The 71914-nt window shown below is 43.3% G+C and overlaps 1 protein-coding gene, 1 non-coding gene and 1 pseudogene across 6 annotated transcripts in view; 1 reads left to right on the forward strand and 2 right to left on the reverse strand.

The window, feature by feature from the left end:
* Positions 1 to 10095: 10095 nt before the first annotated feature.
* Positions 10096 to 10710, reverse strand: LOC121818521 (refilin-B-like; annotated as a pseudogene).
* A 19715-nt stretch (positions 10711 to 30425) lies between these two features.
* TRNAE-CUC (transfer RNA glutamic acid (anticodon CUC)) lies at positions 30426 to 30498 on the reverse strand. Its single transcript has one exon. It is a non-coding gene; the product is annotated as a tRNA-Glu (tRNA).
* A 22780-nt stretch (positions 30499 to 53278) lies between these two features.
* PTP4A2 (protein tyrosine phosphatase 4A2) overlaps positions 53279 to 71914 on the forward strand; it is a 26060-nt gene continuing 7424 nt past the window's right edge. The window contains exons 1-4 of one of the 5 annotated variants that reach the window (XM_060410551.1): positions 54679 to 63935; positions 64040 to 64159; positions 68327 to 69028; positions 71189 to 71281. In XM_060410551.1, the coding sequence (XP_060266534.1) occupies positions 68933 to 69028; positions 71189 to 71281 (189 nt within the window). In that variant the 5' untranslated portion in view covers positions 54679 to 63935; positions 64040 to 64159; positions 68327 to 68932. Of the gene's footprint in view, positions 53671 to 54678; positions 67742 to 68326; positions 69029 to 71188; positions 71282 to 71914 lie in introns of those variants that run through there. The other 4 variants (XM_027965362.2, XM_042245001.2, XM_060410550.1 and 1 more) reach the window with 4 other exon arrangements.

Here is a 71914-nt window from a genome sequence, read left to right on the forward strand (position 1 = left end):
GTTACCAGGGTGAACCTGGGGTCAGTTCAGTTCAGTTCAGTCGCTCAGTCGTGTCCGACTCTTTGCGACCCCATGAATTGCAGCACGCCAGGCCTCCCTGTCCATCACCAACTCCTGGAGTTCACTCAGACTCACGTCCATTGAGTCAATGATACCATCCAGCCATTTCATCCTCCGTCGTCCCCTTCTCCCCCTGCCCCCAATCCCTCCCAGCATCACAGTCTTTTCCAATGAATCAACTCTTTGCATGAGGTGGCCAAAGTACTGGAGTTTCAGCTTTAACATCGCCCCCTCCAAAGAAATCCCAGGGCTGATCTCCTTCAGAATGGACTGGTTGGATCTCCTTGCAGTCCAAGGGACTCTCAAGAGTCTTCTCCAACACCACAGTTCAAAAGCATCAATTCTTTAGCGCTCAGCTTTCTTCACAGTCCAACTCTCACATCCATACATGACCACTGGGAACCTGGGTAGTCTGACTCAAGAGCCCAAATTATTTTAAAATTAATTAATTTTTATTGAAGTATAGTTCAATGATATTATATAAGTTACAAAGTGTATAATATAGTGATTCATAATTTTTATTACTTATTTATTTATTTTGGCCATGCCACACAGCTTGTGAGATCTTAGTTCTCTGACCAGGAACTAAACCCATGCCCTTGGCAGTGAAAGTGTGCAGTCCTAATCACTGGATCACCAGGGAATTTCCCACAATTTTTATTTTTATTTTTTCTTTTGAGCCATGCTGCATAGCTTGGGCAATTTTTAAAGGTTATGCTCCATTTATAGTCATGATAAAATGTCAGCTATATTCCTTGTGTTGTACAATATAGTCTTGTAGCTTGTTTGTTTTATACAGAGCAGTTCGTACCTCTTAATCCCCTGCCCTTATCTTTCTCCTCCCCCCTTCCCTCTTCCCACTGGTAACTACCAGTTTATTCTCTATATCTGTGAGTCTGTTTCTGTTTTGTTATATTCGTTTATTTTCTTTTTAAAACCATATATGAGTGAAAACATACAGTATTTATCTTTCTCTGCCTGACTTATTAAGTATAAAATCCTCAGGTCCATCCAAGTAATTTAAAATGGCAAGATTTTGCTCTTTATGGCAGAGTAATATTCCATTTTCTATATTTGTCTCACACATCTTTATTCATTCATCTGTCGATGGACACTTAGATTACTTTCATATCTTACCAACTATAAATCATGCTGCTATGACAAGTGGGGTACATGTATCTTTTTGAATTAGTGTTTTTGTTTTTTGTAGATATATGCCCAGGGGTGGAATTCCTGGATCATATGATAGTTCTGTTTTTAGTTTTTTGAGAAACTTCCATACTGTTTCCATAGTGACTATACCAATTTACATTCCCACCAACAGTGCATGAGGGTTCCCTTTTCCCCACATCCTTGTCAACATTTGTTAGTTGTGGTCTCTTTGATGACAGGCCATTCTGACAGGTTTGAGGTGATATCTCATTGTGGTGTTAATTTGCATTTCCCTGATGATTGGCCACGTTGAGCGGTTTTTCATGTGTCTATTGGCATCTGCATTTTGTCTGTGGAATAACGTCTGTTCAGGTCTTCTGCCTATTTTCTAGTCAAGTTGTTTGTTTTCTGATGTTGCTTTGTGTGAGCTGTATATATATTTTGGATGTTAATCCCTTATCAGTCATATCATTTGCAAATATTTCCTTCCAGGTTGTCTTTGTTTTTTCAATGGTTTCCTTTTCTATGCAGAAGCTTTTCAGTGTAATTAAGTCCTATTTGTTTATTTTTGTTTTTATTTCCTTTATTTTTAGGAGACATATTTAAAAAAAAGTATTGCTGTGATTTATGTCAAAGTTCTGCCTATGTTTTCCTCCAGGAGTTTTATGATTTCTGGTCTTATATTTAGGTCTTTAATCTATTTTGAGTTTATTTTTGTATATGGTGTTAGAGAATGTTCTAATTTCATTCTTATGTAGCTGTCTAGTTTTCCCAGCATCACTTTATTGAAGAGACTGTCTTTTTCCCATTGTATATTCTTACCTCTTTGTCATATTAATTTATTAATTAATAAATAAATTATTAATTGACTATAAGTATATATGTTTATTTCTGGGCTCTCTATTCTTGTCCTCTGATTTGTGTATCTGTTTTCGTGCATACCATACTGTTTTAATCACTATAGATTGTAGTATCCTCTCAAGTTAGGGAGTGTGATTCCTCCAACTCTGTTCTTTTGAGACCCCAGAATTCTAAGTACTGTACCATAAGTGTGACCAGTTTAGGGATTTAAAGACCACAATACAACCATAAACTCCTAAAATTGTGTAAATTGGTAAATTTTGACCTCTAGTTCTATAAATTGGATGTAATTATAAGCAGAGACATTACTTTACTGGCAAAGGTCCATATAGTCAAAGTTATGGTTTTTCCAGTAGTCAATGTATGGATATGAGAGTTGGACCATAAAGAAAGCTGAGCACCAAAGAATTGATGCTTTTGAACTGTGGTGTTGGAGAAGACTCTTGAAAGTCCCTTGAACTGCAAAGAGATCAAAGCAGTCAATCCTAAAGGAAATCAGTCCTGAATATACATTGGAAGGACTGATGCTGAAGCTGAAGCTCCAGTACTTGGGCCACCTGATGCGAAGAACTGACTCATTAGAAAAGACTCTGATGGTGGGAAAGATTGAAGGCGGGAGGAGAAGGGGACGACAGAGGATGAGATGCTTGGATGGCATCACTGACTTGATGGACATGAGTTTGAGCAAGCTCTGGGAGTTAGTGATGGACAGGGAAGCCTGGCATGCTGCAATTCATGGGGTCACAAAGAGTTGGACACGACTGAGTGACTGCACTGAATACTGAATTTTGTGATTATACAGCGGCATTAATGATGCCTACAATGAAACATTTCTAAAGCATAAAAACAGAATTTCTTTGTATCATTAGGTTGGCCTAAATTGAATTAATTTGTTCTCTAATTATATAACGTGTTATTATAAATAACATTCAGTTGCTATGATAAAGGTTGTTAAGCAATTGTGTTTGCTTTCTTAAAGTTTATCAAGTCTTTTGAGGGGGCAGGAGGAGGGGGAGAAAATGACTGAAGCATCTAAAAAGGCAATCTACAGGCAACTTAGAGTACTTTCCTCCTGGTAAATATTGCTATTACAAATCTCTCTTCTCAAATCTTTCATTCATCTTAGAGCCCAACACCTATAATGCCTAGTATGTAAATACTACAAATCACAATTATTAATGTTTTTTAAGGACTTAGTATATGCCAGGCTCTGTATAAGCCTTTAAGCCTAGGAGAAAGGACCATCGTTATGTTAACTTTACACAGAGGAAGAGCTGAGGCTCAGAGGGTTTAAGTAATTTTCCCAGACCACAGAAATAGTGAATTAGGTATGGAGCTTAGGGTTGTCTTGAGTCCAGGCTCTTAAACTGTAAATAGTTGTAGAGCTTTGCTCCAAGAAATAGATACCTACTGAAATACATGAGGATGATTATTAAAATGAGGATGCTTCTCCTACAGTTTTGAACAAGTCATACTCTTCTTTCATCCCAAACTGCTCCTTAGTTTAATCTAAGTTATCAGATCAAAATATGAGATGAGATGCATTGGGGGCCATTATCTTTTTTCTTGACAGGGCCTACCTGACACTTTTTGATGTATTATAGAGCATATCGCATTTTATGATGCCACGTAATTATAAGGTTGTCATCAGCAATGATTCTTAATAGGAGATCTAAAACATCCCTGTGAAATTGCTGATGTAGGCCTAGCGGACATGTTCTCCACTAGATGGGGTGAGGCAATGGGAGATGAGATATGAGTGATGATCAGGCATCAAAGAGCATGGCAAAAGCCAATATTTTAGGTAGGGTCTACCTGCGTAACCTAAAAAAAATCATTCTAAGAGTGTTTATATTTTCTTGGTTGTTTTGTTTGTTTGGGTGATAAAAATACAAGGTGTTCTCAAATAACTAAAATACCCCTTTCATAGAAAGATGGTAAAGGACTTCCCTGGCAGTCCAGTGGTTAAGACTCCCTCGCTTCCACTGTAGGGGCACGGGTTTGATCCCTGGTCGGGGAGCTAAGATCTACATGCCACATGGTGTGGCCAAAAAAGAAAAGAAAGATGGTAAAAACACCAGCAAAAAAATCTAATTCGGATGTCACACCTTACATATGAATAGATGTATACTAGTAAACCACAGGCAGGTGATTTCTGGGAATGTGATCTAGGAGGCGGCAACCTGCGAAGTCGGGGTAATGTCAAAGGGTATGGTACATGCCCTAAGAAAGCAAGCAAGCAATATATGGTGCCATCTTCTCCTATGGCTGGAATACAAAGGTCCAGGGTGAAAGTGGGAGTGAACCTTCTAACATTTATACTTAATAATTCAGTCTTAGAAACTTTGCTTTCTGTCCCTGCAACTCTGGGTTCAGTGGGTTTTGAGGTTCTGTTTCTCAAGGAATTCTTCCTCCAGATAACTCGGGAATTATTAATAAATTGGTTCCATTAAATTGGAAGCTGACATTTCCCCCTGGTCATCTTGTGTGAAAATGTGAAAGTCACTCAGTTGTGTCCTGCTCTTTGTGACCCCATGGACTATACAGTCCTTGGAATTCTCCAGGCCAGAATACTGGAGTGGGTAGCCTTTCCCTTCTCCAGGGGATCTTTCCAACCCAGGGATCGAACCCAGGTCTCCCGCATTGCGCCAGCTGAGCCATAAGGGAAGCCCAAGAATACTGGAGTGGGTAGCCTATCCTTTCTCCAGTGGATCTTGCTGACCCAGAAATCGAACTGGGGTCTCCTGCATTGCAGGCGGATTCTTTACCAACTGAGCTGTCAGGGAAGTAGTCATCTTGGGATCCTCATACCTTGGTAGGATGACCCAAAACTTCATTTCCACAGGATTCATGCCCTTCGTGTTTCTGCCTTTATTGCTTTGCTGTGGTTTTACATTGATGGCTATTGGCTATGGGAATATTAAGATGTAACCTGGTGAAGCCTCTGGGAGTAGACAGAGTTCTCCTTACTGCTATTGGTATGAGCAACCTAATTTCCACTTGGTAATCAGAATCAGTTGCCCTATCCAGTGTTGTAAGCCCTTTTCTGCTATTGACTCAAGAGTATGCGGTCATGGGCTCCTGCAGCTTGGCGTGCAGAAGAGAGAGTTCTGGGGGTTTCCTTCTGCTCTGTGCCACATTTTCTTATTTTCTTGGAGTGGCTGCTTCCTTCCAAGATATCAGCTCCTGTCAGCAACCCCTCTTCTATGGCTCAGGGTCTCACCACTCATGAGTTGCTCATACTGTTGAGTCAATGGCAGAAAAGGGGCTTACAACCTTAGACAAAGCAACTGATTCTGATTATCTAGTGAAAATTAGGTTGCTGATACTAATAGCAGTAAGGAGAACTCTGTCTGCTCCCAGTGGCTTCACCAGGTTACCTGTTAATATTCCCATAGCCAATAGCCATCAATGTAAAACCATAGCAAAACAATAAAGGCAGAAACACGAAGGGCATGAATCCTGTGGAAATGAAGGTTTGGGTCATCCTACCAAGTAAAGAATCCCCTCCAGCCAGGGTGCTCGCAGAAGGTAAAGGGAACATGGAATAGATGGTGGAAGAAGGCAGCTATGAGTACCAGCTTCCCCTCCTAACTGCCTACTGAAGCAAGGTCTTTAGCTACTGTATCTTATCTCTTGATTACTTCTCCTTCGGCACTTTCCTACTGTCTGGCATGAAAAACACTAGTGGCTAACTTTGCAATTTAGGCTCCAGATGGAAGAATAACTGAGCTGACATCACTCGGCAACAAGGCAGTTGGTAACTGGTGGACCGTGTGCCTCTCTGTGTTACCCACCCCCATCCGTTCTTTGCCCTGTTTGCCCTGTGCCCCAGGAAGCTAATCTCCAAGGACTGTATCATGCAGGCTCATTGCTCACTTGAGTTCCACCAGTGGAAGGCACTGGTAAGAATGTGGCGTGCAGGAATGGAGAGCTCTCAGGGGTTTCCTCCTGCTCTGGGTCACATTTTTTTTATTTTCTGGGAGTGGCTGCATCCTTCCAAGATAGCAGCTCCTATCAGCAACCCCTCTTCTATGGTTCAGGGTCTCACCAGTCTCAGGAAACTCCATTTCCTTCCCCTTGCCTTTTCAAGCAAGCATGGTAATAATTTCCTGCTATTGCTGGCCTCTGGCTACCTCAACCTCCCTTTTTGGTGCTCACACTTCTTGAATAGTCCCTTAATTAAAGTTTCTTGAATAATTTGAATTAGTTCAATTTCCTACTGAGGCTCTGACTGATAGCTGAATCATTTAAAGGTGGGATGCAGAATTTTCAAAGTAAATCTGTTTATTATTAAAAAAGTCAGGAATCATTTTTAAAAGGGTGGGAGATGAAAGTCGTTCTTTTTTAAAACATAATTTATTTTTAATTTTAGTATTGGTTTCTTTTTAAAAAAAACATTTATTTATTTGGCTGCACCAGATCTTAGTTGTGCCCTGTGGAATCTAGTTCCCTGACCAGGGATGGAACCCAGGCCACCTGCATTGGGAGCACGGAGTCTCAGCCATTGGACCATCATCAGGGAGGTCCCTGGCTTCTTTTTTTATAATTTTATTCATTTACTTATTTTTATGTTTGGCTGTGCTGGGTCTTTGCTGCTGCTTGGGCTTTTCTCTAGTTGCGGCAAGTGGGGGCTACTCTCTAGTTGCCATGTGCAGGCTTCTCATTCTGCTGGCTTCTCTTGTTGTGGAGCGCAGGCTCTAGGGCACACAGGTTCAGTATTTGTGGCATATGAGCTTAGTTGCTTTGAGGTATGTGGGATTTTCCTGAATCACGGATCAAACCAGTGTCTCCTGCATTGGCAGGTGGATTCTTTACTACTGAGCCACCAGGGAAGGCCCTAAAGATAAGTTATTATTAAGTGAAGAAGTCATAAAGCAAAATGAAGTGGGATAGATGTCAAAGATAAATTTAAAAAGGCATTTTCATCAAATACTCTCCCTAAGGTTAGAAATGGGAAGCATATCAAATGAGAAGGTACTTATTCTTTTTCAAAGCTCTGCAATTTCAAAAGAAAACTTTTCTCTGAAAATATAAATCATCCTTATTACATAAAAGACATAATTTAAGAGTCTGAGAAAAGAAACTTCTTAACTCATAAGTAAGTGGTATTTCCCAGTCACTTTTAGGAATGTTTGTCTTTAATCAGTGGGTTTAAAAATCATCTCTTCCACCTTGCAAACCAACATGAATCCACCACTGATCTATGACATTTGGTTCAAGTCTTCACATGCTTCCTTTTCTGCAACTTTCAGAAAATCAGATTTGGAGAAAAAGGGAGGATTTAAGAGAACTATAGGTGGGTCCCTAGTGAATAACCTAGCAAAACAGAATCTGCTTTTCCATTCACATGACACAGCCACAGTTGCTCACTTCTACTTACCTCGATTATGTATTTCGTATAAAAAAACTCTCATGTGTGCATCTCAACACAGGGCCATATTCAAAAAACTCTGTTCTCTCCCTGAAGTCTCTTCAGCCATACTGCCCACAACATTGTCCCGAGCTCATCAAGGATCTCAGTTGGGTCAGAGCAAAACCTTGGGAATTCTCTTACCATGGTTTAAAAATTACACTTACCACTTGTTTTAAATGACAAGATTATGAAGTCAGAGGGAAACCCCCTTTTTTATCAATAAATACTGTGTAATTTACTCTTCCAAATGCAGCAGGCATTTGCTGCTCTGCATGATGACAGGACACTATGGGGTCCTGGAGTGCCCCCTCGAGTGGTCCCCCTGGTAAGCTTCACGCTGGCAAACTTGGGACCATGGAGCCGATCACAGGCTCCACAGAAGGGATGCTTTCAATCAGGTGCACGATGAGCTAAAGACTATCGAATCTGAGGAAGAGAGCAGACCATTTAGCCCTCCAGGCTTCTGATGACTTTAAATGACACTGATTATCATCACACTTGCCCTCCTCATAACAAAAGTCCCTGCTGTGGCACCAGAGCTCTCAATTCAGCTCTCAGGAAAGAGGGAAGCCATCAGCAGAAATCCAATGATCTAGCAGGAGTCTAGCTTCCAGGACTCTGCAAGGCCCAAGCACCTGACATTATTTGGATGCCTCCAAAGGAAATACCCACAGTTTTGTTCTCTCTGATATCAGAAGAGCAAAAGCCATCTGCCACTTTCTTTACTCAAAATCCACAGGGATGTATAGGTATGGCTGAGTCCCTTTGCTGTTCACCTGAAACTACCACAGCATTGTTAGTTGGCTCTACCCCAATACAATACAAAAAGTTTAAAGTTTGGGAAAAAAAATCCACAAGGATTGGCAGGAGAAAGAAGTAAGGGCTGGCTGAGGCAGGGTGGGATGGGGTGTGAAGCAGGATGGGCAGGCGGCTGAAGGCCGGTGGCAGCCTGGCTTCCGTGGGCCCCTGGCCTGGCCCAGCCTGTGTCCCTGCTTCCGTGGCCCCATCACCTGAACTCACAAAGTTTCTTCTGTGCACACCCAACGCCATGACTGTTGCCCTAAAACCAACGTGTAAGTGCATACGCACGGTCATCACAGCACCCAGGCTTTGGTGTTTAACTTGTGACATCATTCACTTGGGTTGGGGGCAGGGATGAAATTTTCTTTCCTTTTTTTTTTTTTTTTTTTTTGCTTAGACCTCAGGCATCAGCAGAATTCCTCTGCAGTGCTGACCCAAAGTCACTGGAAGGGACATTCACCCTGATGAACTAGATTATCAGAAACATCTGTGTCCACCTCCTCCCAGGAGGCATCAAGTCCTAGGTGTGGCTGACAGCTCCCACTGTGAGTGAAACCCTCCTCATGGACTCCCCGGAAAGTGTTTTCCCTAAGGATTTTTTCAAAATGCTGTTTTTCTCCAAAGGGGCCTGTGCTATGTTTTGCCTTATGAGAAAATTAGGGAAGTATTTGGAAACCCCAAAATACGTATCAGGAGAGTTACACAAGCCTGTGGAGACGTTACCAGATGCCAAGAGTTCAAGGCATGACACCAAAGCCCAAGCTTGGAACCCACCTGTGGAAGGAGCTGAAACCAAACTGTTGCCCCCAGACTCAGTCACCAGCTGACCTGACCCCACTGTAAACAGGATGAACTTTTCCTTTCTCTCTTTTTTGAAAAGCATCTTATATTGTAGTTTGGGGTTTTTCTATATCACAAAACAGATTTAGAGGATTCCAGGGGTTTGGGTTAACAGGAAATACAAATGGAAATTAAAAAAAAAACAAAAACAAACCTGAATGGAACTCAGCTCTCCACGGACAGAATCCGCATGGGTGTCACAGCTCACTGAATTAGCACCACTTGTAGAAGCGAAGACACCAGAGGCTAAAATTTCTTCAAGCTTACTTTTTCCATCTCAGATAATTTTTCTGCCCTTTCTCTGACAAACTGACCAATGGAAAAAGAGCTCTCCGCTTCTCCCTATTTCAAAGTGTGACCATTTTCCTTTTGCTCTAGCTACTTTTGTATTTTTTCATCATGAGGCTTAGGGTTTCCCTGTTAGCTCAGACAGTGAAGCATACACCTGAAATGCAGGAGACCCAGCTCTGAACCCTGGGTTGGGAAGATCCCCTGAAGCAGGGAACGGCTACCCACTCCAGTATTCTGGCCTAGAGAATTCCATGGTTTGTATAGCCCATGGGGTAGCAAAGAGTTGGACACGACTGAGTGACTAACACACCTTGGGGGAAGCTATGTTAATAGCAAACTAGAAAATACATTCCTTTAAAAAATAATTAGAAAAATTATAAAAACCAAATTCCCTCAACAATTAGAAGCTGCTGTGACATGTTGTTATTCCTCAGGCTGGGCTTAGAGGTGAGAAGGGAAGAGCAACCCACTCCAGTATTCTTGCCTGGAGAATCCCCATGGACAGAGGAGCCTGGTGGGCTACAATCCATGGGGTCGCAAAGACTTGGACATGATTGAGCAACTAACTCACACTTTCTGGATTAGACTCTTCTAGGGCTGGAATGACACCCGAGGGCAGCCTCGTCCAACCCTACTTGGACCAGAAAGCTGGCTGGCCTCTCAGCGTGCTCGAATCAGCTCTCCTCCAACAGGTGAACACCGCCCAGAAACTCCCTGACTTTGAGCTCCACGCTGGACAGGTGCCTCCTCAGGTTGCTGCGGCAGTTGTCATGCAGGGTGGTGGTGCAGAACACCCTGGGGTACTTCAGATAGAGGATGGTGGTACTGAGGCAGCAGGCAGGCTCGTGGCGGGGCCGGAAGAGCACCTCCGCCTTGTAGATGTGCCACATGCAACTGGGAATCCAGGAAATGATCTGGCTGCAGGTAGGCCACCGCCAAGCCCAGGGACAGGTGGACACTGTCGATGAAGTGCCAGTCTGAGTTGCACTTGATAGAGGATGTGTACCTTACTTCCATTGGTGGTAAGGGGTCAAACACCACTCCTTCGCCAAAGGCCAGGGGTCATAACCTTGGCGAGCAGCCGGAGACCGGGGGGTTGGAGAGAGAGAAGCTGGATTCAGGGCTGTGGGGGGATCCTGCATTGGGCCAGAGCCCAATAAGAGAGACCAGTGGCTGGGGCTAGGGAGAAGCCTTGAGTCTGGACTGTCCAGGGTGCTGTTGCCCTTCTCCGTGTCCATGTGCTTTGGCACATCCTGCAGGCCAAGCTGGCTCACCAGGGTGGTGCCCATGGCTGGGCCCAGGCCACTGCACCCTGCCCCTCTGCCCCAGTTAAGTCATTCTTCACTAAACATGTGTTGAATCCTTACTATGTGCAAAATAGGTGTTAGGAATATAAAAATGGAGGTCAGTTACTGCTCTGGTATAAATCTAGCCGGGAGGCAGAGGTGTATACAAACGGTACAGTGTGATAGGCACGTCGAATTGCCATGGAACAAATTTGAATTTTACTCATTTATTGCACAACTTGGATTTATTTTAATCCCTTTTCCCCATGGCCTAGAAAATGGTCATTTTGGGGGGCATGTAAAATCTCAGAGAAACACAATCATTTTTAAAAGTTTAATTTATATCCTGTCTTAGTAGAGGCTATTAATTTCTAATGCAACAGAAAAAGATCTGGAGGGATACCCACCAAAATGTTCCCAGTTGTTATCTCTGAGAAATAAAACTAAGAGGAAAAAATTTCATCATCACTTTATACCTGTATCATTTTCAGGTTCTCTGTGTGTATGGGCTCTTAGTTCCTCATCCACAGATTGAACCCACCGTGGCAGTGAAAGCCCCACGTCCTAACCACTGGACCATCAAGGAACTCCAGTTTTTTTTTCAGTTTTTAGTTTAAAAAGTGGTTAAAACCTTATGCAATTAAATAAGTAGTTTAAATGAAAGAAAGGAAATAATATTTATGGAAGATATCAGCAAGGAGACTATTGACTTGGGCCTTAATGAGAAGGAGGAATTCATGGAGTGGAGAAGGGATGTTGGATAAAACATAATCACAGAATATCTGATCAGTGTTTCAGATTGGTGTAGTATCTCCTTCACACCTGCCCCTGTAAATTAATTTGTTGATAGAATCTTGTCAGAAAACAAATGTGTATCGAGTTCCTGCTCCGTGACAGTATAATAGATACCAAGGCAGTGTAAGTCAGAGCTCTTGCTCTTAAAGCATTTACAGTCTCAACAGGGAGTTAAGACATTCTCAGAACAGTTAGAGACAGCCCGTGGTTAAGTGCCAACGAGTTTGGCACATGAAAGAGCAGGAAAAGCTGAGTACACTGCCAAGGTTTCAGCCTGGGAGCCTTGGAACAGTGGTGCCATTTATAAAAATGGAAAGTTGGGAAAGGAGAGCTGTTTTGAAAGCAGATATACCTATAGTAAAATATCACAGTCTATGTAAATTACTATTTGGCTATGCAAATGAGTAGGAATGCATAAGTAATACTTAGACTGGAAGGTGCCAGGAACTATAATAATCTCTACCTTTTATTGAATGTAGACTGGGTGCCAGGCATTGTGCAGAGTTATTTGCATACATTATCTTTGAATCTTCACAACAAATCTATGAGGCCATTATGACCGCCATTTTTCAGATGAGGAAGCCTGGGAGAGGTTGGTCTTGCAACAAGTGGGAAAGTGACATGTCAGGATGAGAACACGTCTGTCCACCTCCAAATTGTTATGACACTATGCTGTGTCATCCAAGTGGATGTACAAGATGCCAACTCTGCCCTATGGTGTGAGTTGAAGGCACAGGCAGGTGTCCCAGTAGCCATCAACCGACTCCTCAAACAGGCAGAGCTCTATCGCAAGGACCACACCAATATCATCAGAGAAACTCAGAGAAGGTGATGACTACACCCTGGAGTGGGCAGGGAAGGCCTCCGGGAGGAGTGGAGGTTTGAGCTAGAATGGACCGAATTTTAATACGGCAGGAAATGGCACTTCAGACCGAGGAGGCTGCAGATGCAAAGGAGAGAAAATAGACATGGAGAAGGCGTGCATGTGGTGAAGAATCTAGGTTGGGGCCTGAAGGAAAGTCAAATGCAGAAAATCAGATATGAAAGCCCTTGAGTGCTTTGGAGGAAGGAAACAGCCTTAATAGAATTTTGAGTGGAGATGAAAGAGTGGTGAAAAGAGACTATCTGGTATGATTAAAGTGATCTTTTCAGGTCAGCTGTAATACTCAGGATAGATTGGAATTAGCTACTTAAACTAGATAAGATCTGGGTTGGTATTGGTCTTTGAATGGCAAGAGGAAAGATGGAAAAGAAGGAGGTACATGTGAGAAATATTTTGAAGGAAAAATAGAGATGCTTGGCAACCGAGTAGATTCAGAAAGACAGGAAAGGAAACAGAAAAGAATCTAGGATTTGACTTGTGGTTGCTGGAAGAATAATGATACCTTTGAGATCAGGATCAAGGATAGACTGAGCTTGCTTTGTTGACTGTGTTGTGGCCTTTCTCAGGGGGAGAGAAGGTAGAATGTGGAAAGCAAACGACAGAATAATAGGGAGTAAGCTAAGGAGGATGAAGAGCCTGAAATGAAAGAGAGAGAGAAGTATCAGGGGATCAGAGTCAAGAAAACCAAGGGGGCAGGCAGGAGGTCTCAAAAAATTTAGTAGTGACCATCAGGGTCAAACAGTATAGAGATGGCTAGAAGAATCAACAGGAAAGAGACCACTGGCTTTGATAAAATCCATACGCAGCCTTACCTTGTAGCTCAGGTGGTAAAGAATCTGCCTTCAATGCAGGAAACCTGGGTTTGATTCCTGGATTGGGAAGATCCCCTGGAGAAGGAAATGGCAACCAACTCTAGTATTTTTGCCTGGGGAATCCCATGGACAGAGGAGTCTAGAAGGCTACAGTCCATTGGGTTGACACAACCAAATGAATTTCACTTTCACTTTCAAGGTCTTGGGAGAATTAATTCACTTCTTTGAGCTTCAGTCTCCCTCTATAAGAAAGGTACCAGAGTCACACAGCTGGAAAGTGGTTGAAATGGCCTATGTGTGGAGCTGTGGTCTTCTTTTGCCTTTCAAAAATGTCTTTCTTTTGGCTGCATCACCTGGCATGTGGGATCTTAGTTCCCCAACCAGGGATTGAACCCTGCAGTGGAGGCGAGGAGTCTTAACCGCTGGACCACCAGGGAAGTCCCTTGAGAATTTCTTACAGGAGGACTTCCCTGGTGGTCCAGTGGTTAAGAACCTGCCTGCCTTTGCAGGGGACATGGGTTCAGTCCCTGGTCCTGGAAGATTCCACATGCTGTGGAGCAACTAAGCCTGTGTGCCACAGCTGCTGAAGCCTGCACTCTAGAGCTTGTGTTCTGCAACAAGAGAAGCCACTGCAATGAGAAGCCCGTGCACCACAATGAAGAGTAGGCCCTGCTCACTGCAACCAGAGAAAGCCGGAGCAAAGCAATGAAGACCCAAAGTGAAAGTGAAAATCGCTCAGTCACGTCCGACTCTTTGCGACGCCATGGACACAGTCCATAGAATTCTCCAGGCCAGGATACTGGAGTGGGTAGCCTTTCCCTTCTCTAGGGGATCGTCCCAACCCAGGGATCAAACCCAGGTGTGTCACATTGCACGCAGATTCTTTACCAGCTGAGCCACCAGGGAAGCCCAAGAATACTGGAGTGGGTAGCCTATCCCTTCTCCAGCGGATCTTCCTGACCCAGGAATTGAACCAGGGTCTCCTGCATTGCAGGCGGATTCTTTACCAACTGAGCTATCAGGGAAGCCCAATGAAGACCCAGCAAAGCCATAAATAAATAAATAAATAAAATAAAAGGAATTTCCTAAAGGAAACTTCTACTTGGGCTCCAATAGGTGACTAGCTAGTGCTCCTAGACTTTATGTTGTTCATCGTATCATATGCTGTATTACATACTTCCTGGGTGATTTTCAGTGACTCAAATGCTGAGCTTCTGGTGGCAGACTCCCTGCATAGCATCACTTCAAGACTGCTGTCCTGAGCTACAGTGCTTTCTCTTTATTACGTTCCTTGTTTCTCTGCAGGGGTTGAGAACACTGTGTGGCTTTTGAATTTGCTTTTCCTCAGGGATGGAGGAAGCCTTGAGAGTTCATCCATTGCCTTAATTGTTAGAAGTGTCTGGGCAGAATCGGGCACCCGAGGCTGGCCAGTGGCGCTCCCTGGCAGTCCCAGTGGCCAGCATCACTTTTCCTGTCTGAGCTTGGTGGGTAGAGGCTGGCTGGATTGATAGAGGTGTCCACCTGGCCATTGGCGCCTGTGAGACAGCTCTAATTCTCTCCCAGAGCCCTCACTCTGACCTGGGCAAAACCCAGTGAAAGCATCATCTTAGTGACAGCAGCCTTGGTGGGGAGGAGGCAGACTTGGAAATTTCCCTGTGGGGTTCTGGGCAGAAAGAATGCCAGCAATGGGCTGACACTGTGATTAGTGAGCCTGAGCAAGGAGGAGGCAGTAGGCCAAGGATGTCTCTTCCCCTTAGTCGTTAGCGTGGGCCTCAGGGAAAATGTCAGCCTTTCTGATCTGGTATCATCTGGAGCCCCTGCTGTATAACTGAGTGATTCTCTCTGCACATGGTCAACAGCAGATTTTTCTCAAGGTGAAAGCAATTAGGCCTTGGTCTCCTCCTCCCCTGCTGCCAGAAAGAAAAGGAAGATGGAAAGGGAGGGCCATCCCTGCTCCTGCTGAGGTCAGCCAGGCTGCCCTGGCCAGTTCCGGTAATTGGCTCCCTCACCTGCTCACACTTCTCACAGTTTGCCCTGGTCTTGGGTATTTCAGCGTCGCTCAAGGCTGAGGCTCTGAAGAGGGCAGCAGCTGCTGCCTTTCCACTTATCTCTAGAATGAAGAAAGAGGGCATCTCACCCTGCTCGGGGCAGAGAGTTAGCTGGAATACCACGAGCAGGGCCTGAGCAGCACACACAGGTAGGGCTGGGTTGTGTGTGCTTCCTCTCTCTGGAAGATCCAAAGCAAGGTTGGAGAAAAACTCTTTGGGAGGTGGAAGAATTTATTCATTCAGTTAACAGCTATGTCAAGTACTCTCCTAGGAGTTCCTGGTGCCTGTCAGTTAGGAGCTGGGGAGAGTACAGTGGGTGCAGGAGGTAGAGGAGTGGGAGAGGTCAGGAGCAGGAATTACAAAGGTCTAAATGTCACAACAGAGGAGGGCAGGACACCTTGGGTACCTGATGGACTATAGCAGTCAGGGAAGGCTGCTTGGAGGAAAAGGCTTTTGAAAAAGGGATAAAATCTCTTGATAAAATGCTTGAAGGTAGAAAGGGTAAAAACTGAAAATAAAAGCTGAATATTTCCTACCACTATCCCTAGTAGTAACAGCTGTTAATAGTGTTATGTAGTTTTATAGGAATTTTCCATGTGTAGCCAGTTGTAAATACATCTTTGGAACTCCTTTTTAAAAAACGACACTCTACTAAGCATCTATTCTGCTGGTTACTTTTTCTTACTTCACAATATATCCTGTGCCTTTTCCCACGTCTATAGAGATTTGGCTCATTCCTTTTGAAGGCTGTGTGTGGTATGAGGAAGTAATTTTTGAAAGGTAAAAGCTGAAGAATGTGTGAGGTTAGGAAGGCAAAGGGGTGGTACCCTAAGGAACAGAATCTGGGAAAACAAAAACAGCATAGATCTCCCTAACTATACTTCCTAACATCTCCTTCTTTTCTCCTGTTTTCAGACCTTGCTCTCTCGCCCTTCTGCCACGTTTTCCCCACTCTAATTTGCAAAGCAATTCAGCTCCTTTGTCTTGCCTAGCCCCGGGGAGTTTCATTCTTCATGCCAAAGCAACTTATTAAGTATTTTCTAAACAAAGATCCTGTATACCCAGAGAAAAATTATGCCACTCCCCTAACAGAAAAAAAGTAGCTGCAGGCAGTTGTGGTTTTAAATAGCAATTAAGAGGGGGGGGGGCATGAAATCTGTTACATAAAGCACCTGGCAGTTCATAAATGGTGGTTGTTTGTTACTATTATTATTTTATATGTGCTGATGGATAAGTTGGTTGCTGCAAGAACCCTTTATTCTGGAGCACTCACCTCTTGGTTGGCAGCTTTTAAGTGTGCAGGGATGGTGTTTTATTCGTCTTCATACTCCCATCTCTCAGCTCAGGGCCTGGCACAGAGCAGAGATGCCAGAAATAAGTGTTGAGCTGAGCACTCAGGGGCTGGAGTGTGCTGCTCTGAGCAGACGCTGAGTCCTGGATGTTGTGGGCCTGATATAGATGCTTTTGAACACTAGAGATCAGAATCAAAGACTTCTGGCCCTGGGGGATCTCATTATCAAGCTGGGTCTTAGGAAACATCATCTCATATCCCAAACTGTAAAATATCAATACCAATAGTGCCCAGATTAGTGCTATCATCATTTCTTTTGTCTTTTGGAGGTGGGGCTAAGCTTCCCTCCTGGTTTTTTAGGCATGAAATAGAAACAGTAATGTGCACAAATCTCTTTTTAAAAAATTTTCATGGTGTATGGCAGAAACCAACACACTATTGTAAAAACTTTAAAGTATTTATTTTAATTGAAGTATAATTTTTTTATTTTTTGGCCACACCACACGGTGTGTGGGGTTCTTAGTTCCCCTACCAGGAATCAAACCTGTACCCCCGCTGCATTGGAGGCACAGAGTCTTAACCCCTGGACCATGAGGGAAGTCCCTGAAGCATAGTAATGCTGTGATATTATATAAATTACCGGTGTATAATATAGTGATTTACAATTTTAAAGGTTATACTCCATTTAGAGTTATTATAAAACATTAGCTATGTTTTCCGTGTTTGTACAAATGCACAGATCTTAAAAATCTTAAATAAACAGCTAAATGTTTATACTGTAAACACCTTTATAATCACCATCCAGATCAAGATACAAACCATTTTCAGCACCTCAGCAAGCCTCCTGTGGCCCCCTTTCAGGTGCATCCCCTTCCACAATAGAAGCTACACCGTATGACCTCCATCACCATCAGCTGGTTATATCTGTATTTGAGCTTTTTATAAATAAAATCACACAGTCTGGCTTCTTTCACTCAACATAACTGTTAAGATTCATCTGTGTCAGTACTAAGTTCTTGCTTGTGTGTGGTGTGGTATTGTATTTAATGAACATATAACAAAGGACATTTGGTTTGTTCTTCTGAATAAAGCTGTTACAAACGTTCTCTTACAAATCTTTTGATGGCCTTAAGCACTTATTTCTCTTGGCTATATATATGTGAGTAGAATTGTTAGGGCAAAGCAGATACATATGTTTTGCTTTAATAAATTACTGCCAGTTTTCCAAAATGGTTGTGCCAGTTTACACTCCCGTTGGCAGTTCTATTTGCTTGGCATCCTTGCTGATACTTTCAGTCCTTTTAATTTCATTCGTTTTGATAGGTGTGTAATGGCATCTCATTGTTTTCATGTGTTTTCTCTAATAAGTAATGATGTTTTCATATGCTGATTTCATGTGCTTATTGGCCATTTGGATGCCCTTTTCTTTCTTTTTTATTTTTGGCTACAATGGCACCCCACTCCAGTACTCTTGCCTGGCAAATCCCATGGACGGAGGAGCCTGGTGGGCTGCAGTCCATGGGGTCGCTAAGAGTCGGACACGACTGAGCGACTTCCCTTTCACTTTTCGCTTTCCTGCATTGGAGAAGGACATGGCAACCCACTCCAGTGTTCTTGCCTAGAGAATCCCAGGGACGGGGAAGTCTAGTGGGCTGCCGTCTATGGGGTCGCACAGAGTCGGACACGACTGAAGCGACTTAGCAGCAGCAGCAGCACACTTTTAAAATAAAAAAAAATTGTTATTTTTGACTGTGCTGGGTCTTCATTGTGATGTGTGGGCTTTCTTTAGTTGTGGTGAGTGGGGGCTATGCTAATTACAGTTCTCGGGTTTCTCTTGTTGGGGAGCACAGGCTTAGTCGCTCCTCGGCATGTGGAATCTTAAGTATCTGGACCAGGGATCAAACCCATGTCCTCTGTATTGGCCAGCAGAGTCAACCACTGGGCCACCAGGGAAGTCTGTCATTGACCGTTTCAACGAGTCTGTTCAGCCTTGATCTTCTCAGCCAGAAATGTCTCACCCACACTTCAGTGACCATCCTGCAGCTGCCTCCAGAGATTCTGCACCTAAACCCTACATGCACATGTCCAAACCGACTCTTTGATATCTCTAACAGGATGACCCTCATGCCCCTCAAAAATAACACCCCAAACTGAAATCTTCAACTCCTCTTAGGCCCAAATCGATTTGCCTTCCTTTGTGCTCCGGCCAAGTTCATGATCCAGGCAATCATCCTCACTCGCACTGTTCCTCTTAATGCTCAGACCACGGTTTCACATGGGCTTCCCAAGTGGCGCTAGCAGTAAAGAACCTGCCTGCTGATGCAGGAGATGTAAGAGATGCAGGTTTAGTACCTGGGCCCAAAAGATCTGCTGGAGGACGGCATCACAATCCACTCCAGTGTTCTTGCCTGGAGAATCCCATGGACAGAGGAGCCTGGCGGGGTACACGGTCCATAGGGTCACAAAGAGTTGAACACAACTGAAGTGACTTTCGGAGAAGGCAATGGCACTCCACTCCAGTACTTTTGCCTGGAAAATCCCATGGACGGAGGAGCCTGGTGGGCTGAAGTCCATGGAGTTGCTAGAGTCGGACAGACTGAGCGATTTCACTTTCACCTTTCACTTTCATGCATTGGAGAAGGAAATGGCAACCCACTCCGTGTTCTTGCCTGGAGAATCCCAGGAATGGAGAAGTCTCGTGGGCTGCCATCTATGGGGTCGCACAGAGTCGGGCACGACTGAAGCGACTTAGCAACAGCAGCAGTAGCAGAAGTGACTTTAACAAACAACACGCAGTTTCACATATCTCAAGAAACCTTCACAACCCGTTTCCTTCTTACCCCTTCCATGCCCCTCCTTGTCCTGAGACGTCCTCAGGTCTCCTCTTACAGTTACTTCCTCTGGGTTAGGTGTTTCCTATGTGCTCCTCCAGCCACTTCCTTTTACATGTCATTTATCACACGCCTTTGTAATCACCAGGATCATTGCCTGAATCCCTGGATCAGCCGTCTGTTGTTCTTGCCTACTTAGCATTCATTCCCCGCTTCTTAGTTAGCACTCTAGTTTTCCCTGGGAACCATCCCTCTTTCCTCAATCTGTGTGGTCTGGGTAGGGCTGCACGGGAGGGTGTGCCTGTCCCTCAGGCCTGGCTAGTTGTCATATTCCATCCTTAAGCCCCATAACTGGGTCAGTGTTAGGCATGGAATCAAGGTAGTTGATCAGAGCCAATCTTAGGGGTTTCCCTGGAACAAATGGGAAAGAAATTCTTTTTCAAGGGCAGGAGTTAGAAGAGGGATGGCATTGACAGGCTAAGAAGAAAACCTGGAGCCAGGGACAGCCATCACAATACCACCAGAAGGAGAAAAGCTGCTTGAGAATGGAGGAAACTCAGAGGAGAGCAGGATCAAGGTAGGAGGAGATTGACTCCCACTGACATTTTTTTAATTTAAAAAAATGTTATTATTTTTGGCTGTGCTGGGTCTTCGTTGCTGCCTGGGCTTTTCTGAGGCTGCGGCAAGTGGGGGCTACCCTTCAGCTGCATGTGTGGGCTTCTCATCTCTGTGGCTGCTCTTGTTGCTGAGCACAGGCTCTGGGATGCAAGGGCTTCCGTACTTGCAGCACGTGGGCTCAGTAGTTGCGGCTCCTAGGCTCTAGGGCACAGGCTCAATAGTTGTGGCCCACAGGCTTATTTGCTCCATGCCATATGTGGTCTTCTCAGATCAGGGATTGAATCCATGTCTCCTGAATTGGCAGGCAGACTCTTTACTACTGAGTCACCAGGGAAGCCTCCACTGACATTTTCCAGCCCATGGATCAACCAGCCTGAGGTCCACCCTTCCAATCAACTTTTCAGTAAAGTGAGCCAACAAATTCCCCTTTGCTTAAGCTAGTGTGAGTTGGTTTCTGTCACTTGCAACCAAAACTGTACTAATACATTCTCCCATTAGACTGCAAACTCTGTGAAGGAAGCAGTGCCTGGCATAGAATAGGGATTTAGCAAACAGAGGTGTACGGAAGGAAAAGAAGAGCTCCTCTTCTTCACTTTGCTAGTCGCTTCTCCCAACTTCTCCCACCTGATGATGTTCTAGCACCATCCTCAAGTTTCCCTTTGCAGGTTCGGGGGTCGCTCACTCACCCTCCACCACGGATGTCTGTTCCCTGATTGCTCTCTAAGCTTACCTGCTTGTCCCATAGACACTCTGATGGCCGTTCCTCAGCTCTCTGTTCTCCACGTTACCTTTGCTGATCAATCCAACCAGCCACGCATTCTAAGTGGACGATCTCTCATCTGTGTTACTGATTATTAGATTCTACAATCCTGCATAGCATGTTTTTCATTTTTAGAGCTTTGATGGATTTTCTCATAATCTTCATTTAGCTTTATTGTCAAACTACAAAGTAGCAGTTGTTAAATGCCTAAGTTCAGAAGGTTGACTCAACGAGTCAAATCCCAGCACTATCACTTGCCAGCTGTGTGACTTTGAGGAAGTGACTTAACCTCTCTGAGCCTCAGATGCCCCATCTATAAAATGGAGATGATAACATGACTTACTTTATAGTGTTTTTGTGAGAAGTTAATGAATTGATTACTGTGAAAAGACTTGTTTACACTCTGGGAAAATTACCACATGAGACATTTCACAAAGGAAGTGAAAACAAGGCCAATTTTCCAAGTGGCTAAAGATGGTTTGTTGGCAGTGGGAGATGGGGCAGGCTAATACCGTGAGCGTCTTACCAGTAACCCCTAGTGGGTTCCTTTGTTTTCTGTATTCCATCTGTAATGTGTTCTGACATCACTAATGAAATTATCTTCAAGTGTTTGGCGTCTCATTAGGGTTTGAGAGCTGGAGTGCTGACCAAGCGGATTTAACCACAAAGGGGCGCTAGTGGTGTTTGCTGCAAAAACTTGGGGAATAGTGTTGCTTACATTATATGTACATAAGTTAAGGTCACTGACTGTGATTCCAGCACATGTACATACATGTTAGAGAGAAAATTCAGGAACTCCTCCAGCCACTACCTAACTCTGAGATTGCCCACAGCTGGACTGCAGTAAAACATTTCAGTTGTAAGAGCTTGGGCTTCACAACCGGTCATCCCTGGGTTTAGGTGTCTTCTCTGCCTGTTGCTTACTTGTGTAAACTTAAACTAGTAATTTAATCCTCTCTGAGTCTCAGTTTTCTCCTCTGTAGAAATGGATAAAGTAATTGCTTCTAAGGGGCCAATCTGAGGGGTTCCAGTTCACAACATCTTCTCTATTATTGATAGCACCTATTTCACAAGGTGGTTGTGAGGATTAAGTGAAATGGTTTCCACAAGGCAATGAGTTAAGTGGTCTGCACATAGAAAGCACTGGGTAAATAAGAGTTGCTATTATGGCACCCCACTCCAGTACTCTTGCCTGGAAAATCCTATGGACCGAGGAGCCTGGTGAGCTGCAGTCCATGGGGTCGCAAAGAGTCAGACACAACTGAGCGACTTCACTTTCACTTTTCACTTTCATGCATTGGAGAAGGAAATGGCAACCCACTCCAGGGTTCTTGCCTGGAGAATCCCAGGGACAGGGGAGCCTAGTGGGGTGCCGTCTATGGGGTCGCACAGAGTTCACGACTGAAGAGACTTAGCAGCAGCAGCAGCAGCAGCAGCATTATTAGTTATTGTATATGTAGAAGTGCTTCTGTTATCATCGTTACAGCAGGAGAATGTAGAGTCAGGCGAGTTAATGAGGAAGCCTTTCTGAAGAGACTCTAAGGCTTAAACTGGATTTGAAAGGTAGGGAGGAAACTATTTTGGCTGAAAAGATCAGGGTGAGTTGTTTTGTAAAGGAAGAAGAGGGAACAGGTGTCTGTGTGGCCAAAACGAGATACTTGGATGCAGCTCAGCCCTGTCCTCAGGGCCCTCTTGGGCCCCAGCCAGTCGTGGGGAATCCCAGAAGCTTCTCTGGCTTGGCTGCAGGAGGAAACAGACATCTCCTATGGAGAGAAAGGGAAGTCACGAGCTGCTGCCTTGTGGTGCCTGAGACTGGGGCCAAACCGGCCGGCAGGCAGATTTCCCTGGGGTCAGAGGAGCTGGCGGGGTGAGGGCCTGAGGGTCCAGGGCTCTGGCCACATGGTCCACTGGCCGGGCAGCTGCTTTCTCTCTGCAAGTTTAGCATCTTCTTCCCAGATGCTCAGAATTCCTAGCTCCTGTGTGCCAACACGGGGCTCTTCTCCCGGGAAGGGAGGTGAGCACTGTACAGGGAACTATGAGAGTACTAAAGCTCTGAGCTTCCGAAGTTCTTCATGGGACTTTATGCGAGAGACAGCCAGATGAGGCTTTCGGGCCATCTCCTGTCTGCCTCTCTGGATCCATCTCTCATCCTGCTCTGGGTCTGCCTGGTTTTGCTACACCTACAGGCTTTTTGCCTTCTGGCTTCTTTCTAGGCCTATTCATTGAGGAGCCTGTGGATGACAGGCAAGAGGAGAGAGAGGTATTTACACCCCTGGCTCCCTCCACAAGCTGGCAGTACTCTGTGATGGACAGCCACTGCTCTTCCACCAAAGGCCCTCCCCTGGGTCCAGGTGACTGTTTTCTCCTGTGTTCTTCAGGCCTAGATGTAGCGACAACTCCTCAGTTATTACTAGCCCCAGGTCACCATGCTTCCCATTGAGGTTCTCTTACGCTGAGCTTCCCTGGTGGCTCAAATGGTAAAGAATCTGTGTGCAATACAGGAGACCCAGGTTCAGTCCCTGGGTCAGGAAGATCCCTGGAAAAGGGAATGGCTACCCACTCCAGTATTCTTGCTTGGAAAATTCCATGGACAGAGGAGATTGGCGGGTTATAGTCCATGGGGTCGCAAAGAGTCGGACACGACCGAATGACCAACACTTTCATTTTCACTTTACATTGTCTATGCCATAGAAAATAAACCCTCCTCAAATGATTCTAGTTTGAGTGTGCCATCTGCTTTCAGTTGGGACCCTGTCTGATGCATTTGCCAAGTAAGGATTTTTTGGTTGTCTTTAGGCGGAGAGAGAGAGAATGTGAATTCTTGTCTCATTATTGCTTCAAGTACCTGAAGCTTGAGGTACAGACTTGAGACGTGTTTGCTCAAGTGTTTAGGCAAGAGCTCAGAGTTTGCAGGTTTCAGTGTCTTTCTATCCTTCAGCTCTGTTTCCTTTGGATTTGCATGGTGCTCAGGCATTCTCTCTACCTGACAACCCCCAGCAAATCCAAACTTATAGCCTCCCAATGTCACATCCAAAGCCAGGTTCATGTCTTTCCCGAAGGATTCAACAAAGATCCAGCATTCTTGTTGGCTCTGCATGGGCCACAAGATCACTCTTTAAAAAAATTTTTTTTTTTTTTTAATTTATTTGGTGGTACCAGGTCTTGGTTTTGGCACACAGGATCTACTCTCTTTGATTTGGCATGTGGAATTTTTTTTTTTTTTAGTTGTGGCATTTGAACTCTTAGTTATGGCATGTGGGATCTAGTTCCCTGACCAGGAATTGAACCCAGGCCCCCTGCACTGGGGGTGTGGAATCTTAGCCACTGGACCACAAGGGAAGTGCCACAAGTTCACCCATGAAGCAATTGGTGTGACCAGGAAGATGGGATAAGCAAATGGCCAGATCTGAGTCACACACCCTCACTAAAAGCTTGAAATAGAGGTGTCAACTCCACCCTTGTGTCAAATCACAAGGCCTAAGGAGGGGGGAGGGTGGTTCTCTAAAGAGCGAAGGTGCTCTAACCAAAAGAGGAGGTATGGATGTTGAGCAAGATAAAACCACAGGAGTCTATTCTACTTGGCTGTGTGAATTTGGATAAGTAACCTAACCTCTGGAACTTTTATGTCCTCTCCCCCAAGCGTACTAAGAATATCTAGTGATTCTTGAGTAGTTACTGTGTGCCAGGCCCTACACCAAGTGTTTTAGATGAATCTTCGTTTAGTAATGACCATTATTTCCTCCTCTCTACAGTAAGATAAAACAGCTTTCCCAGGATTCCAAAAGCCTAGATGTGGCAGAGATGGAACGTGAGCCCAGATTTGTCTGATCCAAGAGCATGTACTATTATACCCTGGTAGCTCAGTCAGTAAAGAATCTGCCTGCAATGGAGGAGACCTGGGTTTGATCCCTGAGTTGGGAAGATCCCTGGAAGAGGGCATGGCAACCTTCTCCAGTATTCTTGCCTGGAGATTCCCCACGGACAGAAGAGCCTGGCGGGGCTGCAGTCCACGGGGTCGCAGAGTCTGACATGACTGAGCGACTAAGCACAGCATAGCCTCTTATTTGATTTTTACTTTTGGCTGCACTGGGTCATCATTGCAGAGCATGTGGGCTCAGTAGTTGCAGTGTGAGGGTTTAGTTGCCCCATGGTGTGTGGGATGTTATTTGCCTGACCAGCGATCAAACCTGCATCCCTTGCATTGGAAGGCAAATTCTTAACCACTGGATTGCCAAGGAAGTCCCTGCCTCTTAGTTTAGAGCCCAGTTTGTAAAGTTGTGGGGACTAAGCTTGCAAGGTTGTTGTGAGGATTAAAAGAGATGCAATAAAAATGATATAGCCAACATTTATTACACTCTTACTATATGCCAGGCCCTGGGCCCAATGCTCTAATGTGAGTTCATATTTAATCCTTGCAACAACTTTATGAGCCATAAGAACACCTGGTACAACCCCTTCCCAGTATGAATTCAGTGATACCTTCTCTCCCCTTATGCTCCTGACTTTCCTCTTCGTTTTGGTTCAAGCACCTCTGCCGTGTGCTGGGTTCTTCAATGTCGTTGAGTGTCTCTGAGCTATTTACCCTGTTGCTTAGAAGCTTAGAAAAACCAGGTTCAGAGCTCACAGGAGATTGGAGAAGTCCTCATGGGGAGACAGGGCTCAATCAGAGGAAAGGGGAAATAGGCCTGAGGGAAGTGATGTGATTAGTGTTATCGCATCTGTGTTTTTCCCCTGAGCACCTTTGGTCACTTTTAAACATCTCAGGGGAACTGGGGTTTACCCTTTGGGGAAGTGAGAGAGATAGAGAGTTGATGAGTCCAAGGCTTCCCAGAAAGCTGATATGAGGACCACATATAAATTCTGGTTTTCCCTCCGGTTCTCTGGACTGTTTCATCCTGGGGTTAGTTGTCCATTATCTTTGCTTTTTTGAAAATTTTAAACATTTGTTTATTTATTTGGCTGCACCAGGTCGTAGCTGCAGCCTGAGGGATCTTTGATCTTGGTTGTAACATGCAGGGATCTTTTTAGTTGTGGCATGTTGGGATCTAGTTCTCTGACCAAGGATCAAACCCAGGCCCCCTGCATTGCGAGCGTGGAGTCTTAGACAGTGGACAACCAGGGAAGTCCCTATTGTCCATCGTATTTGACTCTTCCTTCCTTCTCTTTTTTCTATTAGGTGCCAGGACCCGACATTTCTCCCAAATGATTATTGTTACCTGAAAGATTGTTGAAAACTTTGACCAAGTTTTCTCCATTGGGATTGAGGGCAGGGACTGTATCTTTCATTGTTTGTGTTTCCAGCAACTAAGTGCATGTTTAATTGAACTTAATAATAGTGATAATTTATTCAGAGCCTCCTGTGAACCAGTTACTTCACGGATCCTCACATTTGATTCTCACAACAACCTTGTGTTAGAGCTACTGCTTTTATCCTTATTTTACAGAAGAGGAGTATGTGGCTCTAAGATAGGTGACTTGTCTAAGGTCACGAGGCGAGCAAGTGGCTGAATGGTAAGCCAATGAGTAGCTTGGACGTCTCTTTTGAACTCCAGACTCACGTATCTAACTGTCTTTTTAACATATCCTCTTGAATGTCCAATGGGCATCTGAAAATTAACATGCCCAGGATTGAGTTCCTGGTCCATTCCCCCTAACCTCTGATCAATTAATTGCAACTGCATCTTTCAGTTCTTCAGAACATCAACCTTGAAATATCCTTAATTTCTCTCTCTCATACACCCTAGCTCCAGGCTATCAACACACTCGGTCAGCTCTACCTTCAAAATAACTCCAGAGTTGACCCTTTCTCACCCTCTCCACTACTCCTTTTCTGGTCCAAGCCATCGTCATCATTACTGTAACAGCCTCCTAGCTGATTTTCTTGCTTTTGCCTTTGCCCTCTGTAATCTGTTCTCAACAGATTCAAATGTCACCTCTCTGCTTGAAAACCTTCAGCGGTTAAAGTCATGAGTAAAAGCCAAAGTCCATAGTCTAAGCCACAAGGCGTTATCTGAGCTGGCTTCCTGAGACTTCTCAGACCTCATGTTCCAGGCTCCTCCTCCCCATTACTTCAGAGCCTTTGCATATGCTGTCCGCTCCGCCTGGAAAATCTCTTCCCCCAAATATACACATGACTAGCTTCTGGATCTCTTTCAGGTCTTTGTTCCAATGCCATCTTGTGAGGCTTTTGCTGGATATTCTACCTAAAATTTCACACCCTCTCCTGATATTTCTTTCCTATTCATCTTTCCTATGTTATTTTTTTCTCTTTAGGACTTAACACCATCTAAGATAATGTATTAATATACTCTGGTTTATTATCAGTCTTTTCACTAAAATGTATGCTCCTTTATAGCAGGAGTTAGGTTATTATTCTTCCAAACTGACTCTCCAGCTCCTTTAGCAATGCCTGGCACATATGAGGGGCTTGGTAAATATTTGTTGAATAAACGTCTGAATGAAGGAGAAAAGAGGTCTTTTGACTCATCCCATTGTTCCACGCTACCTCTCCAAACTCAGTGTCTTTGTGATATACAAATTGGGTTTTGGTTTTTTTTGTTTTGTTTTTGGCTGTGCTACACAGAATGTGGGATCTTAGTTCCCTGGCCAGGAATTGAGCCCACACCTCCTGCATTGAAAGCGTGGAGTCTCAATCACTGAACTACCAGGAAAGTCCTCACAGTCGTTATTTGATGATGTTCACATAGGGCCCCAGTGCTGCTGGGGTTCTTGGGGATTAATAAATAGCACCCTCCTTGCCTGAAAGAGTTCTGAACCATTTAATAAATAAGATAAATATATAAGATATACAGAGACTAAGATAGTTTTATTATTGATAAAACTGATGTTGGATATAGTGGCTTATGTCTGTAGATAGGTTTGCTTCCTAACCTAACCCCAGAATTAGTCCAAATTAATCACCCACTCACCGGTAGTGCCTGATGCTGTAGAGACATAGATATAGAGAAGCTTGCGGAATGCCTCCTGGAAATCCAGGAGGAAAGGAGTGTGCAGAACTACACATAACAGTTCTTTATCCCGAACTCAGATCCATTGAGTCATTTCTCTGCTTTAGGGGAAGAGTGAATTAGAGGCAGAGAGAAGACAGGATTATTGTATCAATGAATGCCTTGTCCATGGAAGGAAAACATCAGGAGGAAATTATGGGTGTTTCCCATTTCCACACACACACACACACACACACACACACAAAGTCCTTTTTTAAAAAATAATAGCTTTATTGCCATATACTAGGTGGGTACAAAATAATTGCAGTTTTGCACTGTTGAACTTTGCCATTTGATATTGGAATATGTTCTTAAATGTGGTTATGTTATATATCATTTTAATACTCATTTCTTACTTCATGTTTTTTAAAAATATTTATTTATTTATATATTATTATTAGCTAAGTTGGGTCATTGTTTAAGAGCACACGCTTAGTTGCACCGTGGCATGTGGGATCTGACCAAGGATTGAACCTGCGTCCTGACCAGGGATCAAACCTGCGCCCCCTGCATCAAAAGCATGGAGTCTTAACCACTGGACCACCAGGGAAGTCCGTCACTTCATGTTTTTTTGCTAATGACTTATTATGTGGGCGTCCCTGGGGGCTCAGATGATAAAAGTGTCTGCCTGCAGTGTGGAAAACCCAGGTTCGATCCCTGGGTCAGGAAGATCCCCTGGAGAAGGAAATGGCAACCCACTCCAATACTCTTGCCTGGAAAATTCCATGGATGGAGGAGCCTGGTGGACTACAGTCCATGGGGTCGCAAAGAGTCGGACACAACTGAGTGACTTCACTTACTATGTATATTTTATATTTATTTTAGACTATGGAAATGATGTTAGACAAAAAGTAAATTTGAGCGATTTTCTTGAGTTCAAAATGGGTCATAAAGCAGCAAAGACAACTCACAACATCAACAACACTTTGGGCCCAGGAACTGCTAATGAACGTACAGGGCAGTGGTGGTTCAAGAAGTTTTGCAAAGGAGACAAGAGCCTTGGAGATGAGGAGCGTAGTGGCAGGCCATCGGAATTTGACAAGGACCAACTGAGAGCAATCATAGAAGCTGATCCTCTTACAACTACAGGGGAAGTTGCTGAGGAACTCAACGTTGACCATTCTCTGGTCATTCAGCATTTGAAGCAAATTGGAAAAGTGGAAAAACTCGATAAATAGGGGCCTCATGAGCTGACTGGAAATCAAATAAATCATCGTTTTGAAGTGTCATCTTCTCTTAGCCTTTGCAACAACAATGAATCATTTTTCGATTGGATTGTGATGTTCGAGGAAAAGTGGATTTTACGAGATAACCAGCGACGACCAGCTCAGTGGCTGGACAGAGAAGAAGCTCCAAAGCACTTTCCAAAGCCAAACTTGCACCAAAAACGGTCATGGTCACTGTTGGTAGTCTGCTGCTGGTCTGGTCCACTACAGCCTTCTGAATCCCAGTGAAACCATTACATCTGAGAAGTATGCTCAACATATTGACGGGATGTGCTGAAAATTGCAGTGCCTGCAGCCGGCACTGGCCAACAGAATGGGCCCAATTCTTCTCCATGCCTCCGCCCGACCGTACATTGCATAACCAATGCTTCAAAAATTGAAAGAATCGGGCTACGAAATTTTGCCCCATCTGCCATATTCACCTGACCTCTCACCAACAGACTACCGCTTCTTCAAGCAACTTTTTGCAGGAAAAATGCTTCCACAACCAGCAGGAGGCAGAAGATGCTTTAAAAGAGTTTGTCGAATCCTGAAGCACAGATTTTTACACTACAGGAATAAACAAACTTATTTGTTGTTGGCAAAAATGTGCTGATTGCAATGGTTCCTACTTTGATTAATACAGATGTGTTTGAGCCTAGTTATAATGATTTAAAATTCATAGTCCCAAACCACAATTATGTTTGCACCAATCTCATAATTCACATACAACACAGTTCACTTTTAAGTATAAAGCTCAGTGATTTTTAGTATCTTCACACGATTGTGCTATCATCACCACACTCTAATTCCAGAAGATTTTCATTGCTCCATTATCCTTTGAAGCAAAAGATTTTCAATATTTACAAAGCCCCATTTATCTGTTTCTTTATTTTGCTGCTTGTCCTTTTGGTATCATATCTAGGAAACTATTGCCTAATACAATGTCACAAAGATTTGCTGCTATATCTTCTTCTAAGAGTTTTGTGGTTTTAGCTTTAACATTTAGGTCTATAATATATTTTGAATTGTATATATGGTATGAGTAGGGATCCAGCTTTGTCCTTTTGCCTATGGATATCCAATTGTTTCCTTTGCACTCTTGTCTAAAAGTAATTGAGCATAAATGTAGAGGTTTATTTCGAGACTCTCATTTCTATTTCATTCCCTGATGCTGGGAAAGACTGAAGGCAGGAGCAGAAGGGGACGACAGAGGATAAGACGGTTGGATGGCATCACTGACTCAATGGACATGAGTTTGAGCAACCTCTGGGAATTGGTGATGGACAGGGAAGACTGGCATGCTGCAGTCCATGGGGTCGCAAAGAGTCAGACACGACTGAGTGACTGAACTGAACTGAATCTTATTTTTTTTTAAATGTTTATTTGGCTGCACTGGGTCTTAGTTGCAGTGCTAGAGATCTTTAATCTTTGTTGTGGTGTCTTTAACTGGGTATATGGTATCTAGTTCCCTGATCAGGGATCAAACCTGGACCCCCTGCATTGAGAGTGCAGAATCTTAGCCACTGGACCACCAGGGAAGTCTCATCTTATTTTTTATTCTTGTGCAAGTACACACATTGATTATTTCAGCTATGTTAAGAAGCTTGAAATTTCCCCCCTAAGATTGTTTTGACTATTCTGTGTCATTTGCATTTCCATATAAATTTTAGCATCAGCTTGTCAATTTTTGCAAAAAAAAAAAAAAAAAGCCAGCTGAGATTTTGATAGGCCTTGCATTGAAACTGTAGATTAGTTTGGGGACCGTTATCATCTTACTCCCCAGAATCCCATCTGTTCATTCCAATCCATGAACAGATTTCTTTCCATTTAAGTCTTAGGTATCTTTTGGATCTTCTTTTAATCTCTTCTTTTTGCAATAACCTTTTGTAGTTTTCACTGTATGAATCTTGTACTCCTTTTGTTAAATTTATTCCTAAGTATATTCTTCTTGATGCCATTGTAAATAAATTTATTTTCTCAGTTTCATTTTCAGATAGTTCATTGCTAGTTATTATGGGCTAAATATTTGTGTCCCCGCAAAGTTCATTCATTGAAGTTCTAATCCCCAATGTGATGATGGTCTTTGGGAGATGATATGATCATGAGCATGAACCCAATGAATGGAATTAGAGCCATTACAAAAGGGACCCCGGAGAAGACAGCTGTCTGCAGCCCAGAAGAGGATCCTCACCAGAACCTGACCGTGCTGACACCCTGGTCTCAGACTTCCAGCTTCCAGAACTGTGAAAAATAAATTCTGTTGTTTTTAAGGCATCCAATCTATGGTATTCTATGATAGCAGCTGAATGGACTAAGATACAGTGTATAGAAATTCAACTGATTTTTGTGTATATCCTGTAACCTAGCCAAACTCATTTACTAGTTCTAATAGTTTTGTGTGTATGTGTGTGTGTGTGTGTGTGTATTTCTTATATGCAGAGTACATCATGCAAAATGCCAGCCTGGATGAAGAACAAGCTGGAATCAAGGTTGCTGGGAGAAATATCAATAACCTCAGATACACAGATGGCACCATCCTTATGGCAGAAAGCAAAGAAGAACTAAAGAGCCTCTTGATGAAGGTGAAAGAGGAGAGTGGAAATGTTGGTTTAAAACTAAACATTCAGAAAACGAAGATCATGGCATCTGGTCCCATCATTTCATGGCAAATAGATGGGGAAACAGTGGAAACAGTGGCAGACTTTATTCTTTTGGGCTCCAAAATCACTGCAGATGGTGACTGCAGCCATGAAATTAAAAGACACTTACTCCTTGGGAGAAAAGTTATGACCAACCTAGATAGCATATTAAAAAGAAGAAACATTACTTTGCCAACAAAAGTTCGTCTAGTCAAGGCTATGGCTTTTCCAGTAGTCATGTATGGATGTGAGACTTGGACTATAGAAAAGCTGAGCGCCGAAGAATTGATGCTTTTGAACTGTGGTGTTGGAGAAGACTCTTGAGAGTCCCTTGGACTGCAAGGACATCCAACCAGTCCATCCTAAAAGAGATCAGTCCTGAATATTCATTGGAAGGACTGATGGTGAAGCTGAAAATTCAATACTTTGGCCACCTGATGTGAAGAGCAGACTCATTTGAAAAGATCCCGATGCTGGGAAAGATTGAAAGCGGGAGGAAAAGCGGATGACAGAGGAGGAGATTGTTGGATGGCATCACTGACTCAATGGACATATGGGCTTCCCTGGTGGCTCAGAGGTTAAAGCGTCTGCCTCTAATATAGGAGACCTGGGTTCGACTCAATGGACATGGATTTGAGTAAGCTCCAGGAGTTGGTGATGGATAGGGAGGCCTGGTGTGCTGCAGTCCATGGGGTCGCAAAGAGTCAGACACGACTGAGCGACTGAACTGAACTGAACTGAGATTAGTTCTTTTTTCTTTTTGCCATCTCCAGAGATAGTCATTATTATTATGAATTTCTACTGTTTCCTTCCAATGTATTCTATACATATCTAAATAGAAATGTGTACTTTTTTTTTTTTTAGAAATGTGTACTATTATACAGATCGTTGTTTAAGACACAACACATTTACACTTATTGACAGTTACATATCGTGCCGGGTTTTTTTTTTAACTTAACAATGAATCTTGGAGACCATTTCAGAGTGGCACATATAGATCTACCTCATTCTTTTTAACAGCTGCATACTATTCCATTCTGTCCAAAGGCCCCCATACTGAGGGCTATTTAGATTGTTTGCAGTTTTGTGCTTTGCCAACAATTCTGCAACAAATATCCTTGTGCGAATTTATTTGTACATATCAAGCTGCTTTGACAAATACTTGAAACGTAATTAGAAGCATACAAGAACAAGAGCTTTATTTTATTTATTTTGGCCACACCACATGGCATGTGAGATCTTAGTTCCCCAGCCAGCATGGAACCTTCACCCCCTGCAGTGGAAGCTCGGAGTCTTAACCCCTGGACCCCCAGGGAAGTCCCAAGAGCTTTTATAATTGGGATGATTGCATTTATCTTCTTTCAACCCTGCCTTCTACTTTCTAGAATCTGAACTCCAGACCATCAGTGCTCTTTAGCGGGCAGGAAAGTTTTTCATCACTTACTCAGTACCCCACCCTCCAACAGGCCATGACCTGGGCTAAGGGAGGCTGAGTGTAATGACTGCAAACCCATCAGGACAGTGCTGTCCACGCCAAGCCAGAGGTTCCCAGGAGATTTTATATTCCAACTGCTAGAGCAAGCGGTGGTGTGCAGCACACTGATGACTGCAAGGGTAGCCAAAAGTCGCGATTCTGGGATGACCTTGGCCAATCACGATGTGACTGATGTGCTGTTTAGCTAGATCAGAACTGCCCTGTTCTGACCAGGAGAGGGCAGTAGTGAGCTGCCTAGCGTTTCTGCCAGGCTCACGGAAGGTTCCCCTCCCTGAACAAGGGGCTTCTGTCTGGAGCAGCTCCACAGAACCGGGCAGCCAGGTACGTCTCCCAGTGCTTGAAGAAGGAAGGCATATTAGAGGTAATCTGGTAGAATACGTATTGAGGACAATAGAGGAGAAAATAAAATCAAGGTGACTCCCTTCCCTTATGAAAATAGCTTCATTTTTTCTCATAAATATAAACACAATGTATACACACTATGTACATTTCAAACAATACAGGACAGTACAAAGGGAAGAAAAACACCTGAAATCCCATGGCCTGGGATAACCATTGTTCACATTGTCGGCAATATTTTTGTAACCTGCTTTTTTTTGAAGCTCAGAAAATGATGTGAACATCCATCTTTGTCTACACCTCAAATGTTAGAGGCCTTAGGGCTTGAACTTACATAAATGCTTCTTCAGTTTTCCCACCCAAGTTACCCCAAAGGCAGAGAAGATGAATGCATTGCTGGGCGAGTGGTGTGTGAGACAGTGTGTGTGATGCTGGGATGAGCAGGAGAAACTTCTTTGAAATATTGTGCTTATACCTTAAACATTCACATTTTGCATTTTACATTATAATATTTGGCAAACTACTCCCTGTTTATTTTAATTTAAGAAGGCTGTGTCTTTTGTTCTTCTAGTCTTTATAATATTCTGTTGTATATATGTACTAGCATCTATTAAAACAGTGTTGAACATGTCAATCATTTCCAATTTTTTTCCAATATAAACACTACTGCAATGAGCATTCTTATGCAAATGTATTTTTTTGGTCTGAATTATATCATTGGAATGAGTTCCAGAATAGGCATTTATATACCCTTTTTTAAAAAAATAATTAATTTCACTCTGTCAGGCCTTAGTTGCAGCACTCAGGATCTTCCGTTGCAGCATTTGGACTCTCTAGTTGTGGCGTGCTCGGTACTTGTGACATGTGGGTTTAGTTGCTCCTCAGCACGTGGGATCTTAGTTCCCTGATCAGGGGTTAAACTCAAGTCCCCTGCATTGCAAGGCAGATTCTTAACCACTGGACCACCAAGGAAGTGCCCAGAACTGGCATTTTTAAAAATAAAGATACTCTTTGCTTCCTCAATGCTTTTGAAAATTGGGTGCACATGATGAAAAGGGTGCTGATGGGGAGAAGGCTTGTTCCCTTAAACTTCCTTGTGTAGTCCTTGTTGTTGTTCTTCAGTTGCTAAGTCGTATCTGACCCCTTGTGACCCCATGGACTGCAGCATGCCCCCTGTCTTTCACTATCTCATGCGCACTGAGTTGGTGATGCTATCCAGCCATCTCATCCTCTGCTGCCCCCTTCTTTTGCCTTCAATCTTTCCTAGCATCAGGGTCTTTTCCAATGAGTTGGCTCTTCACATCAGGTGGCCAAAGTATTGGAGCTTCAGCATCAGTCCTTCCAACAAATATTCAGCATTGATTTCCTTTAGGATAGACTGGTTTGATCTCCTCACAGTCCAAGGAACTCTCAAGAGTCTTCTCCAACTGGCACCTTTTAGTGGCCTGGTTCTAGGCTTGGACCCAACCCCTTTTTTTGCATTCAGCACAAAATGATTACATGGCTTCTTGGTGCCCAGCACTGTGCTAAATAAAACCTTTCCACCTTATCTCATTCACTCTTAACTACCTGGTAGGGTGGGCGTTATTATTCCTGTTTTATAGAGGAGGAAGCCAGTTCAGTGAATCCATGTGTTCTGGCCAAGGTTACACAGCTAATAACTGAATGTGTAGGTGTCTTGATTAGGAAGCCTAGCAAAGGGACTTTATCAGCCTCGAAAACAGGACACCTTGACTGCAGACTTGTTCTTAAGATGGTTGTCTAAAAAACATTTTAGGTATAAGGAAAAACAACCCCTGCACACACAAAAACCACTAAAGCTATTTTAAGTTTTAGAAAAAGCAGGGAGGGTAATGGTGGAAGAGAGAATTATATGAACCCAGAGAAATCTCTTGGAGCCTGAAAGGAGAAGTAATTAACCTCCTGAGAGAAGAGGAAGCAACTCTTCTGTCTCTCTCTTCTGTTCTCTCTCTATTTCTCAGAGAGGTCACAGCCTCTCTTCCCATGTGAGTCAACCTCATTCTTCTTGAGTAGATCAGTTTCTCTGGTCCCGCATGAATGTGACTTTCTCCCAGCTCCCGACTTTATATCCCCTCAGTTTAAGCATGTAGTTCAGACAGAACTAGGATCTCTTCAGTCCTAAACCCAAATCCCTGGGAGAGAGAATCTCATCTGATTATGCTGCTTTACACATCTACTGGTCCAACCAGTTGTATAGTTGGAGGGCAGGGTTCAGTACTAAAATGGCTGTTAGTCTCGTTTGTGGGTAGGCGCCAGTTCTTACAGAAAGATCACTGTGGCTGGGCAGATTCCTATAAAGACATATGTTTATGTCTACTATGACTCCCTATCTATAGAATCCAAACATTAACCTGCTCTCCTTTGGATGTGTGACCAGCCCTCAGCTCAAGGTGACTTTAAAAAAATTTTTTTAATTGTCTCTAGAACAGTCAAGGGCTTGGATTTAGGCACAAATAGATATTCTTGTTCAAAAAATACCATTAGGAACCTATCTCTTTCTGTTTCTCAGGCCTTTTTCTGTGTTTGCTTCCTTTCTAGGCAAGCTTTTTCCTCTTTGTGGTAATGCGGCCAGTAGCAGCTCTAGGCTTGTATTCTCATGACTTAGCTTCCTCTGAGGAAAGCAAATTTTTTCTTCCCAATCCTTTCAGCTCTGATTGGCTTTTATTGACTTACAAGCCCATCTTGAACCAATCACTGTGGCCAGGGGATAGTTTTCTCTGATTGGCTAGTCCTGGGCCACATGACCATTCCTAGAGTTCAGATGGGGAAAGCCACCTTAAATGGGTGAAGGACAGTTTCCCAAAGGAAAAATGGGGAACTCTTAACAGAGATTCCAGAACCTACTATGTTAAAACAGCAGATTGGATTTGCACCAATACCTCCTAAGTATGTTAAAGAATCCTGGTAGGGGGGAAGAGACGCCTTTCATTCTTTTATTCAATGTATGTTTATTGAGGGTTCCATATATGCTCAACGTAAGTGTAAAAAAGTAGGCTCAGGGGATCCAATAGTTAATGAGATGGACAAGGTCCACGCTGTCATGGAGCTTAAATTCCAGCAGTGTACCAACAAATAAATGTATCCTGAGCACCCACTATGTACAAAATAGTTTCAACTACTTTCTTTCCCCTCCCTTCCATATAGAGAGAAAACATGGCCTTTCCTTCTAAGAGGAGTTTACAATATACCAAGGCTGATGAAATAGTGATAAGTAATAAGGGGGGCTCAGGATGGGGAACACATATACACCCATGACTGATTCATGTCCATGTATGGCAAAAATCACTGCAATATTGTAAAGTAATTAGCCTCCAATTAAATAATTTTTTTAAAAAAGTAATAAGAACAAATGGTAAGTGCCCAGAGAATTACACAAACAAGAAAGGGCTCTGAGACGGCTGTGCTGAGGAGGAACACTACTACAATGGCAATAATAATGATAACGAGAATGGGTAACACTCATTCAGTGTATACTGGATGCCAGGCACTGTGCTAAGAGCTTTCTGAGCTCCATCTCCTTTAACCCCAATAACAACCCTATGAAGAAAGTACCCTGTCTTACAAAGGAAGGAATTGGGCTCAGAGAGGTGAAGTCAATTTCCCAAGAGCACGCAGCCGGAGGTCACAGAGTCAGCATTTGAACCCAGGTCTCTCTGGCTTCAGAGCCCATCACTTTAACTATCACATAGTTCTGGGCCTAGAAAGAAGGGCAGGTGGTTTAGGACCAGGAAGTGTGGGTTTGTAGTGTTCCTGGGATGGGGGTGGGGGCAGAGGGCAAGGAGCCAGCAGGAGCAGGCTTTGTTCTTCCGGCTACACTGAGGGCTTCTCTGAGTCTCCATACATGGCAGAAAGTGGCCGTCCCCAGCTTTGGGGCCGGTGTCTGACTCCCTGGTGCTGATTACAAACTGGCAGCCCTGTAGGTCAAATATGATGCACAAGATATTCTTAGTCAGTGGCATTAAAAAATGAATTAGTGCCCAATATTTGAAAATTGGGAAATTTCACATGGAAGTATGGAAAATCACAATATCTGACAAGTCTGGACCTACATTCCCATGGCAACCATCTGCTAGAACAGAGTAACAGCTGCTGTCATAGACAAGGCCCACAGTCTCCATGCGCCACCATCGCCCATTCCCTGTTGTTTCTCCTTGGGCTGTTCTACTCATTGTCGTTACTGATGTGACCCCGGGGTGGGGTTGGGACTATAGTCACTATGCCCCAGTTTCAGAGTCCCAAAAGACAGAACACAGCTCAGCTTGGGTCAAATGTACACCTCTGGTTCAAGCACTGTGAGGATTGCAGGGCAGGCTTTGGTGAGATCAAGGCTAAGGGCACCTCTCCGTGAGGTCTGTGGGCAACAGTGGTCCTCAAGAAAAGAACTGCAGCTGGACAGATACTTCCAGACAAATCCAGTACAAAGAGGGAAGAAATGAAGACTGAGAGCCTACTTGTGAGACATGTAATAATCTGGGCTGCAGGTCATGATGAAGACCTGAAGTGGAGCAGAAACAATGGGAATGGAGGAGAAGGGAGGCGATCAGTGAGATGCTAAGGGTATGGTGATTTGTGGGCAGGGCAGGAAGATGGCAAAGACAATGTCTGAGCCTCTGGCTTGGGTTAACAGGGCAAAAGGTGGTGTCATTCGTCAAGATGGGGAACCCAGGAGAAGGAGCAGGTTTGGGAGGAAGTGAAGAGTTGGCTTTAGGGTATGTTGAGCCTGCTGTGCCTGGGGTCATGCAAACAGAGCTGCTTGGTGGCATTTGGTAGAAGATCTAGGCTGGAGATATGATCTGGGAAAGTGTTAGTTGCTCAGTCGTGTCTGAGTCTTTGGGACCCCATGGACTGTAGCCTGCTGGGCTCCTCCGTCCGTGGACTTTTGCAGGCAAGAATACTGGAGTGGGTTGCCATTTCCTTCTCCAGGGTATCTTCCTGACCCTGGGATTGAACCCTGGTCTTCCGCATTGCAGGCAGATTCTTTACTGTCTGAGCCACCAGGAAGTGACCAGTGAAGAGGTAGAAGCTAAAGACCTGGGGACGGATTAAACCTGGGAAGGGGCTTGAAGATAGGAAGGGAAGACAGCTAAGAGCAGAGCCATGAGGAGCGAAGCTGGACAGGGAGAGCAGCCAGTACCCAGAGTGCTGGTCTCAGGGCAGGGAGGAGAACCAGGGGGCTGTGGTCTGACAGAAGCCCCAGGAGGGAGAGTTTAAAGAAGGGGGCTGTCAGAGTGCCAAGTGGTCAGAATGTTTGCAGAGGGCAAGAAGGAAGGGCCTGGAGACAGTGTTTGGGATTTGGCAACTAAGAAGCTGCTGATGACTGTGATGGCAGTGGAGTGGTTGGGCCGAAGGCAAGGTGCAGGGGCTGAGAAATGATTGGGCAGGGAGGATGGGAGGCAGGGTGTCAACTCTCCCTGGGACTGGGGCGTGGCAGCAAGGAGAGAGTTTGTCCCACGGCGACAAGTTTGTGTCAAACAAGATTCCATGGGAAGGCCTGGCGGCAGGCTAGAGACCCAGGTGTAGCTCATGTCTTATTCTGAGCGCAGAAGGGTATGGAAAGGGCTCAGATGCCCTGTGCTGTCTTGTTTATGGAGCTTGAATGAAAGCCCCTGCTGGGGCCAGCGGAGGGAAGTTGCCCTGAGAGGAGGCCCCGGTTTTGAGGTTGGGTTTTGCTGGGTTTCCCCCATTCTGCATCTAGTTTCCTTGATCCACCGATTATCTCAGGCCGGTTTTGCTGAATGACTCAGGAGTTTAAGCAAGCTTTGCTTACTCGGTTTCACAGTTCTGGGGGAGGGGCGGTCGGATGCTTTCCTGATAACTGGGAAACAGTCATTAGATACTGAAAGGAGGACAATTAGGCCTCAGCTTCAGGGGCACGGGTTGGTGGGGGGTGAGAGGGGGGAGAGAAAAAGAATAAAAAAGGGAAGGCTCTCTAAGCAGGAAAGAATTTCAGTGCCTGGACCTGGAAGCAAACAGCTGATTTTGGGCTCCATTGCCTCTCTGCCTCCTGCTGTGTCTTAATAAAAATAACAATATGCAACAGGTAGCGAGTGCTTTAGCCCTCACCAGACACTGTTCTAAGGGCCTAGGGGCTTGATCTCTGAAGCCTATTACTCTGATGATTCTGTTTGACATGAGGAAGTTGAGAGTTAGGGAGGTGAAGTCACTTGCCTGGGGCACCCAGCCAGTAACTGGAAGTTCTACGACATGAATGCCAAAAGCCTGTGTTCTCTACCCTGTGTGACTCTGCACTTCTGAGGTTGTGACTAGGTGACCCACAAGGCGGTGGGCTTGGCCAGGGGCCTCCGCAATGAAGCTCTCAGCAAAAGCCTGGAGAACAAGCTTCTCTCCGGCTCGGGTTTCTACTGGGAAGGAAGGGACAGGATCCTCTCAGCTTGTTCTGAGGCTCCTTGTCACCTGAGACACCCTTCCAGAGCTCCCTCCCCCGAGCGTCTAAGCTCAGGGATAAAGGGCCTATTCACCGGGCCTCCCATCGCTGTTCTGGAAGTGGCCAGGCAGCAGCCTGCGGTTAGTCCCCCTCCTCCAGCCTTGCCCCTCCTCTGGACTCCTGCTATCTCTTTCTTGGGTCCCTGAGCTCAGGGCACCTGAGGCCCACACGCGGTATCGCTTTCTGCCTAAACTGTCCCCCAAGCAGGCCAGTTTTGTGTGCTGCCTGCCCCCCTGTCAGTGCTCTGTTCCGAGGGTTCCTGTGGAATCCAGGCTCCGGTAAACACCCAAAGAGGAGGAAGTGGGCCAAGCCATGAGCCTGCGATTGCATCAGGACTGACGCACTCCCTGCCTTTTCCCCCACCTCGGTCTCCAGAGGAGCCCTTGGGGCCCAGCCCAGGCCCTTTCCACCTTCATTCAGCCCAGGAGAGGGGCTCAGGCCAAGGTGAAGAAAGGGTTGCTAGGGAGGGCTGCAGCTTAAACTGCACTCTCCTTAGCTTGGGAGAGAAACAGCCAACACGTGTGAAAGATAGAGGCGATGCAAAGGTGGAGTGGTCAGAGGAGAGGGTCCAAAGAGGCTGGGAAAGTAATGTTTACGGAATTTCTACTGAGTGCCACATGATATTAACAACAGTAATATCTGACTTAGGGACGCATCGGGCACTAGATCAGGGGATTCTGTAATAAGTAACTAGCACGTTTTGTCTTGGAGTGCCCTATGGCTCACCTGTCTCATCCCATCTAATTCTCACATCACTATGTGTTGTATGATTATAATGATTCTCTTTTTTTTTAATCAGAGGATAATTGCTCTACAATGTTGTGTTGGTTTCTGCGATACAACAATGTGAATCAGCTAGAAGTATACATACGTCCCCTCCCTCTTGAGCCTCCCTGAAACCCACCCCCATCCCATCCCTCTAGGTCATCACAAAGCACCGAGCTGAGCTCCCTGTGTTATGCAGCAACTTCCCACTAATTAGCTGTTTTACACATGGTAGTGTCAGAGAAGGCAATGGCACCCCACTCTGGTACTCTTGCCTGGACAATCCCATGGGTGGAGGAGCCTGGTGGGCTGCAGTCCATGGGGTCGCTAAGAGTCGGACACGACTGAGCGACTTCCCTTTCACTTTTCATGTTCATGCATTGGAGAAAGAAATGGCAACCCACTCCAGTGTTCTTGCCTGGAGCATCCCAGGGACGGGGGAGCCTGGTGGGCTGCCGTCTATGGGGTCGCACAGAATCGGACACGACTGAAGCGACTCAGCAGCAGCAGCAGCAGCAGTGTATATCTTTGTTACCATGGCAACTCCTCACCTTTGCGTTCCTTGACTTGGGGGTTGAGACTGGTTCAGGGCACATTGGAGTTTTCATGTTTCTCCTTGACTTCTGGAAAAAGGAAAGGGGAGGAGAGGGAAGGGATTCTAAATCAGCTGACTTCCTGCCTCGGCTATTTGCTTTTCGGCTTGTGTAACTAGGCCTCACTGCTGAGGGGCCTGCAGCGTGGTGAGAGATGCTACCCTCTCAATTTGTCCTGTGTTCTCCTTACCCCACTGTGTTCACAGGTCCGTTCTCTGTGTCTGTGTCTCCATTCCTGCCCTGCAACTAAGTTCATTGGCACCGTTTTTCTAGATTCCATATATGTGTGTTCATATACAATATTTTTCTCTTTTTGACTTACTTCACTCTGTATTTCAGAGTCTAGATTCATAGGATGATTCTTTTACACGTGAGGAAAGTGAGACTCAGAGGGTTTAAAGTCCAGAATTACGTCACAGTTGAGCACTGGAGCAACAGGCTTTGGATCCGGTTCTGTCTGTCCTTTGATTCATCATTCTATAGTAATTAATGTAATTTTTGTCAGCAGGAGTAGGGCAGTTATTATTAGCTTTGGTTTATAGATGGTGAAGCTGAGGCTCAGATAAGTGAGTTGACATGTCTGAGACCCACAATGCAAATCTCAACTCTCATCACCCTTAATTTTGGGCCCTCGTGCTGAATTCTTTGGGCCCAAGAAGAAGGAACTCTTGCTAGACTGTTTCCAAGAGTCCTTGTCAATGCAGGTGAGCTTGTTTCTCCCCTCCCTGCAAGGTCACCTCTCTGGGCAGTGATAGAATCGACACCTGCCTTGGTGAACTCACTTGTCATGCTGGCTTGTGGTCGTCTGCTGACCCAACTTTCCCTCTGGACTGCCAGCTCTCTGAGGGCCAATTCTGGTTATTCAGTCATCTCTCCGAACTGCCAGTGCCTGGCCCAGAGGAGGGTGTGTTGGAATGAATAAATGGATTCAATTGAGGAGCTGAGATTTGAACCTAGGTCTTTTGGGCTCTGGCAGAGCCGTTCCCACGCTCCTACCCCGCTGCAGGCCCCCCTCAGCAGTGAGGCCTAGTTACAGAAGCCGAAAAGCAAATAGCCGAGGCAGGAGGTCAGCTGATTTAGAATCCCTTCCCTCTCCTCCCCTTTCCTTTTTCCAGAAGTCAAGGAGAAACATGAAAACTCCAATGTGCCCTGAACCAGTCTCAACCCCCCAAGTCAAGGAATGTAAAGGTGAGGAGTTGCCATGGCAACAGCAGAGCCAGGTGTGCTGGTGAATACTCAGTTCCTGCAGGGAAGTCATGCCCGGTGCTTGTCTGAGGATTTTATGATTTCTGGTTATAGGGGAGCCGCATTTCATTTGTTTCTCTTAATGGGACCTTACAGGAGACTTCTGCTTTTCATTGCTTCCATTTGCTTCTAAGTGGAAAGGGAGAGGGAAAAAAAAATCTCCTCCCCACCTGCTCAGAGAAGTGCCAAAAACCACCAGCAGTCCCATTAGAGGCTCTTCCACTGCTGGTCACGAAACCCATCATCACTTAAATCGCTCTATTTTAAAGGTTTGTGAAAACTGCACCAAATTGATTTTCCCCATATCACTTCTATCTGTTATTTCTGTGGTTTCTCTTCTTCGGTGCTGCATTTCCTGGGAGCAAGAGAGCAAGTCTACCTGGAAACTTGAGGTACTCTGATGTGGTTTGAGAACCAAAAAATAATTGTTGGAGAGGTTACCAAATTGTTGTTGTTGTTGTTTTTTCCCTTTTACTTACTGACATACTTATTATTATTATTTTTTTTAACCTTGGGTCTGTTGAAAGGGCTTTGGCTCACAGACTGCAAACTTCACTTAGCTTTAGGTCATGATCACTGTTGAGCAAAGATCTTATAAAGACAAGGATGGAAAGAGCCTTGGAATTCACCTGGCTCAGAGGTCCCAGAAGTTTAAAAAGTGGGGAAGGGGATCCAGATATGGTTGCTAGCTTTTAGTTTGGCCAAACAACAACATTAAAGAAAAACAACTATCATTTGCTACAGCCACTACTTCATGAAAGGAAGGATATTTTAATACCAAAAAAGGTAGGAAGACTATACTGTCAGAATGAAAGCCTGTTCCTTAAATAAATTTAGCATATGAAATGTACCTTGTTTTTGAAATTTACCTTTTTATCCTTAATTTTCTGCTGTCTCCATCCACAAGCACCAGTCTTAGCATAGACATTTGAGAAACCACTGGTTGGGTTTACTCTTTCTACCGGTAGTTCTTGGAGATGGTGTCTTGGGCTCTGCTTAGTTACTTCTAGTGGCTGGAGTGCTCATTACTTCCCTTTTCGGATAACTGAACCTGATTCTTCTTTTTCCTCTCCCCTCTCTTGCCTGCCCTTCTTCACGTCGGTTGTTGTCTCTCTTATATTCTCCCTTATCTCCCCTGCAGTTACCACTTTTGTAGCATTTATCCTATATTGTTGTACTCCCTGGGTGATACATCCATGGACAACTAGACTGTCGGTTTCTTGGGGGCAGGGTCTACATTAGTTTGCTATTGGATCCTCTGGCTCATCACTGGTAGAAGCTCATTACTAATTGTTGATTGAAGAAATGAACTTCTACCCACCAGACTAATGATATCATGAAATAACTGTAATAATTATCATGAAAATAACACATTAATTGGGACTTCCTGATAGTCCAGGGGTTAAGACTCTGCTCCCAATGCAGGGGGGCCAGTTCGATCCCTGGTCAAGGAACTAGATCCCACATGCCACAACTAAGAATTTGCATGATGCAACTAAAGACCCAGTGCAGCCAAATAAATAAATGGTGGGTATGTGTTTGCATGCTCATCTGTGTCTGATTCTGTGACCACATGGATTGTTGCCTGCCAGGCTCCTCTGTCCATGGAATTTTCCAGGCAAGAACACTGGAGTGGGTTGCCATTTCCTATTCCAGGAAATAAATATTTTAAATAAATATTTTTTTAAAGTGTACTATAGCCTAAGCACTTTGTGTAATTTAGATCAGGGTCAGGCTTTTATCTTAGGGCATTTGGAATAAGATGAAAATGATAATCTATGCAGCATGGTGCTTTAAAAGGAACAGTTTCTCTGCGAATTTATCCTACAGAATTCCTCTAGAAGGAATCCAAGATGTATGTGCAGAAATATCCAATCCAGTACTGCTTGTGTTAGCAAAAATATGGAAACAATCCAAGTATCTATCATTAAGGAACCTGTTAAATTATAGTTTAGCCATACTACATAGGCAGCCTTTAAAAGAATAATGTAGATCCAAATGCAACTGACATGGGAAACTGTCCAAGGCATATTGCTAAGAGAAACAATCCCATTTCTATTAAACATTCACACGTGTGCATGCATATAGGAAAACACACAAAAATATGAATGTACAGAGAAAGATAGGGAGGAACAGCATGATACAAATTGTTAATGGTTTTCTTTCTTTAGGTATGATTACGGGGAATTTTACTTTATTAAGCATTCATCTCTATAATTAAATTTTTTAAATAAGAAGCATGTATTATTTTTTAACAGCCTTATTATTATTATTGACCACATCACTAAGCTTTTAGGATCTTAGTTCCCTGATCAGAGATTGAACCTGGGCCCTGGCCGTGAAAGCACTGCCTCCTAACCACTGGACTGCCAGGCAATTCCCTTAGAGCCTTAAAGTAGAATTTACATATTATAAAAGGTGCATATAATTTTTAAGGCTGGGGCTAGGAGTTAGAACAAAGCTAGAAGGAAAGGCTTCTGACACTGAGGCTAATCTAAGCTTTAGTTCTTTCGTTTGTCCTGTTCCCTTCCCCACAATGGGTCTTCCCACCCACCTCAGGCCCTGTGGCGGCTCAGTGGTAAAGAATCTGCCTACAATGCAGGAGACTTGGGTTCAATCCCAATCCCTGGGTTGGGAAGATTCCCTGGCAACCCACTCCAATATTCTTGCCTGGGAAATTTCATGGATAGAGGAGCCCAATGGGCTCCAGACCATGGGGTAACAGAGTTGGATGCGACCTACCGACTAAACAACAACCCTTCTCAGACCCTCAATATCTTTAAGTGGCCTGGGAAACTCATTTTCTTTATCTGGGCCTATGAGAGGCTACACTAGATGACTTCTGAAGTTCTTTCCAACATTAACTCTGGTAAGTTTGTAGCCCTTCTGCTCTTTCTCTCTTTCCTACCAAAATTGATTTTTAGGGAGGGGCTGATAATCCCATTCTCATTATTTAATGCATGCAAATGGCTGGTAAGACCCAGTTTTCCCCTCTTGTGATATCTGCACTGTAATAAAAGATAAGCTATAATTTTGGCTTTCAGCCAAGAAGAAACCTTCAATTGTGTAGTTTGTATGTATGCAAGTTGAGGACAGAGTAGGTGATATGTTGGTGGAGGCAGGGCAGAAAGCCACTGTGAGGGCAGAAAGTCAAGATTCTGGGCGTGGCACCTGACAGAACTAAGACCACTGCACCGTCGAGGAAGGAATCCTCTGTTTCACAATGTGACTTTGGTGGTGGTGGCAGTTTAGTCACTAAGTCGTGTCCCACTCTTGCGACCCCATGAACTGTATAGCCTGCCAGGCTCCTCTGCCCATGGGATTCTCCAGGCAAGAATACTGGAGTGGGTTGCCATTTCCTTCTCCAAATGTGACCTTGATTGCCCCATTTAACCTGGTACTTTGAAGTCTCAGTGTGTAGAAACATTGTCATGGTCAGAGAGCATATATTAAACATTTATACACAGGCTTCCCTGATAGCTCAGTTGATAAAGAATACGCCTGCAGTGCAGGAGACCCTGGTTCAATTCCTGGATTGGGAAGATTCCCTGGAGAAAGGATAGGCTACCCACTTCAGTATTCTTGGGCTTCCCTTGTGGCTCAGCTGGTAAAGAATCCTCCTGCAATGTGGGAGACCTGGATTCCATCCCTGGGTTGGGAAGATACCCTGGAGAAGGGAAAGGCTACTCACTCCAATATTCTGGCCTGGAGAATTCCATGGACTGTATAGCCCATGGGGTCACAAAGAGTAGGGCTTATTTAATCGACTTTCACTTTCACAGACAATCTAAGTCACTCTGAAAGAAGTTGCCATAATGAAAAGAGTTTACACCGTTAAACCAACATCCCTCATGGAGGTAAATCATAACCACATTTGATCTCATTTGAGAAGCAGATGGTGTAGAGGTTGAGGGTATGGGGCTCAGGACAGATACTCTTCCCGTTCGAATCCGTCTATCACATACTCTCTGGGTGGCTTTGGTCAAGTGGCCTCTCTGTTATTCACCTCGGATAACAATTTCCACCTTCTAGGACTGTTGTGAAATTAAACTCCTTAATACCTATAAGCCTTCCCAGGTGGCTCAGTGGTAAAGAATCCGCCTGCCAATGCAGATGCCGCAGGAGACCCCGGTTGGATCCCTGGGTGCGGAAGATCCCCTAGAGTAGGCAAACCCACTCCAGTATTCTTGCCTGAGAAATCCCATGGAGGTGCCTGGTGGGCTGGCAAAGAGTCCTACACGACTTAGCGATTGAGGTCGCAATACCTATAAAGTGAAGTCGCTCAGTTGTGTCCGACTCTGTGCAACCCCATGGACTGTAGTCTACCAGGCTCCTCCGTCCATAGGATTTTCCAGGTAAGGGTACTGGAGTGGGTTGCCATTTCCTTCTCCAGGGGATCCACCAGACCCAGGAGTTGAACTCAGGTCTTTCGCGGTGCAGGCAGACGCTTTACCATCTGAGCCACCAGGGAAGCCCATAAGGGCTTACTACAATGGTGCCTCGCACAGAGTAAGTCTCAATAAGTGTTAGCTGTGAGCATCATTACCTCCCAATCACTGCGTTCGTTGTGTAGGGAAATTTGCTACACTACTTCCAACAGCACTTGTTTCACTTCTTAATAAATTCTTTGGTATTTTCCAACTGCCCAACAGGGAAACTAAGTCTCGAGGTTATCAGCGAACGCTGTGAACTGAACCGAGCAGTCAGGGCAGCTCCAAGTGCTGGCTTGGAGTCCTCCCCTGACTCTCAGCACCGCTTTCCCGGGGTCTCAGTGGCCCCATCTATACTAAGATAAAATAAGGAGGTTGAGTCATGTTTCTAAACTTTTCCCTCTTCCTCGCTGCCAGTTCCTGAAGTCCTTTGCTTTCTGGATTTCTGACTGAAATCCATAACACCTGACGGCGGTGGAGACGGGGATCCTGACAGCTGATGGGCCGCGGGGAAGGATCCAGGAGGAGGTCGGGGCCTTGCAGAGCACCCAGGCCCAGCGTTGATTCAGCGGCAGCTTTCCCGCTCCTACCCGCACCGGGGGAAAAATTTCTGACCGGCGGACCTATCCCGGGAGCCAGCCTGGACGTCTCCCAGAATTCACAGCTCCTCTCCCTCTACAGCCGGCTTCCTCTAGCAGCACGCGCCGAGGCTCTTCGGTTAGGGGCGGCCGAAGGCCGACTGCAGTCCGAGGGCGGACCCGCAGGGTCTGCGCTACTCGCAGAGGCTTCCCGCAGAAGCTGATTGACAAGGGCAGGGGAGGGGGAGTAGGTGCCCGCAGCCTGCGGTAACCCGCGTCCTGCCCCCTCGGGCTCCGCCCCTGTAAAGAGGGCTGTAAAATTCCGGAAGAGAGATTAGAGGCAGGGGATGGGTGGGGCGGCGAATCAGTATATTCTTTCCCCCTTCTGCCTCCCCCTCCCCCGTTATCACTTTGGAGAGGGTTGAGTCCTCTCTTGGCCTTCCTCTGACCGGTCCACTGGCAGGGTCCAGACGCGCTAAGCAGTGCTGGGCAGGGACCTCCCAAGCTCAGCTGAATTTTCTGGAGCCCCGAGCGCTCATTTTGCAGCTCGTGACCCCTTTTGGTTTCGGGTTGGGGAATAGGTTGCTTCCCATCGGGCCCTTTCCATAGAGTGGTTCACAGGCCTGTCTGTGCGTTTATCAGTAGCTCGCATGTATTATTAGGCAAGCCCCGGCTCTGTTTTTTCTCCCTAAAACTTCGCAGAGTAGGCATACTTTATCTCCTGACAGGTAGGCAGAGAGGTTAGGTAACTTGCCCAAAGTCACACAGTGGCAGAGTCAGGAATAATCCCAGCTCTGTTGGTTCCCTAGACTTCCTACCAAACCCTGCAGCTTCTTTAACTTGAAGATTTTGAAATGCAGCATCTATTAGGGGATAGGGAAGTAACATGTATGGACTACCTCCTACCATGCTGGGTACTTTAAATATGTCTTTAAAGGCTGAAAGCTATTCAGTCTGTAGGACTCGGCGACCCCATGAACTATCCAGTCCATGAAATTCTCCAGGCCAGAATACTGGAGTGGGTAGCTATTCCTTCTCCAGGGGATCTTCCCAACCTAGGGATCAAACCCAGGTCTCCCACATTGGAGGCGGATTCTTTACCAGCTGAACCACCAGAGAAGCCTTTAAGGATTTATTTTTTTCACAGCAACCCCCTGAGACAGATATGATCATCACTGCCCTATTACACAACAGGCAACTTTAAGTTTTGTTTTTTGTGGGTTTTTTTGATATGGATCATTTTTAAAGTCTTTATTGAACTTGTTACAATATTGATTCTGTTTTATGTTTTGGGGTTTTGGCCAGGAGGCATGTGAGATCTTAGCTCCCTGACAAGGAACCAAACCTGCACCCCCTGCATTGGAAAGTGGGTTCTTAACCACTGGACCACCAGGAAAGCAACTTTAGAAGTTGTGAATTTGTGGGGCTGGGCTGGGATTCCTGTAGAGTAATAGTATAAAACTGCAGTTAATGTCTCTGTAGTGCTTGGCAGTTTACAGAACACTTTCAAGATCTTCATTTCAGAGCTATCCCATTTCACAGATGAGGACAGAGGTTCATTCCTGAAGTTAAGTCATCTGTTCAAGATCACAAAAGTGCAGAGCCTGCAGTTTTGAAATAAACTCTATAGAGTCAGTAGTAGCAAAGTTCATGCCCTTTACTCATCCCACAGTTCCACGTATCACTCTAATGATTGTAATAATATCTAACATTTATTGAACACTTACTATGTGTCTGGTATGGTGCTACCTGAATTATATACACTAGTCCTGTAATGCTCAAAACTATGTCATGAGGTAAGTACTGTTTCCTTTTCCATTTTACAGATGGAGAAATTGAGACTAGATGAAGTAACTTCCCAAAGTTACAAAGCAATAAAATGGCAATGCAAGGATGCCTGATGAAACAGTCTAGGGTCTCACAGTGGGAACCAGGCACCTGCATTGTGCCCCCACTTCTATGTAAAACCACTTCCCTAAGGGTCTTGGTTTCTTTGCCACACTACCGTTATTTCTTTCTCTAACCCCTGTGTGTGGCAGGCCCACACAGCTCCTGCTCTCAAGGAGCTAATGCTTCATAAAATCATTTGAGAAGACCGCCAAATTTGCCTCACAGGGGCGCTGGAAGGATTAATAAGCTAATGGCACTTGGAATGCTTCAGCAAAGGTGCTGGATAAACTCAGAGCACTTATTATGTGTAAAACTCACTGCCAAGGGTGGTTCACACCGTAATAAGGGGCCTGCAGCCCAGTTCCTGATCTGTTTGAGGTGTGCAACTTTCCTTGGGAAACCATTTGCATAAGGCCATTCATGCATAACGACAGCATTTCCCTGCTGTCCTGGGAGTGTGGGGAGTTGGTGGTGCCCTGGTCTCAGGCCTTTTGCTCCCAGAGGAGCGTGTTGCCAACATCTTAGAAAGGATTCCAGCTTAATTTGACACACACCAGTTATTGACTGGAGTCAGAGGCTAACCTCACGCTTATGTAGGCTTCAGAAGCAGACACAGGCTGAATCCTGCTTCTGTCACTTTGTCTCTCCGAGCCTCCAATCTCTTTTTATTATTTGGCTGCGCCAGGCACCTTGCAGGATCTTTGTTCCCTGACCAGGGATTGAAGCCCTTGGTAGTGAAAGTGTGGAGTCCTAACCGCTGGACTGCCAGGGAATTCCGTCCAATTCCTTTGAAAATGAGGATGACAACCACTTCCTCACAGGGTTATTTTGAAGAGTAAACTTGATAATATATTTTAAAACACCTTCTGCAGGCTTAGAATAGAGTAGATGCTTAATAAATAGTACCTGTTATGATGGCTATTAATATCTTTGTTATTATATTATTACCTGACATTTTAGGGCTGGACTGAGAGCTGGACAGGGGGAAGATTCATTCGTTTACTCAACAGTCTGCTACACTGCCTCAAGTAACAGTCTAAATATGGGAGAACATGAAAATAGGCATTTATAATACAAGTGATACAGGCTATGATAGGGGATTGCACAGGTGTTTTGGGACTTCAGCAGAAGAATCAATAACCAGGAGACTCAACAAAATTTTTGCAGAGCAGGTAGTTCTCTGTTTCAAACCTGTGCTTTGAGGAAGTAGAAAATGCTGTCTGCTGGAGCCAGGTAGAATGTGAGAGCTGAGCCTGTGTTCTTCACTAAAAGGGCCTGGATTCTGATCTGCAGCCCCTCTTGCTTCAAGGCCTCTCAGCTCCCACACAGCCCACCAGCCAGCTTTGGCCTGGAATACCTATCTCCTTCCTTGGTAGCTCAGACGATAAAACGTCTGCCTACAATGCAGGAGACCTGGGTCGGGAAGATCCCCTGGAGAAGGAAATGGCAACCCACTCCAGTATTCTTGCCTGGAAAATCCCATGGACAGAGGAGCCTGGTGGGCTACAGTCCATGAGGTTGGGTAGCAAAGAGTCAGACACGACTGAGTGACTTCACTTTCACTTTCATTTTCCTGGGCCACCTACTGTTGGTGAACATCCTGGGACCTGTGCTGTGGTGTGAGGTGGCTGAGTCATAAAACCTTTCCTTTTACTGCTAAACTGTAATGAACACCTTCTTGTCAACAGCAAAGCCCCAGGTCGACTTTGTGGGGAAGGTGTACTGACCATTGCTTCTCCTCACAGGGCCAAGTGAATATGTGTGTTGGGGTGAGGAGGTGGGGAGAGGCAGCCCAAGGGGCAGGAGTACCTTCTAGATAGGTGTCTGACTGACTCACAAGCTGGAATCAAGATTGCCAGGAGAAACATGGGCTTCCCTGGTTGCTCAGTGGTAAAGAGTCTGCCTGCAATGTGGGAGACACAGGTTCAATCCCTGGGTCCGGAAGTTCCCCTGGAGAAGGAACTAGCAACCCACTCCAGTATTCTTGCCTGGGAAATCCTATGGATAGAGGAGCCTGATGGGCTACAGACCATGGGGTCACAAAGAGTTGGACATGATTGAGTGACTAACACTTGCTTGTTATGGGAGAAATATCAACAACCTCAGATATGCAGATGATACCACTCTAATGGCAGAAAGCAAAGAGGAACTAAAGAGCCTCTTGATGAGGGTGAAAGAGGACAGTGAAAAAGCTGGCTTAAAACTCAACATTTCAAAAACTAAGATCATGGCATCCAGTCCCATCACTTCATGGCAAATAGATGGGGAAAAAAGTGAAAAACAGTGACATTTTCTTGGTCTCCAAAATCACTGAGGACAGTGACTGCAGCCACGAAATTAAAAGATGCTTGCTCTTTAGAAGAAAAGCTATGACAAACTGGCACAGCATTTTAAAAAGCAGAGACATCTCTTTGCCAACAAGGGTCCACATAGTCAATGCTATTGTTTTTCCAGTACAGATGTGAGAACTGGACCATAAAGAAGGCTGACCACCAAAGAATGCTTTGAAACTATGGTGCTGGAAAAGAGTCTTAAGAGTCCGTTTGACTGCAAGGTGATCAAACCAGCCAATCCTAAAGGAAATCGACCCTGAATATTCATTGGAAGGACAGGTGGTGAAGCTGAAGCTCCAATACTTTGGCCACCTGATGTGAAGAGGGGATTCATTGGAAAAGACCCTGATGCTAGGAAAGACTGAAGACAAAAGGAGACGGGGACCACAGAGGATGAGATAGTTGGGAGGGCATCACTGACTCAATGGACATGAGTTTGAGCAAACTCATGGGAGATGGTGAAGGACAGGGAAGCCTGGCGTATTGCATTTCATGGGATTGCAAAGAGTAGGCCACTACTTAGCATCCGAATGACAATTCTGAGATGAGGCTTCCCAGGGTGAAGGAGGAGGACAGAGCCCCTTGCCCCTTTTCTCCAGCTCTCAAGGGTAAGCCTCCAGTGCTTCTTTCCTGCTGCCATCTGGCAATGACCCAGACCAATCTCCCAAGTCACTGGTGACCACATCTTCCAAACCAAAACTCCTAATTCATGGTCCGACAAAGAATTTCTGCCCACCTTCTAAACGCAAGAGAGAATACTGAGAGCTCTAGAATAATCCCTGTCTTTAAATTCAGGGTCTCCTCTTTATCACGCATTTTTCATACATAATGAAAAGAGCCCCAGGGGGTAGCTGATAATCATTTTCATTTAATAGTTGAAAATACGAAGATAGGAAATAACTTGCCCAAGATGCTATCTCCCGGAAGTTTGAATTTTGATCTCCTACTCGGATTCCTAGGTTTGCGCGCGCGCGTGTCTGTGTCGCGGGCGGGGAGTGAGGGTAGTAGCACGCAGAAATATCCTGAGCAATTGCAGACGCACACGCCATTTATTTGGGGCCTCAAGAAAGGGCAGCCAAGAACTAAGCTGCCCCGGTTCTCACTTCTGGGTTGGAAATCCCCGAGCAAAGGGCTCGGTCTCCGCCTCGTCCCATCAGGGTCTGGCCTCAGGCCTCACGGCCCGGTCACGGGAAAACACCCTTCGACCTTGAGGGTCACCCTGCGGCCTCCGGCCCTTGCTCAGCCCAGGTGCGGATGGGCGGGCCACGGCGTGGGCGAATGACTCCCCCGGTCAGGTTCTGCCCACCGCCCCCCCGTTCCCTGTCACATGGACGCGCCTTCCGCAGCCAGAAGTGCTGATCGGAACGAACCACGAGGAGGAGCGGGGGAGGTGCCCAGGGCAGTGGGTCAGCGCCCCGCGGGGCAGGTGGGCGGGCCCCACCGCCTCGAGCCGGCCCGCCAGCCAGTCAGCGGGCGCGGAGGGCGGGCCGGCGGGCGCGCGCGCGCGCGCCGCGCCCCGCAGCGCCCCCTGAGGGGCGGCGGCGGGAGCTGGTTCCGGCTGCGCGCGCAGCGGTGGTGGTGGCGGCGGCGCGATCGGCCGGGGCTGTAACCGTCGTCCGTCCGGTAGCGGCTGGAGCGGCAGCGGCGGCCGGTCACGGGGCGAGGCGAGGCCACAGGGCAGTGGCGGCAGCGGGGACAGCGGCAGCAGCCGGAGACGCAGCGGCGGCCGTAGCAGCAGCAGCAGCAGCAAGACGGACTCGTGGACACGCGCCGCCGCCGCCGCCGGGCCGGGCCGGGTGTCGCGCGCCGAGGCTGGGGGGGAGTCGTCGCCGCCACCGCTACCGCCGCCGCCGCCGCCGCCGAGGTGACTGAGGAGAGAGGCGCCTCCTCGCTCCCGCCGCCGCCAGACTTCAATGCCCAGTCCCCAGCTCGCCAGCGTGAGTTGCGCGGCTCCCGGGCGGCCCCCCGCGCCGCCTCCCGGGGGCCTCGGGGCAGGGGAGGGCGGGAGGCGCCGCAGCCATTAGTGCAGGCCCGAGACACGTCCCCGGAAGAAGGGCCGGGCTGGGGCCGGGGGCGGGGGGAGCGCGGCCGGGAAGCGTGGAGAGCGAGGGTGGGTGAGGAGGGGGGGATCGCGCGTGTGGGAGGGGAGAGGAGCGAGTGCTGTGTGCAAGAATGTGGAGTGTGGGGCGGGGGGGGGAATGTGCGTGTGTGAAGGCGAGAGTGTGAGTTGGGGAACAGGGCTGTGTGCATGTGGGGAGAGCGTGGCGAGGGAGAAAGTGCAGATGGGGGAGTTGGGGGGCTGTGTGTGTGTGTGTGTGTGCGCGCGCGCGCTCGCTTGCAGAGGAGAGTGAGGGGAAGTGTGAGTAGGGGGCGGTAGGGGGTACAGTGTCAGGAGGGTGGGAGGTGAGTGTAGGGGAGAGGGAGCGGGGAGCATGTGGGAACGAGTGAGTGGGGGGAGAATGCTTGTGCGTGGGAGAGTGGGGTAAATGGGGAGCGTGAGTAAGTGGGGGAGGGAGAGTTTGCGTGCTAGGGGTAGAGTGATGGGCGGGAGAACGTGAGAGCAGAGTGAGACAGAGCTCGGGGAGAAGGTGAAGGGCAGGCGGATGAGGGAGCGTGGAAGTGTCTGCCTGCGATTGTCCAGTCTGTGAGCAGGCATCCTTGGGGGCCATCCTTGATCGTTTTCTAGGGCCGTAGCGAGCCTGGGTGTCCTGGGTTAGGGAGTTCTTTCCAGGAGCATCTTGTGCTTGGGTCCTTGGGTTCAAGTATGAGCAAAGGGTACAGAAGTCTATGCCAGTGGCAATATCATTTTCTGGCCCTGTGCCTCCTCCTCCCCCCCCCCCAATATTTCAGAACATGGACATCAATTTCCAAATTTGTCGAGCACATGATTGGTTGGCATCCCACCCTAGTCTGGGTTCTGAAAGCTAGCTAAAACAAGTTTGTGTATTGCCTGGGATCCTAGACTCTTGCCTTTTGAGTGTTCAGATAGACTGTTGTAAAGTACTGCTAGTTTTTCAGGTGAGAGGTGTTTTATTGTTAGGTAAATATATAAGAAATGTGTTTTAGGTTTTACCTCCTTGCTACCCTTCTGGAGAGAAGCTTTTAAGAAATAATAGTAATAATTGTGTAGCATGTTGATGATGAAGCTCAATCATAGCATAGTTTATTATTTTCTAGAATTTTTCAAGAAATGTGTAAAATAGCAGTTGTAGCATCATTGTATGCATTCAGCAAATGCTTTTCTGTGTGGAGTCACCAAGTTGTAGCTACTGCTGGATTAAATGTGGTAGTTACTGGCTCCATTGCTCTGTGTTACAGAGTCTTTCAGACAGGAAGTCAGTGAAGTTATGCCTTAGTCCACATGCAAAAGGAAATTAAGGCTTCATCATCACTTGCCAGCGTAATCATTGTGTTGGTGAAGATGGTGAAAAGTTGCTTGCTGGTATTCATTTTAAAAGTAGTCTCATGTTGTATGGTGAATGGACTAATCATTGCCATGGACTTTTCCAGATTCTTGTGTTGTAGAAGGAAGTAGGGGTTCTTGATGAAGAGTGCCTTGATACGGATTTTATACTGAAATGATGAAAAGTCTCTTAGAAGTTGGAAGTGTAGTGTGGTCCTTTTGGTATTCAATGTGATAGAACTACAAGCAAAAGCATTTGTATATAATTAGAAGTCAGAAATTATAAATTTCTTACTGTGTCCTTTTCTTGATCATTAGCATGCTCTCTACTTTGAGAAACAGTGAGTAGTATTGTTATCATTTGGTGGGTGACTGGATTAATTAGTATTAAGTGCCTACTGTGTACCAGGTGCTTTTTATACTCTTGTTCAGTTCTCACAGCTACTATTAAAAGGTGGTAGGTGTTCTCATTTGCATTCATTTGACACATATGGTTTCTATTTGCCAGACTTTAGGGATACAGTGATGAGCCCTCATTGACTTCAGTGATGAAATGAGACAGTATGGAGACTCAAAGAGGTTAATTAACTTGTCCCAGGTCAGAACTTATAATAAGAATGGGAGCTAGATTAAAAACCCAGGTCAGTCTGACTCCATAGTCTTTGATTTTTTCCACTATACCATTAACTTCCCTCACGCTAGGTTGTCTCTCTTTGAAGTTTCTCATCCACACAGTGACCTAGCAGCTTGTGCAGGTAAGAGGTGTTGAGGTTAATGCAAAAGACTGAAGGCTGGAGGCGAGTAGATCTTTAAGGAGATGCTGACTTGAGGCTCTTTGGGGCCTAAGTTAGGATAGGCTTTTATGTGGGTGGAGATTCTGCCTTGGAACTCACTTGGGGCCTTAGGGTGTGTGCTTTGAGACAGAGTTTTTATGAGGCACCTGGGATATGTCTGGGAGAGAAAAGTCTGATTAAAGAAACCCAATAGACTGTTGTGTTTTTTATTTTGGGGGAAAGAAGAAGAGTGTATTAATTGGGTCTAAGAGTCACAGAAGCTGTCTTTTGTAAAAATCTCTCTTTAGCTTTGTGATATATTTACTACAGGAGACTGTGAGATTGTGAAGAAAATATATATGAAAATACTTCATTATTTATAAATTGGACTACAGATTCAAAGTGTTATTATCGCTAAGACTTTACTACTGAGGTAACAGTTTGTTATATTTAGTAGCTGGAAAAGGCTGCTAGCATTTTAGACCACCTTACAAATGAAAAATTGTTTAGAACTGCTGAACCGGGTATATTCTGACTCAGAATAGCAAAAGTCAAACCACTCCCTCTATGAGTCAGGCAAGTAATATTTAATTTGAGCGAACCAAATTTATAGACAGAAACCATTTACAACATCATTGAACTTTGGTGGCACTAGGGAAGAGTAAATGTTTGAATGCTTTTGCACATACTTTTTAAAAAATCTGAAAGCTCCATATTTATGTTTTACTTGAAAAGACCCTGTATGAACAAGGAAAAACATTTATTTTTATTTACTTTGTCTTTAAAGACAGTATTTCTGTATGAAGTAGTTACAGAACATTTTATAGTTTTGAGACACAAAGTTGAAATTTAATGGAGATTTATTTTCGAGGGTTTGACTGTACTTTTGTTGTTGTCGGAATATGGGATTGGTAACCAGTGAGGCCTCTGGAAAAAGCATTTACAAACAAGATGCAGAGGAGCAATACATACATTTTTAGCTGTTGCTCTTGAGTGAAACTTCAGAGGGAAGCCCAAGTTAGGTTGATTTCTTCAAGTGCTGTCGCAACAGCTCTGCTACTTAGAGAAGTTAGTGATCTTTAAAAATTTAAAGCAACTGGAAATCAGGACCCGTAGTTCTAACATACCAGGCTTAGTTATGTTTATTGAATTAGGGTGGTGGCTTGAGATTTTGAGGTCTTGGAATGCTTGTGAAGTCCAGCATGCTTTAGGTTTCAACATAATCGTCTCAAGAATCTTCTTTGTGCTGAATCACAAATCATATCATTTTAAATTCATAATAGCCCTGGGAGTAAGTAATGGCATCCTTCCAATTTTGTAGATGAGAAAATTGGTTTAGAGATCAATTGTTGAATCCTAGTTAAAGAGTATCAGTAAATAGATGGCAGTGGATGAAAAAAAATTTTTCCCCTTGGGGCTTAAAGTACTTAAGTCTCTTTCTAACTCTCCCCCCACCCTCCTCAGTTAACTCCAGTCATTTACATGAGTTGTGTAGGAACTAGTAGAAGTTAAGGAAATTACCTTTTTCTTCGCTTGAAATTTAGTATTTTTTTTTTTTTTTAAGGATACTTCAGTTACTTTTTTTGCTCTTTGGGGCATGTTGTTGCTTTGAGATTTTTCTCAAGATACCAGTTGGATTATGTAGAAACTAATGATTATTCTCTAAGTTTATAAAGCAAGAGTCCTTGATGTTACAATTCATGTAATTTTGTATCTTGGGTTTGTTAAATAAACAGATGCCACCAACTAAAATTACTTGGGAAATGGTGATTTGAATCTGTTACTTTGGAATATTATCCATTTTCAGTTTCAGAACTAGTGTATAGGTAGCGGTGTCTGGTTGCTTTCTCTGGTTAGCCTTCATTTTATTGACTGAAGCACATTCTCTGGCTCCTTTGACTTGGACTTGAAGCCTTACAGGATTGCTTGATACAAGGCTCAAGTGGATATTGTATCAGAAATCTCTCCCTCTTCGGAGTTCTAGAGATTGAGGCTAAACCGGAAACTCTCTACTTAGACGCCTTCACGGGAGAAACTGCGCAGCGCTGCAGGCTCTGTCCACTGTTAGTAGCTCCCCTGCGGAGCTCCTAGAGCCTGTATGAGGGTCTAACCTATCTCCTGCACATGTTGAGGCGGTTTTTCCTGCCCTGTTTGTTCAGTCAGTGTAGATTTACAGTGCATAAACTCTTTGCCAAAAAAATGGCTGAGGGGTTGACAGATTATAGCAACAGCTTTATGTGACTTGAATACAAATGTTTGCTTGCCTGCGCTGATTTTTTTGCCCGTAGATTCTGTAACACAGCATCCATTCCATTTTAAGTGGCATAGAAACTAAAATTCATCATTTAAATATAAATTTACATTACACAACATTCCTTTTTAAACTGTAGAGAATTTTAAGATTAAGCTTTTATGTGACCCTTTCCTTGCTAGTTGAGCCTGTTTTGAGAGAATATTTTTGCCATTAGAACAGTCTTTACCTTTTAGAAAATTGGTGTATTTAATTTTCTTCATAGTATTTCTGGGTTGAAATTTCATTCTTCTCAGAAAATGTTAATTCTTTTGGCATAAAATGCACACATGATATATTTGCTTTAGCAGATCAGATAAATTACTTCATATTTTTATTTCTGCAGTGGTCAAAAATGTTGGCTCTTGACTAATGTATTGTTTGACAAGAATTCAAATTCACAATCCAGTCTGCTTTCTTCTAGTTGTCTTTAAGTTTTGAGATTTGAGCATAACTCCTTTTTTGGAGTCTTTCACTGAAAACATTCACCATGTTGTACCACCAGAGTCTTTGTAGATTGGATTTACAGACACATATTGATATTTACTGTTTTTAACAGTAAAACAAATTGGTGAGTTTCCTTCTTTCCATTATCAGTGAAAGCCTATCATGAGGGAACAGAGTGACTGGTTGGTTAGTGCAGAAGGATATGAGTCATCAGTAGGATTTGTCAGCAAATTGAGACGGATATGATGGAGAAACAATAGATTTTAGTGGCATTCTTCATTCCACACATGTGGTTACAAACAGGTTTCCTCTTGGTAATTGGTTTAAATCATTCAAATCATTTAGATCTTTCTGGATGAAGAGCACATCAAATTTAAGCCATAGCCTTAACTCTGAACTGTTTTTCTAGTGAGATGAGATAGTCATTTAGAGATCATCAACAAGTAGAATTTAGTTAAATTTGTATCTGTTTACTAGGAAAAGAATTCAACTGTCAGGTAGATTTTGGTAAGCTGAGAGGCTATTTTTGTGAAGCTTGCTGATAATTATGGAGCTGCTTATTGGTGGAGCTGCCACCAATATGGCAATGTTTGTTTTCTCTCAGTGAGCAAAGAGTTACTGCTACTCTACTTTTAAAATCCCTAAGAGCTTTTATTGCGTTTGAATTGGTGTGAAATTCTCAGCATGGTCAAGGCCTCCTGAGAGTTATTTAACCCCAAGACTTAGTTCCTTTCTCAAGTTGTGCTACCATGGCCTGTCACTATTTCTGTCAGTCTTGTCATAAAAGTTTTATCTTTCCTCATAAGTCTTAATCCCACTCCATTCTACCCATGCTTATTTTGTGTCTTCAAAGTATGTAGCATTGATAATGAAATTGTAATACCCACCATCAAATATTTTTCACCCACCTGTATTCTTTTAGGATCCTGATTAATATGGTATGCACACACAGCCCCACAACTGCTTTTGTTGTAAGATTAGATGACCGCGTTTTAGTATCATTCAGAACTGGTGCATTGTCTCTCACTTAAGTAAGCATTTGGAGGAAGAGGACATGAAAGATGAAATCTTGCATTCTTTTAGTGAGAAGAGAGGGAAGGTGAATGCATGTTGACCTAAGCTGGTGAGCAAAGAATAATAACTCCTTGGCATTACAGAGATATTTCGCCCTTTTTACTTCACATTTACATGTAATGTGAAACAGCTGCCTTCACTGTATGGTTTCTGAAGATTTTTGAACGTTGCATTTTATGAAAAGAAACATCAAGTCATTATTGGGTAATTAGTGGATAGACAGTATGTTTTAAAAGGCCACCAGCAGATCCAAATTGAATGATTTGGGTTCCTGTCTGTTTATCTTGTACTATACTCAAGTGTATAGAGAGATGGCTGAGAAGTATAATGTGATTTATAAGAAGCAAGTTTAGGAGAGGAAGTGAAGTGTAACTTACTTAGGGGAAACTTGGACCAAAATGCCCTAACAGCAGAAAAATTTCTGGGGCTCAAACAAAACTTACGCTGACAAGATGTAATTTGGAATGTTTTTATTCTGTATCCTGTACATAGAGAGTTTCCTTCCCCCCTTCCGGTGGTGGATACTTGAAGAGGACCTTTAAGTATGCTCAATAGGTTAGACAGAATGGGGAAATGAAAGAGTTAAGCTGACCCATAAACTGCTAAGCTCTGAAACATACATTTTAAGTAATGCTAACAATAGCCTGGAAGTTTTTGCTTTGCATGCTGCTCCTGTGCTGTAGGTTATTTTGAAAGGTGATTCAAATAACCTTTTCCCAAGTATCTGTTTTGCAACCTCAGGGAACTTGCAGCTGTTATAGTCGTTCTGACTCTCCTGATATAGCTCAGAAAACATTTCAGAGTGGTGTTGACAGGGTGAATTCAGGTGCCCTTTTGGATTTTTACTTCTGAGTTTGCTTTATTACAATTGAAGTTCAGACTCTCAAATACATTCCTTTATTAACGAAATAATTCAGTGGTTCTTGGGTTAATGTATGTATAGTGATAAACTAAAGTAAAATGATTAAGACTTATATTGTTCTCCAGGAAAATTGAGGGTAAAGAAATAGAGATGGAAGGAAAGAAGAAAACAAATATTAATATTTAATTTTATGGGAATGCAGCTGAATTTGAAATAGTTCCCTATTCCATATAGGAGGGTACTACAGTTTTTTAGAAAAAGAAGGTGCTTAAATTTTGTAATAAAGAGGCTTGGGAGTCTTGTACATAAACTGAAGCCTTTAAACATAAAGCCCATGGAGAGTATAGTCATGATACCTTTGCCTGGAAATGGAAGAGAATGAATAGAATCAATTTAATAGAGCTATTTAACTTAGTCTTTAAAAGAGTCACTGAAAAAAAAAAGCTCATGTCCAATACTAGAATGATGTTTTAGGATGTTAATGTTTTTGCTGGTATTCAAATAATTTTTTAGAAAAAGTGAAAATTGGCCATGGTGCTGTTATCTCCATTTAAATTTTATTTCTGAAAGGAAAAATATTTAACGTATTTGGGCAGAGATTCAGCTAGGGAATTGCTAATCTTTAGAGGAACAATGAAGTCCAAAGTTGAAAAGTAAATATTTTCAAGTGTGGCATGAAAATAATGCATTTTTTGTATTACAGTTATTTGTAGAGGTAGGAATTACCAGAAAAGGACAACTGCTTCTAATCACCAGAGAACATACAAATTTAAAAACCACTCCCTTTTCATTTGAGTGGAAACAGAGCCCACAGGACTCAAGAAAAGAACTGGTGCTGTCCTCAGAAGTGGGTGTGATTGTTGGTTAATTGCTTTCCTTTCCTTTCTGAGTGGCAGGCCATGTATGTCCTGCTGGTTCTGAAATGTTAAGATATTTTCCCACCAACAAGGTCATAATTTCTTTTTATATAACTGATTATTGATTTGTGTACTGGAACTTGATTCTCAAGTTCCCTCCTTAAATGAGGAAGTACGGAAGTGGGAATAACCAAGGGAGTGACTGCAAAACTTTTTTTTTTTATCAGTAAGAAGCATGTTGCTATTTTTAGCTTGTTGACAGATCTTTTGGATCCTAATTTGTATAGACTTTAATGATACCTCTTTATCAATTCCCCAGGACTGTAGTCAGTAGGGGAAGAGAACTAACATTACTTTGAATCGCCTAAAGTTTAGGTTGCCAAATGGCATCTGCTTTTAGTTGGATAAATGCAACAATAGAGGGATGAACAAATATAAGTAGTACAGAGAGTAGAACTTTGTTTCTACAGGGCTCTGATGAGTTGAGTAGGTCATGAAAGATGAGCAGAAATTTCCAATTTGAGACCAGTTACCCAGAAGAGGTTTTTTTTTTTTTCCTACTTGACTTTTAGTTGGTACAGTATATTAGTTTCAGGTGTATAATGTAGTGATTAGACATTTAAATACGTTATGAAATGATCACCTCTGTAAGTCTAGTAACCATCTGTCACCATAAAAAGTTATTATAGTATTATTGACTATATTCTTTATGCTGTATATTATATCCCTATGACTGACTTAATTTATAACTGGAAGTTTGTGCCTCTAAATCCCCTTCACCTACTTCTCTCAGGCCCCTGCCCAGAAAATGAGAGTTTAATTAGCAGAGTTGAGTCTTCTTTAGTTTACAAGTCTTAAGATACTTTTTATATCGAATGGTCAAAATGCAGTAGATTCAGTAGCTCTTTACAGAGGCATTTCTCTGCTTTTCTTCCTTGATGGTTTTGAAGATTTTATGGTCTGTTGTCTGAATAGTCAGCTATCTGAGAGTTCTTACGTTATTCAGGGCCTTGACTTTTTCCCCAAGATCCCATGTCTAATCTGTGGACAAGTCTTTTGGAGTTCTACCTTAAGGTATATCTTGAAACTGATTCATATTCTCTATCCTGCTGCTGGCCCAGGCTACCATTATCTAGCTCCTGGCTTGTAGCATCAAGTTCCTACCAGATCTCACTGCTTTTCACCCTTACTGCTCTTATATTCTGCCTCCAGGTAGCGTCTAGAATAATCCTTTTAAATATAAGTTGTCACTCTTGCTTGAAACCTTTTATTTTTCTCTGAATAAAAGTCAGATACTTTTGCTGGCCTACAAGGCCCTCTTTTTATTTCTCTGACCCTCTTCATTCTCCTGCCTTGCCTGTTGCAGTAGCACCAGTCCCCTAGCTGTTCCTCGAACACTCCAAGCATGGCTCCACCTCATGACCTTTGCAAGAGCTAATCCCTCTGCCTAGAGTGCTCCCTCAAATGTCTTTTTGGCTCACAGGTCTAGGATAAAATGGCGCTTTTTTCATTGAGGCAAACGCTAGTCTTATTTAAAAGTGGAATCCCTTTCCCTTCTGACATTGCAGGCTCACTTGCTTTGCATTTTTCTCCATAGCAAAGGAATGTTTTTCTTTTTCTGCCTACTAAAATATAAGGTCCATCTTGACAGGAATTTTTGTTTTGCTTACTGCTCTTGCTGTACCTATAAGAATATATGATACACATTGTGTCCAATAAATACTTGAATTTATGAATTCTTAACTAGCTACATTGCAGGGAAAATGTCTGATCTTTGATGAGAATGAATTACTTTTGACAGATTATTCATACTTATTTTAAGGCCAGTGCAGATGTCTTCAATGAAGTGAAATGAATTTGTTTTAGGAAAAAATTGTTGCAGGGTTTTAGTCTTATATGGGGCTTCCCTGGTTGCTCAGACAGTAGAGAACCTGCCTACAATGCAGGAGACCTGGGTTTGATCCCTAGGTTGGAAAGATCTCCTGGAGAAGGGAATGCTACCTCCTCCAGTGCTCTTCCCTGGAGAAGTATATACCATAAAACTTACCTGGAGTCTCATACACTGTATTATGCTTTCATGTTGTCGCTGTAGAAACAAGCTGACTCAAATTTGCATGACTTCCTGTAGAATTTCTGGTAGGAAAAGTAAACAGTAAATGTGTACTTGTTCTTTAGACCTTTGTTTTTAGATTTTCTAAGATCTAGAGTTCTGTATTGTATATTTACTTAATAACATGCAGTTTTAATTTGGTGAACACTGGCATAACCTATCAAATGGTTATTGTATCATTTACTTTAATTTAAAAATAGAGGTGATTTCTCAGTGGGAAGCTTGGTGTGAGTGGTTTGACAGGATTTTTATTTTTTTTTTTTATGTTTAACAATTTAAATTTTTTGGTATTGAAGTTGGCATCAATAAGGTATTTTTCTTTTAAAAATTTTTTTACTTTGCAATACTGTATTGGTTTTGCCATACAGCGACAGGATTTTTAAAAGGTAAATGCCCAGTAAATTTGTTGGTTTTTCTTTTTCTTTTTTTTAAAATTGGTTGGTTTTTCACTGAATCATGTCCGACTCTTCTGTGACCCGATGGACTGTAGCCTTCCAGGCTTCTCTGTCCATGGGATTTTCCAGGCGAGAATACTATTGTGGGTTGCCGTTTTCTTCTCCAGGGGATCTTCCTGACCCAGGGATTCAACCTGCGTCTCCTGCATTGGCAGGTGGGTTCTTTACCACTGAGCCACCAGGGAGGCCCCTCAGTAAGTTTGGGTTACGTTAAACGGGGCTGATTTTGTAAAGTTTCTCATGCTCTTGAATTCTATATATTTGAACTTAGAATTAACAGTTGCCAAAGCAGGATCTGAATTTTACTCAATAATATCTTTGACAAAGAAGAAAGTTGTCTTTCTGGAAATGTGTGGGTACAGACTTGTTGGAGACAAAGGGACTAGCCCCCTTTTGAGGCTCTTTGTAATCCAAGCAGTTAAGGATGCAGTGGAATTGTAAATCATTGTAGAGTTCCTTATCACCCTAGAATTAAAAATTAATTTAATCACTGGACTTCCCTGGTGGTCCAGTGGTTAAGATTCTGAGCTTTGAATGCCAGGGGTGCAGGTTTGATCCCTGATTCACATGCCCCACATGGTGCAGCTAACAAAAGAAAAGAAAAAAGATAAAATATTAAAATTTCAAAATTAAGGTAAAAACCCAAAACTGTTCAGAAGGCATATATTGTAAATCATGCTCCTTCAGCTTCAGTTGACCCCACCCTGAGGTAGTCACTGTTAGCCTCCTCTCTTTGTTACTTTCCAGATAGTCTGTAGGAATGAAAACACATTCAGTACTCAGAAATATTTCTTTATATACTGTTCATATTGTAAGCACCTTACTTTTTTCACTTGTTACTGTCTCTTCGCCCTCTTTCCATATCAGTTTATGTTAATGTTTTGTTTTTTTTTAACCTCTCTGTGGTTTTTTATTTTAACATTGTGCCATGATTAGATGACAACTAGTATTATTTCATGCATTTTGGCTTTTGAGTCTCATCTGGGTAAATGTTAGCGGTAGAGTCGGGCATGACTGAGCGACTTCACTTTCGCTTTTCACTTTCATGCATTGGAGAAGGAAATGGCAACCCACTCCAGTGTTCTTGCCTGGAGAACCCCAGACAGTGAGTGGGCCCCCATCTGTGGGGTCGCACAGAGTCGGACACGACTGAAGCGACTTAGCAGCAGCAGCAGCAGAGTATTGACACTGGGTATTTAAACTTGTGACATACGCTCTTCAGAGTTTTAAGTGGTCTCTGTTGTGTTACTGATTTAGTCTTACTGGCCGTGTACGATTCTAGCTTGGTAGGCCTCTGCTTACTTGCTCTTTTAGCCCCCTCTTTCTACATTGTTCTCTCTCTTTTCCCCTTCTCTCCCTGTATAATTTAAATGGGTTTCTCTGTCACAGACCATCCTTTCTAGTTCTTCAGTGAAGTTACATTCTTTTGTTCAAAATGGAAATACCAGCTGGGAAATGGAAATATCCCAAATTCAACATTTTAAAAGTTAGAGTTGATAAAAGATAAAGGGTGGAGGGACTATTTGAATGTGTATTTGAATTTGTTCACTGTCAAGTAAACAAGCCTCTTCCATCATTTGGTAAATTAAAACAAAAAATCAATTTTTACTTAAGTAGGTAGAGCAGAATCAATGTTAGAAAACTTGAGAAAGTTTTCCAGTAAAGTCTGCAGGTGCTGAGTTTATGCTAAAATTTACAGCTTTGTAACCTCTGAGTACTTTCCAGCTGTGGTGGGTTGTTTATGATTTTTTTTTGTTTTAAACAGACTGTTTGCATTCTTATGGATGTCACAGAAACTAACATTAGTTTATCTGAATTGACAGGTGCAAGAACTTTTAACAGTTAATGTGTAGTTGAACTTGTGGGGGAGGGGAAGCAACAGAAACTTGGCTTTTATCATGTATCTGTTAACTTCGATAGACCATACAGTTTGATTCGGCAGAAATTCCTTTGCTGGGGATCTCAGTATGATATTGAGAATTGAAATCTGGAAATTCCCTGGTGGACCAGTGGTTAGGACTCAGTGCTTTCACTGCTACATCTGGGTCTGATTCCTGGTTAGGTTACTGAGACTAAACTTGTGCGGCCAAAAAAGAAAAAAAGAATTGAACTAATAATAAATTATCCTTATCCCTGGAAGTGGTCCTTTCAAAATGAGCTTGGAGGAATAAGATGGGATAAAGGTGATTCTGTTTGCTGAGCGGACAAACACTGTGACTTGGCAGAAAGCTTTATGCTAGAGCTGTGACCTTCTAAGCCTGGCCATCACTATAATGCTGGTCTTTCAGTGCCTTTCTCAGCTGACACACACGTTCGCTCTGATAACATTAAACGAAGGGATTGGGATTCGAACAGGTTAGAATTTCCCTGTGTTTTGTTCTGAGCTGCACACAAACCATTGTTCTTTGAGTAGTTATTTTAATAATCTTTTCTCCCCTTATTAAAAGGTCAAAGAATTGCAAATGAACATCCAAGTAAATATTTGAAGAACAGTTACATTGCCATGAATAAGACTATGACTTAAAAAATAAGTGGGTACCATCATTAGTCAAAATTGAAGGAAAAATAAGACTTGGCTTCTTGTCCTTGATCTGCTGCTAATTAACAGTATGGTCTTACTTAAATCTTTTTTTAGTCTCTCTGAATCCCAAACACCATCTTTTTTCTTGCTGTTTTTTTAAAGGTCAGTGTATTTGATCTCTTAAGTTTTGCTAGCTTTAAAATTCCTTGACTGTGCAAGGAATCCTCTGTGAAATGTATAATCTAAAGTGGCTGTGTTTTAGGGTTACAGATAGAATTATGAATGAGAGTGATGGTGTGTATTATGTTTTTCTTAGTTTGAAGGTAGAAGTTTTGTTTTCACAAGTAGTGGATAACTCAGTTTGCTGGGGTATTGAGGTTTTTAAGATTCCTTTTTGAGTATCTTATAGATCTTTCATATTTTAGGAATATTTTAGTTTTATGCTTTTGTCTATGGTAATATGATCAGAAGTATGTAATTTACAAAATAAAATGTTATAGAATATTATAAAAAGGAGTCTTGAAGATAGAAGGTTAGGCTTGAAAGTTTGAGGCTTAGGTTCATTCTTATCTGTTTAAGTTTCTCCCTTCAAGTGCCTCTGTAATCATCTTTCATCTGGTCACAGTGATATTTATTAGAGTTCTAAGTAAGCATTTATTGGTGGCTTAGGGAAGAGACAGGTAAAAGAACTTAGACCTTGTTCCTGTTTCCAGAGGAATTTATGATTATGTTGATACACTGACTGAGCCAGCTATACAGATTACTGTTGTTTTGAAAATTCTGCCACTTCTCTTCTTGCCTTGTTTTTAGTAGGAATTAATATTTGGACAGAAGACTGCTGTGTGAATCAACCTTTAGTTGCCTTTGTACTCTTGAGGCAGTGATATGTGAAATAGTAAACAGCTAAATAGAACTAGAAATGAGAAAACAGGAGTTGTATATTGGTTGAGTCAGCTGGCGTTGTGGTACCTTTGAAAAAATATAGGACTTAACAGAAGACTTGAGTTTGGATTTGGGCTCAACTAATTCATTCACCTTAGGCAAGTCAATTCACCTTTCTGAACCTCCTATGTCATTCTTCATAGGTAGTTAAAAACTACTCAGAGTTGTGAGGAAAAGAAGATAATTTCTTGAAAGTACTTTTTGAACTGATATCATACGGGGGCCAGTGCATACATTTTGTGTAGAAAGAATTAAATCCTCATATGGAATTTTGGTAAATATCCTTCATCCATTTACAGATATAGTTTTAATCAGAAATCATTAACATTACAGCAGAAAAACAAGATCATTGTGAACTTTTCAATGGAAGAGGTTTAATGAAAGAGAAGTTTCAAGTATCTTTTAATTATTTAGAAAATGATTTTTTAAAAACTCAATCATAATCATTTTAAAATGACTTGAGTTAGAAATCTTATTAGTACAGAACTTTATTGAGCCTCATTTTGTAAAAATAAAAGCAAACTTTTTTGTGTATGTGTGTACCACGTGGCAAGCATGATCCTAGTTCCCTGATTAGGATTGAACCTGTATCCCTTGCAGTGAAAGGGGAGTGAAAGTGTGGAGTCTTAATCACTGGACCACCAGGGAAGTCCTTGGGCATACTTAACTTTTGAATCTCTGATTTTTAAAAAAGTCTTGGTATATACACTTTTATCCTTTTATTGATAGATGGCATTAGTTTCGAAGCGGCACCATTTCAGATGTCTTGGGCTCATAAAAAATATATTCTTGACTTTGGGCATTGTGTTTACTATGCTGTCAACCTCCAGTTCATTTTACTTATGCTTTTCTCCTCCAGGTTTTTCGTTGGAATATACGTTGCACATTTATGGCGATTCTGAGCGTGAGGGCAGACTTCTGCCAGGCTCAGCACAGCGTTTCCGCTGACAAGTGAGCTTGGAGGTTCTATGTGCCATAATTAACATTGCCTTGAAGACTCTGGACACCGAGATTGGCCTCAGAAATAGTTGGCTTCTTCTTTTTTTTTTTTTTTTAATTGCAAGCATATTTCTTTTAATGACTCCAGTAAAATTAAGCATCAAGTAAACAAAAGTGGAAAGCGACCTATACTTTTAACTTGTCTCACTAGTGCCTAAATGTAGTAAAGGCTGCTTAAGTTTTGTATGTAGTTGGATTTTTTTTTGTAGTCTGAAGGTATCCATCAGCAGACATTGAGGCCCAAGTTGAATTTGGATTCAAGTGGATTCTAAATACTTCTGCTTATCTTGAAGAGAGAAGTTTCTGAAAGAATAAACAAGTTGAATAGAGAAAACACTGATTTAGGCATTTTAGTGGTCTTTTTAATGTTTTCTGCTGTGAAACATTTCAAGATTTATTGATTTTTTTTTTTTTCATTTTCCCCATCACACTCACACACGCACGCTCACACTTTTTATTTGCCATAATGAACCGTCCAGCCCCTGTGGAGATCTCCTATGAGAACATGCGTTTTCTGATAACCCACAACCCTACCAATGCTACCCTCAACAAGTTCACAGAGGTAAGATTGTAGCATGGTGTACCTTTTGGTATATAATCTACCTTTGATTCATAGGTAGAATCACGTTAAAAATTAACACCGTTGTAAAGAAATCTTTTACCACAAAGCCGTTTATTTCTGTGGTTGAAGTATGGATGGTCTTTGTTTGAGTTGAGCTGAATTAGTTAAAACAGATTTTTAAAAGTACATTTATGGAATTTGGGGATATCTTAGAGATATCTAGCACTGTGCTTTTTTACTGTATCCTTTCAACATTGTTAACAGTTCTTTTGTTACACATTCAATAATAAAGAAAATTAACATTTATTGAATACTTAGTATGTACCCAGCACTACAATAAGCAGTTCTATACATTGTATTCATTTACTCCTCACAATAACCCTATGAGGTATAGGTACCATTGTTTCCCTCTTATAGATGAGGAAACTGAGGTTCAGAGTGATTTAGTAATTTAGGGATGTGCCTGAATGCACCCAAGTATGTGGTGGAATTATCTCTGACACTAAAACCCATTTCTGCCTCAAATGTTCTGACCACTTTTGATGAAAAGCTACTCTCAAACAACTTAGGAATAGTAACCATCGTATACATGTGTCCAGAAATTTGGGGGAGGGAAAGGTATTAGAGGCAGTATTTTTATGTCAGATCCTGCATTTTTTTCTGTTGGTAGTAGTAGAGAAACTTTTTGTACTTTATTCAATAGACATTTGAATGTAAGCTTTTAAATCATTCTCAGATTGTTCAATCCCAGTGTGATTTCTGTTGATATATTTATAAAGCAGACTTGGAGAGCTAGATGAATGCCTAAGGATCCTAAATCTGACTCTGTCACTTCACAGATGGCAAAACTGAGTTCAGAAGAGGTCTTTTGACTTGCTGAAGGTCACAAGTATTTACCATAAAAAATTTGTACTGGAACCTTTCAATGAACAGCTACTGTAGAGTTCATTTTAATGGGATTTTATTTGTGTTTTGAAATTTTTTTAAATTCCTGACTCAGTATATAACACAACTTCCCTGAGTCTGTTTTATAAAGAGGCCTTTCTGTGAAAAATAAAGTCTTTTAGCAATTAAAATAACTTTTCTCTTTAGATAACCAGATGATTGACACTTGTAGGATATCACTGTTCCTGCTTATTTATATTTTAATTCTCTGAGCTGCTTAACCTTGTGTACACAGTGTCCAAGTTGATTCCAAGCCTGTATGCCCTCAGGTTGTTCAGTCACCTTTAAGCCTGGCTGAATTACATGATACTATTTTCAGCCTGTGGATTCCTTGATCATAGACTCCTGCAACTATAAAAAGATACTGGTGGCATTACTGTAGGGAAACTTTTACATTGTTTTTTGGCCACACTGTGCAACATGTGGGATCTTAGTTATCTGACCAGGGATCAAACCTGTGTCCCATCACTGAACCACCAGGGAAGGCCCTATAGGAAAACTTTTAAAGAAGCAAGAATTCTGGCTATAATTATTTCTGTGTTACTTGACTTTGTAATATAAACTGCTTTCTAAACTTAATTTCAAAATTACTGTTTCTTTAAATTACAAAAAGCACTTACTACATAAAAAATCAGAAGATACAAATAAGCAAAAGACAATTTAAAAATACTTAACTGTTAGTGCCTGCTATCTAGATGTTTTTCTTTGTATTTATGTGTATATATATAAATATACATATAGATAGGATCATACTGTCTATTTAAAACAAAATTTTCCCCAACCTCCTTAATATAGCTGTCATAGTATTCTGTATGAATGCGCTATACTTTCTTTAACCATTCGCCTGTTTTTGGACTATTAATATTTCTAGGTTTTACTGTCTCAAACAAGCTGTGCTGAACATGCTCGTACCTAAATCTTTGTGTATATCTTTAATTATTTCATTAGTGTAAATTTCCAGAAGCAGAATTTCTAGGCCAAAGTATGTTTTTAAAGTTTTTGTGTTATGCTACCAAATTGCCCTGTACAGAAATGAGTCTCATTGATGCTTCTGCTGTGAATGACAAGAATGTCCATTGTCTATGTTGTTATAAGAAGAATGATTTTGATCTTTGTTTAAGAATGAAGCCTCATTTCAATTTATATGCATATGTTTTAAAAACTTTAATTGCAGATTCTAAAAACAGATTTCTTTATATTTGTTTTCCTTTAAAGGAACTTAAGAAGTATGGAGTGACAACTTTGGTTCGAGTTTGTGATGCTACATATGATAAAGCACCAGTTGAAAAAGAAGGAATCCACGTTCTAGTGAGTGTGTAGTGTTTTAATTTTTCACTACAAACAAGTTGTACCTTTCAGACATAGATATTTTTAAAACTTGGTGCTCATAGTTTGTTTTTTAAACTTACAGGAGATACAACAATCAGCAATCTAGTAAAATTCCTTTGGGTTGACAGTTTTGTTCATTTGTGCCCTTAAAATCTACAGATGCAGAGTATTTTCAACAAATAAAAGGCAAAATTTAGCGTATACTTATTTTAAGAAAATGGGAAATTTCATTTTTCTCTAGGCAATTAACATGATATTTAGCTTTTATTTCTAGGCTGCTGGTTTGAATATGACTTTTCCATTAGACATTCTTAAATCACGTGGAAATATTCTGTCTCACTTTGCAAGTACAGATTGGTTACTTAATATTTTATATTGTAGGAGTCCAGTTTATATTGGACATAAGATAACTTGTAGGAGACAAAAAGATGGGAGAAAGGGAAAGGGAGAACCCATTTTGCTTTAGAGTAATTAACATACTCTATGATATTTTTTGGTAGGTTTCTAACAAGGCTTTTGTATGATTTGATTTCTTTCATAGTTCAGTTTGAATATAGTGATTGGAATTATTTTAAATTAAGTTTCTCCTTGCCCCCTAAAAACCCTATTCCA

Source organism: Ovis aries, chromosome 2 (assembly GCF_016772045.2).
Source record: "Ovis aries strain OAR_USU_Benz2616 breed Rambouillet chromosome 2, ARS-UI_Ramb_v3.0, whole genome shotgun sequence".
Classification (NCBI taxonomy): Eukaryota; Metazoa; Chordata; class Mammalia; order Artiodactyla; family Bovidae; genus Ovis; species Ovis aries.